At 45.1% G+C, this 71,408-nt stretch overlaps 2 protein-coding genes and 2 pseudogenes across 3 annotated transcripts; 1 reads left to right on the top strand and 3 right to left on the bottom strand.

Annotated features, from left to right (window-relative positions):
* Positions 1–1,197: 1,197 nt before the first annotated feature.
* On the bottom strand, positions 1,198–1,316 carry LOC117436360 (uncharacterized; annotated as a pseudogene).
* Positions 1,317–10,867: 9,551 nt separating this feature from the next.
* LOC115947584 (uncharacterized) lies at positions 10,868–10,986 on the bottom strand (annotated as a pseudogene).
* Positions 10,987–36,072: 25,086 nt separating this feature from the next.
* Positions 36,073–39,776, top strand: PLAAT1 (phospholipase A and acyltransferase 1). Of its 2 annotated transcripts, none has more exons than XM_005141150.3 (4): positions 36,073–36,418; positions 37,255–37,484; positions 37,661–37,929; positions 38,329–39,776. In XM_005141150.3, the coding sequence occupies exons 2-4, from the start codon at positions 37,346–37,348 to the stop codon at positions 38,428–38,430; spliced, it is 510 nt and encodes a 169-aa protein (XP_005141207.1). In that variant the 5' UTR covers positions 36,073–36,418; positions 37,255–37,345; the 3' UTR covers positions 38,431–39,776. The 2 variants fall into 2 exon arrangements, with proteins under 2 accessions (XP_005141207.1, XP_030910804.1); XM_031054944.2 differs by having other exon boundaries at positions 37,252–37,484.
* A 1,054-nt stretch (positions 39,777–40,830) lies between these two features.
* Positions 40,831–70,393, bottom strand: LOC101876595 (probable cation-transporting ATPase 13A5). Its single transcript, XM_005141169.2, is given in 32 exon segments — positions 40,831–41,031; positions 41,706–41,816; positions 42,512–42,537; positions 44,009–44,199; positions 47,307–47,481; positions 48,057–48,129; positions 50,028–50,124; positions 50,838–50,947; positions 51,783–51,825; positions 52,810–52,889; positions 53,710–53,832; positions 54,381–54,544; positions 54,694–54,818; positions 55,432–55,549; positions 56,935–57,091; positions 58,177–58,260; positions 59,601–59,751; positions 61,531–61,592; positions 61,852–62,040; positions 62,331–62,371; positions 62,374–62,472; positions 62,691–62,783; positions 62,990–63,041; positions 63,093–63,178; positions 63,790–63,862; positions 63,864–63,922; positions 64,712–64,784; positions 67,050–67,184; positions 68,099–68,168; positions 68,705–68,785; positions 68,855–68,921; positions 70,387–70,393. Coding segments are annotated over 32 exon segments (3,216 nt in total).
* Between the last annotated feature and the right edge of the window lie 1,015 nt (positions 70,394–71,408).

Raw genomic sequence — 71,408 nt, 5'->3', positions numbered from 1 at the left:
CTCTTTGTGACAGGGATATTGTGGATTTCCTCTGCTGTGCTCCTTTTGCTATGATGTGGGGGTGTTTGAGAACGTGCAACATCCCCTTTTGGGAACAAATCTCCATTACGAAACCTGTCATTTCCACCTCTCTTTTGCTGTATGTCCAGCAGCTCCTACAACCTCGCCCCCGTTGCCAGGCACCTCAACGCGGCCTCCACATACAACAACATCAGCAGCTCCTGGGACAAGCACAGGTACTGTTGGTCCCATTCATGTGTTTTACTGGCTGTGCTAGGCACCCAGCTTGTCCACTTCCACTGTGTTGGCCATCCTCACCTGACCTGAGCGTGCCAGGGATGTAGGTGTGCCCTGTGGGACACAGGGAAAAGGTGTCCTGTCCTCACCCTAGAATCTCTGCTTTCCTCTCTACTCCATACCCAGCTCCCACAGCAGACTGCAATTTTGATTGCACCTTCGACAACGACTTCTGTGAGTGGGTCCAGGCAGATTACAGCAGCATTGACTGGATAAGGAACAAGGGTCCAACACCCACGCAAGATACCGGTCCGTCCTCTGACCACACGACAGGAGGTAGGAACAGCAGTCTGTACACAGCGGTCCTTCTGGCAGAGGGGTGTCCCTGGGAAGATGCAACTAACCTTTTCTAAGCGCAAGTTCGGGCCACATGTTTCCTGAGCTTGATGCAGAGCCTTTTTGTGGCTGTCTTTCACAGAGCCAGAGCCATCCTTCAGGAAACGCTGCAGGTCTGGGAGTCAGCCTGTGGTACCTCAGGGCAGGCAAGGACCTGCCAGACAAGGGGGAAAGTAATGCAAAGTTTGATGACCTGGCTTGTCTCAGAACAAGAACGGGTCTCTTTATTAGCAGACGGTGGCTTCTCCAGTAGTCAGCGATGAACGGAATGCAAAGCGGCAGAGCCATGCGAGGGCTGTAGCAATGCATTGGAGGTTACCTGGTCCATGCCATACAGAGAGCGTGGCTCATAGGCAGACTGTCGTGGTTTAAGCTCAGCTGTAAATCACGCAGTCACTCTCTCCCCCACTTTCCTTTCCCTGCTCCTGGAGGGATGGGGAGGAGAATCAAAAGAATGTAACTCCCACGGGTTGAGATAAGAACAGTTTAGTAACTAAGGTATAACACAAGTCACTACTGCTACCACCGATATCAATAATGATAAAGGAAATAACAAGGAAGAAAAGCTTACAGCACCCATGATTCCCAGGCGGTCTCCCATCCAAGTACTAACTGAGACCGATCCTGCTTAGTTTCTGAGATCAGACGAGATCGGGCGTTTTCAGGGTGGTGCGGCCGTAGGCCCGCTTCGGCTGCCGTTGGCTGAACCCAGGACACGGACTCAGGCCTGGGGAGTGCTGTGGCTAGCAAAGGACCTATATTGCTGTCCCCTCCTTCTGCCTGCCTTGAAGCCCTGGAGGGGTGCTCCAGGGCTGTGCTTGGATTGTCTCTGGCAGCTTTGTCTGGATTTGATCATGCATGTGATGGTGTGTCTCCCACTGTGTTTTAGATGGCTACTACATCTACCTGCAAGGGAACGATGCCCTCCCTGGCTTTGTGGCTCAGCTGATCAGTCCGGTGTGCAATTCAGAAGGACCACACTGCTTCCGCTTCTGGTATCACATGTACGGAACGGCTGAAACAATGGCCCTGCGGGTGTATGTGGTTAAAGATGGAGACCTAGAGCTGGTCTGGAGCAGCGTTGGGAACCATGGGGACAGATGGAACATGGGAGAGGTCACAGTGCACAGCACAGGAAACATGCAGGTAAGGGCACAGGCTCTCACTGCTGTCTGAGATGAACCGTGCTTTCTAATGGCACTTCACACGTGTGGGCTGGAGCTAATGCTGGGAAATGTGCCTTCCCTTAGATTGTCCTGGAGGGCGAATGGGGTGAAGATATCCGCAGCAATGTAGCGTTGGATGATCTGTCCATCGAAGAAGGATCCTGTGAAGGTACAAGGCTTGTCTTGGGGAAGGGCAGCTTGAGAGATGTCACCGAGGTGGAAGGCTACACTTAGAGGCAGTGCCCTCTAGGCCAGTGGTGCAGCCTGTGCCCGAGCAGGCTTTCCTCTGAGAGACTGGAGCACTGGCCGTGCCTGCAGTCGCTACTTAGTTTGTATATTAGAAGGCTCACAGCCAAGACACTGAGCATAGGTACTGAAGAGTCTAATCTGCTTTTGTCACCCAGCTGTGTTGGTGGCAGAGCCTTTGGGTGGCAGGGTTCTTTCCCAATTCCTGCCCTGGGCCTCTCTGGGCGTGGTGTTGATGTGTTTGGGAAGCTTAGGTCGGCCTCCTGAAGCAAAACTCACATGTGAGCTCGGATGTCCACTGACTCTCTCTCGTGCTAGATCCATCGACACCAAAACCCACCCTCCCCTTGCCAGGAAGTACAGCACAGCCTCCACGCACACCATCACCACCAAGACCCACACCGAGCTCAGGTACTCTCTTGCTCCCTCCCAGTTTTCTACGTCTTGTGACAAGCTTTCAATTAGCTTTTTTTTCGAGGCTCATGGCCAAGAGAGGGAATGTCTGTACTGAAGGTCTGTGTGTCAGTTCTTGTCACCCAGCTGTGCTAGGTGATGAGAGGCCACTTGAGCGCTGGAGTATTTCCTGAGGATCACTGTGTGATCTCATCCCTGGGCCTCTCTGGTCACAGTGTTGGGTGTTTGGGAAGAGTCGGCCTGCTGCCTGCAACAAATCCCCTGTGCTGACACTGATCTCCTTCAATTGTCTCTTGTGCTAGATCCATCCACCAGAGAACCTGGGACCACCTTGCCAAACACAACTCAGCCTCCTCTTACACCAAGACCCACACCAAGCTCAGGTACTGCCATGTCCTGTCCCTGTCTTCTACTGCTTGAGGCAAGTGTTTGGTTGTCTGTCTTTGAGTGTCATGGCCATGTCATAAATTTCTGTAGTCAATGCACTGCATGTCTCCTGCTATATCCATAAATGTTGGTGGGAGAGCACTTGAGTCAGGAGGATTTTTTTCTGAGGATACACTGTGCAATTCCTGTCCTGCATCCCTCTGGTCATGGTGCTGGGTGTTTGGGAAGGTTGGTCAGCTTCCTGGAGGAACACCCTCATGTCAGTGCTGGTATCCTCTAATTCTGTCTCCTGCTAGGTCCATCCACCGCACATCCTGGGACCGCCTTGCCAAGCACAACACAACCTCCTCATACATCAAGACCCACAGCAAGCTCAGGTACTGCCACATCCTGTCTCTTTCTTCTACTGCTTGTGGCAAATGTTTGGTTGTCTGTATTTAAGCCTCAAGACTAAGGGATGAAGTGATTATAGTGAAGGAGCTGCATGTCTCTTTCTGTCACTCCTCTGTGCTAGTGGGAAGACACTCAAGTACTGTGGTTTTCATTGAGGACTGACCGTGGGGTCCCTGTTCTGCACCTCTCTGGTTATGGTGCCGGGTGTTTGGAAAAAGTCTTGATTGCAACAAAACCCCCATATTGGTGCATCTCTCCTCTACCTTTCTCTTGTTCTAGGTCCATCCACTGCACATCCTGGGACTACCTTGCCAAGCACAGCACAACCTCCTCATACACTTAGACCCACACCAAGCTCAGGTACTGCCACATCCTGTCTCTTTCTTCTACTGCTTGTGGCAAGTGTTCAGTTATCTTTCTTTGAGACTCAGTGCCTAGAGAGGGAGTGTCTCTGTTGAAGGAGCTGTGTGTCTCCTTTTATCATCTGTTAGTTCTGTTTAGATAGCAGTTGAGTGCATAAATCTCTGCTGGGCATCACTGTGTAATCCCTGTCCTTCGTCTCTCTGGTCACAGTGTTGGGTGTTTGGAAAGGGTGGTCCAGGTGCTTGCAAGATAACTGCATTATTTACACTCACCAATTCTACCTCTGTCTCACCATAGGTCCCCTTCCTTCTACAACATTGACCCCATTGCCAGGCACCACGATGCAGACAACACAAGGAACACAGCCACCATCACCACCACCTGGTATGACTTCAGCTACTGCTATTATTGGTAGTGTTTTGGGTCATCCCAGAAACGCATAGTGGTTACAATTTGTATTTTCATTGGATGGCTTGCATTTGGTTTCTGTCACTTCCTTGCCATACTGAGACACACATTGAGTGATATTCCTTTTTGGGGGCTTGGGTGGGGCACCTGTGCTTCTGGCATTTAGGTATTTGAGGAGGTTTGAACCAGATGACTGGAGAAACTACTCCATTCTTAACATAGATCTGTGGCAACAGGTCCCATGGTAAAAGCAATATCCCAGTCATGGGGCTGATGTTCTTTGTTCAAGGTGGGCTTAGGAGAAGAGGCAACCGGAGGTGCTTAACTGAACACTTCCTCTCGTCTTTCCACTGTCAGGAACCTGTGTGGTGGAAGGAGACCCTCACTACCACACGTTTGACAATAAACTGCACCACTTCATGGGCACCTGCACCTACACCCTCTCTAAGCTGTGCGAGAGCAACAGTTCTCTGCCCTACTTCAACGTGGAAGCAGCCAACGAGCACAGGGGAGGCAACATTCGCGTGTCCTACGTCCAATATGTGGATGTTGATGTGGCTGGCCAGAGGATAAGACTAGGGAAGGGTGGTGTGGTGACGGTAAGCACAAGGAAGAAAGGTGCTGTGCTGTGTGAGAGAGAGGACTGTGCCAAATGGGTTGCTCAAACCCTGTCTTGTTTTCTGTCCTTCCAGGTCAATGGAGTGGCAGAGGTCCTGCCTTGCACCCCATCCGCAGGTGTGCAGGTCTCATCCAGTGGATTCTACACTGTGGTCACAACAGACTTTGGCTTGAAAGTGAAGTTTGATGGGAACCATCGGGTGGAGGTGACGGTTCCGAGCACCTTTGGGCAGAAGGTGTGTGGCATGTGTGGGAACTTCAATGGGATGGCATCAGATGACTTCCTGAACCCGGAAGGGGTGCTGGAGCCAGACTCCACCAGCCTGGGCAACAGCTGGCAGGTGTCCAACGACAGCAGGTATGTGTTGTCCCCCAGGAGGTCTGGGGACATGTCGGGCAAGGGGATGTTGAGATACAAGGAGAAGCCCACAGGTGACTCAGAGGCCCTGCTTCCTGTCTTTCCACAGCTGCTCAGCCGGACCACTCCCTACCCCAGCCTGCAGTGAGACGGACAAGCAAATCATTGCCAGCACCCACTTCTGTGGGCTCCTAACCGACACCAGCGGCCCGTTCCAGATGTGCCACGCTGTGCTGAGCCCCAGCAGTTACTTTGACACCTGCGTTTATGACCTGTGCGAGCTGGAGCTGGACCGCGAAGCCCTGTGCAAGAGCTTGCAGTCCTATGCGGATGCCTGCCAGTCGCTTGGTGTCAAGATACCTGTGTGGAGGAACGCAACCTTCTGCCGTAAGTCCACACATGGTACCACAGACTGTCAACTCTCAGCAAAACATAGAATTGGAATGAAAGAGTGGGGTGGGGAATAAGAATTTTTTTTGTTACGTGCCTTGGGGATTTACAGGTAGTTGTCAGAATCAGGGGCACCTTTTTCTGCTTTGTTTGCTCAGGTATGATTTAGAATACCCGTGGAGCCAAGCAGATCACAGAGAAAATAATGCAGATAGTTAGTTTTCCAAAGGGCAGAATGCAGCACAAAGAGACGTCATGTTCTCCAAGTAATGGCCATGTGTTCTGTCTCGGCAGCTGTCACCTGTCCAGCCAACAGTCACTATGAGCCATGTGCTGCAGCCTGCCCTGCCACCTGTGTCGATCCCATGGCTCCTGCTAGCTGCAGCATGCCGTGCGTGGAGGGCTGTGTGTGCGACAGTGGGTACCTGCTCTACAGTGACCAGTGTGTGCCCAGCCAGCAGTGTGGGTGCTGGCACAACGGGCAGCACTACCCCGTGGGCTCTGAGTTGTGGACAGACAACACCTGCTCAACAAAGTGCACGTGTCCCGCGCGGGGAAGCAAAGTCCAGTGCTTTAACGCCTCATGCCCTGCAGGCCAGTTCTGTGGGGTGCAGGATGGGAGACCTGAGTGCCTCGAGCAGTCCTATGGCATCTGCCACGTCCACGGTGACCCTCACTACAACACCTTTGACAAGGTGACGCACAACTTCATGGGCAACTGCACCTACACCCTGGCCAAAGTGTGCTCCAACACCACCTCCCTGCCCTACTTCAACGTTGAGGCCAAGAACGAGCATCGTGGGAACACCAGAGTGTCCTATGTGCGTGAAGTCCTGGTTGAGGTGTACGGAGAGCGCATTGCCATTGTCAAGAAGGAGAAGAGCCAAGTGCTGGTAGGCAGTGGGGCTGGCATGAGCGTGGCACAAGCTGCAAGGCAGCAAAGGCAGGGCTGGCTTTTCTTGGTGGGTCATGGCATGGTGTGTACCAGACACCTTCACTGTCCCAGATATGGGTGGGTTCCCCTGAAGCCACTGGGTTGCTTTCTTTTCCTTTTCTGGAGGGGTTGAGGAGGGAGGCAAATGGTGAACGTGGCCGACAGTGAAGAGCAGCCCCTGCAGGGGGGAGAACACAGCCCCGTCAGCTCTGCAAGGCAGAGGGGCAACTGGGTTGTGAGGAGATCACGGCTCTGTTTTGCTGCGCCGGGGCTGGGAGCGGATGCCAGGGATGCCAGGGACAAGTCCAGGGCCCAGGCCCATTGCGATGTGTCTGCCCTAGGTGAACAATGTGCGCCAGACCTTGCCGGTGAGTGCAGCGGGAGGTGCCATCACGGTGAGCAGGAGTGGCCGCTACATTGTCCTGGAGACAGACTTTGACCTCAGAGTGTCCTACGACACTGACCACTCGGTGGAGGTGAAGGTGCCCACCACCTACTTCAACCTGACCTGTGGCATGTGTGGGAACTTCAACAACCGTAGGGAGGACGATTACATGATGCCCAACGGGCAGCAAGCCGCAGACTCCAATGAGCTGGGGGAGAGCTGGCAGGTCCCAGAGAGTGACTCATCTTGCGGTGTCCCCGACCCCTCCCCACCCTGCAGCGCAGAAGAGGAGAAGCTCTACCGATCGGACCACTTCTGTGGCATGCTGACTGCCAGTCCTGGCTCTTTTGAGAAGTGCCACGCTGTGATCAACCCCCAGAGCTACTTTGAGACCTGCTTCTATGACCTGTGTGCTCTGAATGGTGGCCAGGAGGTCCTGTGTGCTGCTCTGGAGGCCTACGCTGATGCGTGCCAAGCAGCCGGTGTGACTCTTCTTCCCTGGCGGAATGCGACCTTCTGCCGTGAGTACCTGCTTTGCAGTTGCTGGGAGGGAAATGTTCTTCTCCCTGTTCCCAGAACCTCTGACCACATCAAGTCTTTTGTCTTCCCCTTCTCAGAAGGTCCTCCTTCCTTGAAGGCTTGCTGGTCTCAATTGTCCCCTTCCCATTGCAGCCCTGCTGTGCCCTGACAACAGCTACTATGACCCTTGCATGACTGGCTGTCCTGCCACCTGTGTTGACCGACAAGCCCCGCAGAACTGCTCCAAGCCCTGTAAGGAGGGCTGCGCATGTACCTCTGGCTTCCTTCTCAGCGGAGACACGTGTGTGCCCGAGGCCCACTGCGGCTGCCTCTTTGAGGGCAACTACTACAGCGTGAGTGAAAACCCTGCCCTGGCTTGCACCTCTCCCAGGGCACTCCCTTGCCTCTGCTTTCCTGCCTGATAGACTGACGCTTGGTGTTTGTCTGCCTGCAGGAAGGCGAGTACTCTGTGAGCGAGGATTGTGCTCGCCAGTGCCGGTGTGAAGCCAAGGGCCAGATGGTTTGCTCTCCCCTGTCCTGTGGTGAGGATGAGGTCTGCAAGATCCTGGACGGCCAGAGGGGCTGCTACCCAGCCAGCGCTGCTCTCTGCCACATCTACGGTGACCCGCATTACAGCACCTTTGATGGGAAGCTTCACCACTTCCAGGGCTCTTGCAACTACACGGTGGTGACAGGCTGTGACAACTCCTCTGTTGGGTTCAGTGTCACCACCCGCAACAAACATCGCGGCAGCCAGAGCTGGACAGCTCTGAACTCGGTGGCACTGTCTGTGGAAGGCCTCCACATCGCACTGCGCGAGAACAAGGCGGTCTACGTAAGCCCCTCGTTTTTACACCTGGGAACAACAGATGCCCTGTCCACCCTTAAGTACCACCCTGTCCCCAAGAAGAGCTTGGTGTTCCCTGAGCCTGCTGTTGTGCTCACATAAGAGCATGGTGCTCACATGACGAGGCTCTGAGCAGTGCTGAAATGGCTGCTTGTGCAGCGAGAGATTTTCATCTTGTTTTCCTAGCTTTCAGTGTGGCGTCTGTAGTCGCTGCTGTTCTCATAGGCCTGGGCAGGGTTTCTCACGCCATTTGTCCTCCTGACTCCTGGGGCCCTGGCACCATCAGAGTGGAGAACAGTGAACTCTCAATGGAGGGCATCTGTTTATGCTTCTGTCTTGCTCTGTCCCTCTTATTCAGATCAACGGTGCTCTGGCCTCCCTGCCTGCTTCTCCTGCCCCCGGTGTGAACATTTCCCTCAGTGGCTCCTACGTGCGGGTTTCTACTGAGCTGGGCCTGCAGCTGCTGTTCAATGGGGATGATGAGCTCCTGGTGAAGGTGTCTGAGAAGCACAAGGGCAAGCTGTGTGGGCTGTGTGGGACGTACACTGGGAACCAGCAAGATGACTTCATGCGACCTGATGGGGTTGTCGTGCCTGACTTCAATGACTTTGGGGCCAGCTGGATGGTGCCGGATGATGAATGGCCGTGAGTCCTTGTTCCACTCCACAGATGACGGACAAAAGGGAGCATGGGAGAGGGGAGCTGTGAGGGGCAGATGCAGGGTGGGTTGGTAATGGTAGGCATGGGCACATGGTGTGTGGGAGAGGAGGAGGCAGTTGTGACAGTGCGGGTGAGAGCCCGTAGAAGCTCCACGACAACAGACGTATCATCCTCACATCTCACCTCTTTGCGCCACCAAACAGTGGGGTGTCCTGTGTGGAAGTGGGTGCCAGACATGTGGCTGTTCCCATTTCCTCCCAGGGCTGGCTTGTTTGTGGCACTGTCCAGGCCTCTCCATGAGGTCAGGGTGCATGGTGCTCTCTGCTCTCTCCCCATAGGCGCTCAGCTCTGGGGTCCTGGGTGACCTCTGTGCACAGCTCTGCCCTCGCAGTCCACTGTGGGCCACGTTGTCTGCCTTTGCAAGAGACAGCCCTTGGTGCCTTCTCTTATCGAGGGCTCTGGACTCCAGAGGCTGAGGTTTTGGCTGGGACAAGGTCCGGAAATGGTGTGTCTGGAGTCCACAGGCTGCTGTGAGCTCAGGACTGCCTGTCTGCTTCCTAGGTGTGACCCAGCCATCAACCCGCCCACGTCCTGCTCCCCCTCTGAGGAGGAGGCAGCTAACAAGCAGTGTGCAATCGTCACGCAACTTGGTGGACCGTTCCAGCCATGCCATGCAGTTCTACCACCCAAGACATACTTTGAGAGCTGCGTCTATGACCAGTGTGCCACGGGCGGCAGCGTGGAGGAGCTCTGCGATGACTTGGAGGCCTATGCCACAGCGTGTGCTGAGGCAGGCGTTGCCCTGGGAGACTGGAGTGCTGGCACTGTCTGTGGTAAGTGTTCTGTTGATTTCCATTGTGGCCCAGATTCAAGGAATGGGGCAGCAGTGGTGGAGGCTTGCTCATGTGTCACTTAGCAGTGCTGGTGGGCTAGCCCTTGGGTGGAGAGTCTCTTTGTGACAGGGATATTGTGGATTTCCTCTGCTGTGCTCCTTTTGCTATGATGTGGGGGTGTTTGAGAACGTGCAACATCCCCTTTTGGGAACAAATCTCCATTACGAAACCTGTCATTTCCACCTCTCTTTTGCTGTATGTCCAGCAGCTCCTACAACCTCGCCCCCGTTGCCAGGCACCTCAACGCGGCCTCCACATACAACAACATCAGCAGCTCCTGGGACAAGCACAGGTACTGTTGGTCCCATTCATGTGTTTTACTGGCTGTGCTAGGCACCCAGCTTGTCCACTTCCACTGTGTTGGCCATCCTCACCTGACCTGAGCGTGCCAGGGATGTAGGTGTGCCCTGTGGGACACAGGGAAAAGGTGTCCTGTCCTCACCCTAGAATCTCTGCTTTCCTCTCTACTCCATACCCAGCTCCCACAGCAGACTGCAATTTTGATTGCACCTTCGACAACGACTTCTGTGAGTGGGTCCAGGCAGATTACAGCAGCATTGACTGGATAAGGAACAAGGGTCCAACACCCACGCAAGATACCGGTCCGTCCTCTGACCACACGACAGGAGGTAGGAACAGCAGTCTGTACACAGCGGTCCTTCTGGCAGAGGGGTGTCCCTGGGAAGATGCAACTAACCTTTTCTAAGCGCAAGTTCGGGCCACATGTTTCCTGAGCTTGATGCAGAGCCTTTTTGTGGCTGTCTTTCACAGAGCCAGAGCCATCCTTCAGGAAACGCTGCAGGTCTGGGAGTCAGCCTGTGGTACCTCAGGGCAGGCAAGGACCTGCCAGACAAGGGGGAAAGTAATGCAAAGTTTGATGACCTGGCTTGTCTCAGAACAAGAACGGGTCTCTTTATTAGCAGACGGTGGCTTCTCCAGTAGTCAGCGATGAACGGAATGCAAAGCGGCAGAGCCATGCGAGGGCTGTAGCAATGCATTGGAGGTTACCTGGTCCACGCCATACAGAGAGCGTGGCTCATAGGCAGACTGTCGTGGTTTAAGCTCAGCTGTAAATCACGCAGTCACTCTCTCCCCCACTTTCCTTTCCCTGCTCCTGGAGGGATGGGGAGGAGAATCAAAAGAATGTAACTCCCACGGGTTGAGATAAGAACAGTTTAGTAACTAAGGTATAACACAAGTCACTACTGCTACCACCGATATCAATAATGATAAAGGAAATAACAAGGAAGAAAAGCTTACAGCACCCATGATTCCCAGGCGGTCTCCCATCCAAGTACTAACTGAGACCGATCCTGCTTAGTTTCTGAGATCAGACGAGATCGGGCGTTTTCAGGGTGGTGCGGCCGTAGGCCCGCTTCGGCTGCCGTTGGCTGAACCCAGGACACGGACTCAGGCCTGGGGAGTGCTGTGGCTAGCAAAGGACCTATATTGCTGTCCCCTCCTTCTGCCTGCCTTGAAGCCCTGGAGGGGTGCTCCAGGGCTGTGCTTGGATTGTCTCTGGCAGCTTTGTCTGGATTTGATCATGCATGTGATGGTGTGTCTCCCACTGTGTTTTAGATGGCTACTACATCTACCTGCAAGGGAACGATGCCCTCCCTGGCTTTGTGGCTCAGCTGATCAGTCCGGTGTGCAATTCAGAAGGACCACACTGCTTCCGCTTCTGGTATCACATGTACGGAACGGCTGAAACAATGGCCCTGCGGGTGTATGTGGTTAAAGATGGAGACCTAGAGCTGGTCTGGAGCAGCGTTGGGAACCATGGGGACAGATGGAACATGGGAGAGGTCACAGTGCACAGCACAGGAAACATGCAGGTAAGGGCACAGGCTCTCACTGCTGTCTGAGATGAACCGTGCTTTCTAATGGCACTTCACACGTGTGGGCTGGAGCTAATGCTGGGAAATGTGCCTTCCCTTAGATTGTCCTGGAGGGCGAATGGGGTGAAGATATCCGCAGCAATGTAGCGTTGGATGATCTGTCCATCGAAGAAGGATCCTGTGAAGGTACAAGGCTTGTCTTGGGGAAGGGCAGCTTGAGAGATGTCACCGAGGTGGAAGGCTACACTTAGAGGCAGTGCCCTCTAGGCCAGTGGTGCAGCCTGTGCCCGAGCAGGCTTTCCTCTGAGAGACTGGAGCACTGGCCGTGCCTGCAGTCGCTACTTAGTTTGTATATTAGAAGGCTCACAGCCAAGACACTGAGCATAGGTACTGAAGAGTCTAATCTGCTTTTGTCACCCAGCTGTGTTGGTGGCAGAGCCTTTGGGTGGCAGGGTTCTTTCCCAATTCCTGCCCTGGGCCTCTCTGGGCGTGGTGTTGATGTGTTTGGGAAGCTTAGGTCGGCCTCCTGAAGCAAAACTCACATGTGAGCTCGGATGTCCACTGACTCTCTCTCGTGCTAGATCCATCGACACCAAAACCCACCCTCCCCTTGCCAGGAAGTACAGCACAGCCTCCACGCACACCATCACCACCAAGACCCACACCGAGCTCAGGTACTCTCTTGCTCCCTCCCAGTTTTCTACGTCTTGTGACAAGCTTTCAATTAGCTTTTTTTTCGAGGCTCATGGCCAAGAGAGGGAATGTCTGTACTGAAGGTCTGTGTGTCAGTTCTTGTCACCCAGCTGTGCTAGGTGATGAGAGGCCACTTGAGCGCTGGAGTATTTCCTGAGGATCACTGTGTGATCTCATCCCTGGGCCTCTCTGGTCACAGTGTTGGGTGTTTGGGAAGAGTCGGCCTGCTGCCTGCAACAAATCCCCTGTGCTGACACTGATCTCCTTCAATTGTCTCTTGTGCTAGATCCATCCACCAGAGAACCTGGGACCACCTTGCCAAACACAACTCAGCCTCCTCTTACACCAAGACCCACACCAAGCTCAGGTACTGCCATGTCCTGTCCCTGTCTTCTACTGCTTGAGGCAAGTGTTTGGTTGTCTGTCTTTGAGTGTCATGGCCATGTCATAAATTTCTGTAGTCAATGCACTGCATGTCTCCTGCTATATCCATAAATGTTGGTGGGAGAGCACTTGAGTCAGGAGGATTTTTTTCTGAGGATACACTGTGCAATTCCTGTCCTGCATCCCTCTGGTCATGGTGCTGGGTGTTTGGGAAGGTTGGTCAGCTTCCTGGAGGAACACCCTCATGTCAGTGCTGGTATCCTCTAATTCTGTCTCCTGCTAGGTCCATCCACCGCACATCCTGGGACCGCCTTGCCAAGCACAACACAACCTCCTCATACATCAAGACCCACAGCAAGCTCAGGTACTGCCACATCCTGTCTCTTTCTTCTACTGCTTGTGGCAACTATTTGGTTATCTTTCTTTGAAGCTTATGATCAAGATATAGGAATTCTGTGGTGATCTGGCTGCATACCTCCATTTACATCCTGACAATATTTGTTGGAGACCACTTAAGTCCTGTAGTTTTATCGGAAGAGCTGCTGGAATCCCAGCCCTACACCTCTGTGAACGTGATGTTAGTATATTTTATGAATGTTGGGCTAGCTTCCTGAATTAAATCTCACATGTTGGCCCACATGTCCACAAACTTCCTCTTGTCTCCATACATGCCATCACCTTCAAGACCCACGCCAGGCTCAGGTACTCATCTCTTCCCTGTTCTCTTTTTGCGTGTCAGGATTTCTCTGTGTTTCTAATCTATTTTCCTCATCCAGGTGACGCGATTTTTATAGTGGAGGATCAGAACTTTTTCTTGCTCACCCAATATACACTGGTGGGACAGTGCTTCAGTGTGGGAGCTTCTCTGAGTAATGACAGTGTAATTCCTGCCCTTTGTCTCTTTTGCCACAGTTTTGGGGGTTTTGGTAACAGTAGACCAGCTGCTTGATAGTTATCTCCCATACCCTTTATTACCATGTTCATAAATATATAAAGTATCCTGTTCTATGGCAGGTTTTCAAGTGTTATACAATTTATTGTTTATATTATTTTTGTTATACAGTTATTTTTTTGTAGTATTTTGAAATTTAATTTAGCTTCCCATTTTTTTTCTATATAAACATATTGTGTCCTCAAAAAGACTGAGTTGTGGCTATTATAATTTTAATGCTTAGGAAACACTATATTTCAGTTTAGGTAAGTTTTAACTGCTTCTTTCTCAAATTTTAATTCTTCTACATATGTTGGCTTGCTAAGTACAAGAGACTGCCAGCTCATCTTGTCAGTTTGGATGTTTTCCGTATTTTCTTATTTACTTTTTAATAATGTTTATGTATATAGTTCCTGGAGTTTTAATAGTTTATATGTAAGTGGTTAAGTTTGACATGTAGACACAACCCTAAGTGTAGCTACTTTTGTAATGTGCCATTGAAAATCAGAGAAGGACAGACCTCTCTTCATTATTTTTTTGTTGTGGTTGATAATCATCATAATGCACCTGCAGATTCAACTCTGGTGAGATTTGATGGGAGGATTTTTTTGTTGAAAATGGGAATTTCTTATTGATACTCAAAACCTTACCCTGTTCACACACACACATGCATGCTGTGTACCTCTATTTGCACATATTATCTCTGACTACTTAATTTTGGTATTTTTAAAAAGTATGTCTGCAGTGCTCAAGAAGAATTCCATAGCTGATGTGAGTACGGAACCCCAGATAGCTGGTAGTGCAGCAGTCTACTCTGGCTAACCAACCCTGTACACTTTTTGATTAAATTCTTCTTATTTATTCAGAAATAACCTTTCAGACATGGACATTAAAGACTCACTGCTCCACTTTATATAATGATGTCTTACTAATGGTGCTTTTCTTGATATCAAAGATTTTTGCTTACATTTCACCCTCAGATTCCAGCACAGATTTCTGGTACACAAGAGTAGAGATTCTGTATTGGTTCAAAGATAGGAGACTGTGTTGGGCTTTGGAATGTTTTTGACTGATGACATCACTGTTATATCTAAGCAGCAATTACAAAGTGAAGCAAACAAAGTGGGAACAAAGCAACTACGAAAGTCTGGTAGAGATTCAGAAGGAATTTGTCTTTCTTTCTTCGCAGGCCGTGCTTTCTGCAGTGCCTCTGGGGATCCACATTATAACACTTTTGACCACAGAGTTCATGATTTCATGGGAAATTGCACTTACACCCTCTCCAAAGTGTGCAACATCTCTGAGGGGCTTCCATACTTTGATGTGTCCACAACGAATGAACACAGAGGAGCCAACACCAAAGTCTCTTATGTGAAGTCAGTGCAAGTGGAAGTCTATGACAACCATATATCTTTGCTGAAAAACAGGAAAGTGAATGTAAGAGAATAGTTATTTAAATGATGTGCATCTTTTTTAAGCTGACATGCAGATAAAGAAATATTTTCTCTGTAGAGTTTACAGCAAACTTTCTCTTTTATTAGTTAAATGTACCTCTTTTAGTGAGATGTGCAATAAATTTTCTCAGATGAAGTACTGTTTAATTACTTCCAGTTCCCTTGTGCACAAGGTCATATATTCCACTAATCTGTTCCAGCTGCTGGAAGTTGTAGGAATACCAGCAGCCGTACACTAACTTTTACAACTTGCTGTATAGGTGAATGGCAGCAGGATGAACCTGCCTGTATATATTGAAAAGAAGATCAGTATTCGAAGCACTGGTGGATATGTTCTCTTGGAAACTGACTTTGGACTGTGGGTGAGATATGATGGAAATCACTATGCAGAAATCTCTGTGCCTTCTGATTACAGTGGTCTGCTCTGTGGCCTCTGTGGTAAGTCATAGGCTTAGTCACTTAGTGAGTTGTAGAAGCTGGTGATTACTTAAACTTATTTTCTTATTATGTCATATTTTTTCTACACACAACTGCTCCTTGCCAAGTGGACTAGAATTTACAGCAGTGAAGAAAACTTCCTGGAATTTTTAAGTTTCTAAGAGCTCTTACTTACAAAATTCCTGTTAACATGCTATCCATTTGGGATGTTGTGAGGTATATCTGCAAATTGTACTTTTAGCCAAATAAAAACCCTCACTTCAGTTCTACAGTTTAAATTCAGAAAGAGTAATGATTTACATGTGTTTACTAAAGAACTCTATGTTTTCCTGTTATTTACATTCTGATGTATTTGTCCTTTGTTGAGTGTGAGGAATGCTATACCATTTCATTTGTGAATCATAAAAACTTGAGGTTGTTTCCACAGTAGGGAGAAATCTTCAGAATAGCTTACTGTCAACATCCTCAAGCTTTCCTGCTGCTGTTTTCCTGTGCAGTTTTAGGAAGCATTTTTACAACCTGAATGATCACGTTTATATGATCAAAGGTGAAAAAAGAAAAGTTGAAGCAATAAAAGAAAAGGTAGACCACTAAAGCTTATTTTACTTATTTTTTTTATTCCAGATAAAATATGCTGTGTCTACTTTAAAACAAAGCAATGACAAAGATGCGATACAGATAAACCTGAGCTGACAGACTTGATGAATAAGAAAATTCATACTTTATTTCCAAAATTCAAATATCACCAAAAATTAAATGCTATATATGATACAAAGCATAGAGGCCTTTTAGAGTCCTGTGAGAAAGATCAGAGAAAAAGGGCACAATCTGCTATGTTCTTTAAGAAATTCTGTTGCAATAGGATAACAAAGTAAATAAGTCACAGGTGGCTTATATAGCTAATGAGAGTTGGAGCTTGCTGGAATTAGTAGTGATTGGTAATTCTTCCTTAGCAACATTGCTAATGCCTGAACCTGAGCAGAGTTAGTTGCAACAACATTCTGAAATCCAGGTGATTTTCAGGATGGATATGGGACTGTGGAAACGACAAGAGTAGTTTGTCTTGTGAGTTTCTGACTATTCTTTGATTTGGATCACCTGAAATTTCCTACTTCAGTTATTTCTCCATGAGTTTTTTCACACTTTCAATTCAGGAAATCTACCTAAGAATTGTAATGGTGCAAAATACACCATTTGGGTTTTAGTCCAGCATTCTACACATAGGATCCAAGGAAATGAGTTAGTTTGTTGGGTTTTTTTTTTAGCTAAGCAGTTTTTTCTTATATGCAATATAACCTAATTACAAAAGGACTTACAGACTACTTGCTTTAAGTCCACAAGTCTCTGAACAGCAGCTCTTGTCAGTGGTCAAAGTCTAAAACACAACTGAGCTCTTATTTTGCATATACACAGTGATGTTGCATATATACTCTCCCTAGTTTATTGTAGTTTATTTTACAGCCTGAAACCTAGGTTTGTTCTACAGGTGGGAACTTCATGTGTCCCATAAATCTCTTTTTACCCTCACAGGTAATTATAATGGTGATCCAAATGATGACAACAAAAAGCCCAATGGTGACACTGCAAATGATTCCACTGATCTTGGACAAAGCTGGCTTGTGCCTGAGAATAACACCATGTACGTATATTAATTTAATCATATGGCATTTGCTAATCAAACTTTATAAATCCAAACATCCCTCCACTCACTGGCTTTGTCATCCAGTACCATTATATATCTTTCAGCTGCCCATTAGAAGTCGGGACCTGCTCCTTTACATTAAACAGGAAATGGGGGCTTGTGGCCTTTAAATCTTGTTTTTCCAAGCAAGAACTGTCTGCTGAATGTGAGTTCCCTGACTGGAAACTATAACTATCTGAATCCCATAGCTCTTTTTACAGCCAAGAATAAACCTTTGAATAGCCCAGAAGGCATAAAAAAGGGAGTCAGTTCAGTGATAAGGCTGACATCAGTGAGCCTTGTGACTGTAATAAAATACACTCTGTTGTGCAGGGTTGTCATGTGTCAGTCTTTCACTTCCAAATCTAATGGTAAGAAATGTAAGACACATTTGATTTTGCTTGTTTTCCCTAGATGCTCCAGTGGAACAAAACAGCAGTGTGATCCTGTGCTGGAGAGTGAAGCAAAGAAGAACACAGCATGTGGCATGATCACAGACCCAACAGGTAGTATGTTGGTAGTTCTCTGCGAGCCATGTCATGGGGTACTCCATAGCTTGTGTTGTCTCCTTTCTATAGTCCTTTGTTCTGAGCTTGTATTAAACATATAAAACCTTCAGCGTGAATGGCCAACATAAAACTCATAGGTACTTAGTCAAGATATGTCAACCATTTGGACAGTGCTACTGTGTCAACGAAGATTATCTGAACATCTGTGTAGGGAGCCATAGCTGCTCTTTGCTTTATAATGACTTGCACTCTGCTTGCTAAGAGAAACGCTTTAGAGAGCACTGTAATTGCATATATTACAGATACTTTATCTGAAATACTGTACATGATCCCTGCACTGGACAGCCCCTGCAGTTGTTTAGAATAAGTGGCTTTCCTAGCTAACAACTCTTAATTTATATAAGCTATCAGTCATGCAAAAAGAAGAAAACCTGATCTGGAGGGCCAGGTCTCATTGTGCATGCTCCATTTCAAGTGTTTGTTTAACTTATTAAATAAAACTAGCCTGGAGCACTCACAATATATTTACCATAACAGAAAACAGATGTGTTGGTGATCTAGTAATTCCACTTCTGTTTTTTTATCCTTCTATGTATCTTGATTTACACAGGAATCTTCAAGGACTGTCATTCCAGAGTGCTTCCAGAGAATTTCTTTGACAACTGTGTTTATGACATGTGTTTCACTGATGGACAGGCAACATCCTTATGCTATGGACTGCAGGCCTATGCTGAGTCATGTATCAATGCTGGGATATGCATAGAGTGGAGGAATGCTACACTTTGCCGTGAGTGTTTTGACTTATAAAGATCTATTCTGGATTAAAACATCAAAAGTATGCACATTTCCTCTACCTTTTTCATACATGTTATTTCATTTTATATAATGTTTTGAGCATAACCTTTTGTCATATCTTAAGCCTGTTTCAGTACCATTCCAGCATTTATATAAAACCTTAATTTTGAAGAGTATTTGGATATGCAGGTCTAATCCTGAAAGTTTTAATAATTTACTAATAGCTTCTGGGAAAAGTTTGATTACATTCAACTCTCTCATGTGAGCTTCTGCATTGGGGAAATAACTGTTGCTTTGCTCCACTGAAAATCTACCATCCTCAGTGTAAGCAGAGCTGGTAGTCCTCCATGCACAAATGCTTATAGATGGCTTTTGATTAAAAAGCTACTTTAATAAGAAACCTTGAGAAATAGCTGTTTCTAGGAAGTTTACAAGTATTTCTCTATAAAGCAAAGAAATCAAGTATTTTCACTTATCTCCCAATTAATTTTCTTCAGAATGACCTTTTGAGGAATTTCATATAATGAACTCTTATTTCTCAGAATAAAGCAAGAAAATCCTTTGTATGCAGCACTTTCCAGTGTCAGATGTTCTAGCAGCAATTTAAAATATTTTCAGGAGCAAACTGTGTGAGTGTCAGGAAAACCTTTATCATCATTTTGCCCTTTTGAGTGATCTCACCTTTTCTTTTTCTCTCTAGCAATGTCGTGTTCTGGAGGCAGCGTCTACAAGAGCTGCGGTACAAGGTGTCCCTCTACCTGTTTGAACATCTCAGCAGCTGATTCATGCAGTTCCTTGCCAGTGGAAGGTTGCTTCTGTAAGGAAGGCTATGTTTTGAGTGGAGAAAAATGTGTGCCAGAAAACAGCTGTGGTTGTGTTGATGAAAAAAACCGGTACCATCAGGCAAGTTACTTCAGACATTTAAAGCAAAAAAACCCCAAGAAACCCAGCAAACAGGGGATCTCATTCTTTATCACCATGAGAGCAAAAAATGTTAATAACACTAACACTATTATTATTTATGCCATTAATAGTAGGAAATAGACTCATTTTCCCAGCCTTCTTGATCTGTGAGCTGTGTAATACAATTGCCCAAAATCATCATATATCATGCACAGTCAAATACTAATAATTTGACTGTCCCTTATGGTATTACCTTCCAATTTATTTTATAGTATATATTTCTACATTCTTTTTTTCACTCAGCTGGATGAAAGCTGGTTTACCAGTTATCCCTGCACTGAACGCTGCACCTGCAAGGCTAATAACACCATCAAATGCACATCCTGGGAGTGTGGAGTCCAAGAGGAATGCAGTATTCAGGATGGAGTACTGGGATGTCATTCCAATGGTAAATCCTGCCTGAAAATAGTTCTCAGTGTCAGTTCCATCATTAGATCTTTCTTCTTATTCTAGCTTTATTGTAAATATCTTTATATACGGGATTGCAAAGAAATCTCAAATGACTGCTGCCAGTGCTAAGAGAAGAAAAGATATGATGAACTTTCTTGAAAGCATAGATACCCTTCCATTGTAGTGAATATCAGCAAAAACTGATGCTACCCAGGAGCTTGCAAGGTCACTTGGGGTCTTTTTGTCTTGATAATACAAATTCAAGTCCTACATCACCAGTAACCATTACTACAAACTGTAAATTTGGGAATTATTGAGAACTGCATTTCTGAGAGTCTGGGTAATGGCAAATCATAGAATCATAGAATAGTTAGGATTGGAAAGGACCTCAAGATCATCTAGTTCCAACCCCCCTGCCATGGGCAGGGACATCTCACACTAAACCATGTCACCCAAGGCTTCATCCAACCTGGTCTTGAACACTGCCAGGGATGGAGCATTCACTACCTCCCTGGGCAACCCATTCCAGTACCTCACCACCCTAACAGGAAAGAATTTCTTCCTTAGATCCAGTCTAAACCTCTGCTGTTTATGTTTCAACCCATTACCCCTTGTCCTGTCACTACAGCCCCTAATGAATAGTCCCTCCCCAGCATCCCTGTAGGCCCCCTTCAGATACTGGAAGGCTACTATGAGGTCTCCATGCAGCCTTCTCTATATAAATGAAAAAATATTTAGTTTTAGATCTACACCTGTATGAATTTTTATATAGCTATGTAGAAATGCTCTGTATTAGTCTCAACAACTATAAATCATAGCTACAACAACATACAGCAATATATATAATATTGTAATATATACAGAAATATAGAAATGTATAGAGGTTCATTTGCTGCCAAGTTGCCAGTTTGCCATAATTTGTGAATTTGATTTAGGAGACACTTTCTGGAAATTTCCAAATTGGCATGAACCTGAGATACCTCTGTGAAGGTTTGCCCACATAATGCTGATAAGGATTAGGTTGTTGCACTAATGGCTGCACTTTGGTTAGCTGAATCCATGGTGAAATCCAGTCCAAAGTTCTTAATTTTTTCACCTTTAGGCCAAGCAACATGTCAAGTGTCAGGAGATCCCCACTATTTCACTTTTGATGGACTGATGTACACTTTTGTGGGTACCTGCACCTACACCTTGGTTGAGGTTGTCAACACCAACAGTGTTATTCCTATAACTATCCTTGGCAAGAATGAAGACAGAGGACTAAGAGGCGCCACATACCTGAAAGAAGTCTACATAGATGTGTATGGTGTGCGAATCACCCTTCAGAAAAAACAAGGAATCCTGGTAAGTTGTGGTGCTCTTTATTCTGGCAAGAAGTAGTTTAAGATTAGCTCACTACAGTAGCTGTAGGAAAAACTGTGTTTCCTAAGGAATACATACATGTGGGCACCTCCATTAGCCAGGTATCACAAGGAAACATAATTTCTCACTAGTTCCCAAGGTTTCTGTTTGGGGTTTACTGTTCTACTGGGCATGTCTTGGCAACAGAGCCCAGAGCCTCCAGACTGCAAAACTGCTGCCTGAACTAAAGAATGAGGCTTCCCATTTCAATAGCTGTTGTCAATAGCCAGCTAAAAAGAGCAGAGGAAAAGAGTCATACTGTATTGGTCTAGCATAGCATGAGAATCTATGGCACTACCAGAGCAGGGAATCCACCCTATAGGTGGGTAAGAGCTTGCTCACTACCAAGGATCTTTCCAGCTCCCTGTTAAAGGCACAGGCTGAATCCCATCCAGCTCTCGTCAGCTAAAAGGCTAATTCCTGCAACCCATAGTTGGAATATGCAATGGTGGAAGTGTAAAGAGGTAAAATTGTCATTGAGGATTCTTCAGCACTTCAAGGAATATAGACTGTAAGCAGAAAAGCTTTCATGGAAGAATGTCCATATTGACAAATGACATGTCTCTCCAGCTGAACAATGAGAGAGTCTACACTCCATTGGAGAGCCGGTTGCAAGGCGTGTCCATTGGAAATGTTGGCAGATTTATAGTAGTGGAAACTGACTTTGGTGTGATAGTAAAATATGATGGCAATCACTACCTGGAAATCACCCTCCCACAGTCTTATTTCTCAAAGGTAAGATTTAGTTTGTAAACATGTGGGACTGTTTCAAAACTGCTGCTTTGTACATTTACTTCTAATTTCTTTTATCTCTGTGTTTTGCTGTTGTGTCTTTTTTTGTAGCTGTATTGTGAGACATTTTTTTTCTTTCTATTTTTTTCTCTTCACAACAATGTCCTTGAGTTCCGAAGGGGTAGTGAAAAAAAATGGTGTGGCTAGGGGAATGCATCTAGCTTCTAGAATTAAACACCTTGAAAGGTTAGGGAACCACAGATTTACTGCAGTTTCTATTTTATTTCTTCATAGGTGCAATCAGACACTAGTGAGTATGTCTGCAATGTCTGGTATAAGATTGGGTATTGGTGGTGATTTGGTCATATTTCCTGGGCAATGAACAAAAAGTTCTTGGGGAAGCTGATGTAGAACAGATTGGGCCTAGACTATGGTTCTTTTTGATTTGCAGGTACATGGCATGTGTGGTAATTTCAATGATAATCGTGAAGATGATCTGTCCTTGCCCAATGGTACACTTGTCAGTGTCCCACAGTTTGGAAATAGCTGGGAAGTGGAGGAAGACAGTGATGAAGGGTAAATGTAACTTCTTTTCATACTTTCTATCTTTGAGAAGGTATCCTTTCCATTGTGTTGACTATTTGCTACTTTGTAACATCTGAGTAGCATATATGAGACTTTTCTTTTCTTGAATTTGAAGCTCAAAAATAAGCCATACCACAGGAAAACACTGCACAGGCCAGAGGGTAGCCACCGACTTTCTATTCATCTACATACACACTCAAGGAATTAGGCTTTGGGGCAGTCCAAAGTGTGGACATAGCCTCTGGCTTACACTGAAAACACCTGGAGCAGGAAGATGGTGTTGAGGAACAGTAAGGGCTGGCTGCTGCCAGGGACAGGGAGACAAGTATGATAAAACAGCCAAGAGAATGGAGGCTTCACCAGTCAGGGCCTATCCTACATGATGCAAGTAAGGCAGGCCCATGGGTGGAAATCAGAGTTGGCCAAGAGTCCATATCACTACCCAAGTTGTCAGTGACAAAATGGTCTGAGGTCCAAGGTCAAGCTGGGAAGTCAATCCTCTAGTCAGGGTCAAGTTCAATGAGAGTAATGAAGGTTAGACACAGCATTGTGATTGCCAGGCAGGTCTACTTCTGCTGAAGTATCTAGCTTTGTTTGTTTAATACATTTCAGTAGAAACAAATTTTTCAGTTTCAGTCTCAATCTTATATATGCCTTTGAAACTTTAATGTAGCTATGTCTGTGCTTTCGTGCAGTTGTTTATCAGACTTAAGAGAAGATGATGTTCCTCCTTGCATTTCTGAGAGTAAACCAGTCATTGAAAGCCAGTGCAATGTCCTAAAATCAGACAATTTTAAAGCATGTCATGATCTAGTCAAGCCTGAAGACTTCATACAGATCTGCATATATGACATGTGCCAGTATGATGGCATGAAGTCTGCCCTCTGTGACATAGTTCAAGCCTATGTAGACATCTGCAGGAATCATGGAATCAGCATTAAATGGAGGAATAACACGTTCTGTCGTAAGTGCACAAGCAAGTGAAAAAAATGAAATTTGGATGGTTATTAACATGAAAACAAATTAGTCGGATTAGGTGAATAAGTTATGTAAAAGAAAATGAAACTCCAATTCTTACAAAATGTAATTTCATTATGATGATTTTATGGCTTCATTGTTGCACTGAATTGTGTTCAGACTGAACTAAACCCAGTGATAACTCAGGACTAGACATACGCATAGTAGTGTGGAGTTAGAATGGCTTTAGAAGGCAAATGAGATATTGCAATAAACCTAAAATGGAGCAATAATGTAACCAGAAGCAAACCAAAACAGTGGAATACTGTGTTTTGACACAGGGCTCGATGCCACTCACTGTGTTTTAAATGAAAACTGGCAATTTGGCTGCTGCTTAGTAAGGGCCACATTCTTGGATGAATTTCCAGTGTATGTGCCTCACTCTGCCCATTCAACAAAGCTACAAACAAATTATATAAAAATTATTAAAGATTACGCTATGTTTTTTTTTTTTTTATTTATTTGTTTATTGGGTTTTTTTAGTGGGTTTCTTTTTTTTTTTTTTGGAATTAGTTACCACATAATGTTATGGAGGACAAAACAACTGGTTAGAAAACAAGCCAGATGAAGGTTTAATAGTTCCATCAGAAATACCTAGTTTCTTTCTTGCCACAAGTGGAGGAAAATACTGGACAAAAGCACCATTTTTCCTGCTGCCCTGTTTCTTGAACTGTTTCTTGAAGATGAATCTTCAGTCTGATGATGTTTATCTATTGTTTTTGCATGTGTTTATTTCTGTGGTTAAGCTAGATATGTATCTGGTTTGCATCAGTGGAGGGTTAAGGAATTTACCCTAAAGATTCTAATTTCTAGCAGTGCCCAAAAAAGCATTTACAGCTGAACTGGAATACTGAATCTGAATGATCTAGTGCCAGTTGCCACCACTTCAGGCATACCTGTAATAGAACTGAAATCGGCAGCTCCAGAGAGGGTTCTTTACTTGGTCTTTGTTTTAAATAAAATATAAAAAATCAGAACTGGTTGATGATCAAAATCAGCTATTAAAAGACAATTCTATACTACCATTTTATAGGCCAAGTTGTAGCTTTTGGTCAGGCACACATATCTGCAGTGTGCTTTTAAAATGTATTTAATAACTCTGGTTCTCTTCTCTTTGCTCACACAGCATTGCCCTGTCCATCCCACAGCCATTACACAGACTGTGTCTCCATGTGCCCATCAACATGCAATGACATTTTTGCCTCTTCCCTTTGTGAGAAGACAGAAGAGTGCACAGAGGGCTGCGAGTGTGATGATAACTATGTGCTCAGTAGTGGCGAGTGTGTACCTCTGAGCAATTGTGGCTGCAGGGATGATGACAACAATTACCACAGTGTAAGTAGTTTGTATGAGGAGAAAATCTCTGGCTGCAAAACTTGTAGAAAGTTAGTCTCCTGCCCATCTGAATATGAGACAGAGAGAGAAATTTTCAGGGTCTGCAACTTAAATACCTTTCATCTGATTATTAAAAGCTGCAGGCTCAAGCACTAGGAGATGCGGGAGCTTGGTGCTTTGCACCTGAAGCCAAAATTGAGGCATATTTGAAACTAGTCAATTGACCAGAGTTATTCAGGCAGTCTGTCTTAGTCCTATTTTGTGTTCAAATTTTCATGTCAAAGAAAATAAGATAAATGGACTGGGATCCCCCCTCCCAGGCTTTTGGTGAGAGTATACCTGGATTGAGCAGTTGTGGAATCACCAATTGGATAGGTTGCACCTAGCCAGACCCCACATCCTTTGCTTTTGAACTTCTATTGCATTGCAAAGCTGAGCACTTTAACATACAATTAACACAACTTGTGTCCAGGCTGGGGAGACCTGGATAACTCCACACTGCACCAAAAGATGCACATGTCAGAAGAATGGTGTCATTAGATGTGACAGCTATAGCTGTGATTCTAAAGAAATCTGCGTGATCAAAAATGGAAAACACAAGTGCAAACCAACAGGTATGTACAGGCAGGTCTTCACTTTGTGTTCTATGAGGGATGGAGAAGGAAGAAGGATGTGGATGTCCATTCTTCTATGGCACTTCCAGTCTTTTCCACAAGGAAAGAAGGCAGCTGACAGTGCTACTAATGATACGTGAACATAAAAAGGCCCCCGTTCTTGGAATAGAAAGTTCCAGTACATGATAAAGAATTTGTAGAGTAATGTGAAACAGCAGTTTGGAAGTTTACTTACATATAGAAATTTGACAGTTCAGTCTAAATAGTTTGATTTAAAAGATAAATAAACAGATACGGTTTGCACTACATCTACCGAAACTCAGATATGTCTGTGAATCCTTCAGCAATTATACTGTTTTTAACATTGCATGTTGATTTGAGAAAAAAAAAAAGACAAGCAGGACAAAGCAATCTGAATAGATAGGTAGTAAGCTGTCAATTGTTCAGTTGGCTTGCACTGCTTCTCAGCAGAGGAACAAGCTTCTCAGTCAATCTCTTCATCTGAGTGCCCATTGCATAGGGTAATGCTTGAGCACCCATCCTTACTTTAAGAGACCTGCATGCTAGCAGCAGTCATTTTTACCTACTGATCTATGCATAGGGTCTAGCACATGCACATTCAGACTGGAGAGTAATGAAGTTCTGACCCTTTAGGTTTTGGAAAATGCCAGATCATGGGAGATCCACACTACATCACTTTTGATGGTCTAGTGCACCACTTTCAAGGGAAATACACATACATTCTGGTTCAGACCATCCCTGACCTACCTGATACCCTGACGCAGTTCAGCATTGAAGGCATGAACTATCCTTTTCGTCAAAGTCGACGCATTACTAATCTGAAGGAGATTCTTGTCCATGTTTACAACCACACAGTGCGATTCAGGCAGAACAAGCGGCTTGTGGTAAGTCTCCCACTGATTGCAGAGTATAGAGAAAGGCCTTCCCTTGGAGTAACACAACTTTGGGTAATAAATGTCTGTTTTGAAGAGTTTAAGTATTTAAGAAATCTGTATTACAACAGCAGTGCTATGAAGCAACCACAAATGTGATTTTCAGTGTGTTGTACGTTTTTTTCTCTATAGCTATGAAGGATACAATACTCTTCAAATAAATGAATAAAAAGTGATTTAAGAATAAAGTGCCAAATATCCCAAGACCTACTGTGATGCCATACATATTTCTATCACTGGTAGGAGAAAAAGAAATGTGAATTATGCAAGAAAAACTTAATTTCCTTTCTCTTTATTAATGTGTAAGAGTACATATAGCTCACATATATTTTAGCTCAGTAATAAAAATATGTAAGGATGATATGAAAATACTGTGTCTAGATACTTTCCTCAGTACATGATTTTGTTAATTAAAAAAAATAAATTGAATACTGAAGTTTTTAACTGGTTAAATTATCTATCATAAAACCAGAGGAGTGTTCACTTGTAGCATTGAGCTGTACTGAAGAAAGATTTGAATTTGGCTTATATATTATGAATTTTTACTTATTCTTTCCCGATTAGTTGGATGGTGTAAGAGTGATACCACCTGCTCATCCTCATGAAGGTATACGTATATATCAGAGGACAACAAGAATTTACCTGGAAACAGATTTTGGCTTATACGTGAGCTTCGATGGCAATCAAAATGCAGGTAACTAAGCCAACACGTAGGAATATTTATGCACTGTCTCAAAAAATGTTATTTTTCTAAACCCTGAGCAAATTTAGAAACCTTCACCCTTTGAGCCTATGGCCCTTTGTGATATAAGCTTCCAGAAAATGAAAACAGAGTGTTTCCCAGGACCCAAGAAAAAAAACATAAAACTGGCATGTCTTTATCTGAATCCACCTAAACTTAGGAGAAATGAGATGTAGATTCATATTTTTCTACTTTCTTTCATGTTAAGTAAGGTCTGAATGATAAAACTGACAGCAAATTACTTAAAAATTATGATTAGGATGATGGGATAAAGCCTGGATTTGCCCCTTTGCCAACTTAAAACAGTCATAGGACTGAGGTCCTCAAGCTATACAGCTATGAGTGCATTCATTTACATACTTCTTCTCAAACCTATTCTAGATAATCTCATTCTTTAATGATTCTCAGCAGGACTCATGTCACATATACACAAGTCACTCAGGTACATTGAACACACATTACTACCTCCTCTGTTTAGAGTTACTCCTGATTTACAACAGAATGATTTCTGTTATTTCTGAGTATATGGTGAAAGTGCCAAGCCATTTACACATATGACCATCATTCCAAAGCCTAAAATACCAACTGCTGAAAGAAAAGGTCTGTTTTATAGGAATTCTGTTTCAAAATGAGCAAGGTCATTGTAACTGAAGGGCAAAACCTGGGTGCTGCATTCAGTTTGTTGCAAAGCAGTAAGCAGTAGGCACTAAGAGCAATCAGGTAGTGATGTCATGTTATATAATACCTTACTGGCTGCAAGAAATTACTTCATGATCCATGTTGCAGACTACAGAAACAGTCCTGTGAATACATATATGAAAACATGTGTTCATATTTCTGAGGCCCATGTCATATTACCAACTCAAATCTGAATCATGAAATGTGATACTTGGCACTTCTTTCTACCTCTTCCATATGGTCAGAAGGAAAGATCTCTGTGTAATGGCTTTTTTTTTCTTTTTTTTTTTGTTCTGAACTTCCATAGATATAAAGCTGGCCAATACCTACAGCAACAAAGTGGAAGGCTTGTGTGGTGACTTTGATGGAAGATATAAAAACGACTTCACAAAACCAGATGGTGTTTGGGTGAAGAACGTAAATACATTTGGTGAGAGTTGGAAAGTTCCTGTGACAAGAACAACCTCTCGCCTCAGGTACTTAATTTTCTACTTAATATCCACAGCAAGCACAGCCACTGGAAGTGAGTGAATTAAGACACAGTTAATATCCAGGAATAACTACACTGTCTTATTTCTAGTCTTTCTTCATTTGGTCTGTGCGTGGGGACTCTTCCTGCTTAAAACTAAGGTGAACTATCAGTGCCCTTCTATCTAGCCAAAAGAGGCCTGAACTATCACTGCATTACTCCAATTCAGTATCCTTCTTTGGAGTCACAGCTGCTACAACTGCTAGGGCACAGGAATTAAGAAGATCTTTGCCAAGCTCATGGTTCCTGGCAAAGATAAATACATCATGGTGTGCTGGGTGGGCCCAAGGAAGAGCAAATCCTGGTTCAGTGTCATCCCTCCCTCGGAACATGAAGGTAGCTTTGAAGTCCATCAAGATGAATTCACAATTCCTCCCAGAAGATGTTCTTGAAGATTTTGATTTCCTTACTTCTATGACTATCCTATCTAGTGTTTTCTGCCAGTACACAAAAAGGATATTCTTTTGAGTATGAATGAGCATATTTGTGGCTAGACAAATTCTGTGCTAATTAGTCCATACAGAACATTGAAACAGGAGGGAAAGGAGTTTCTTTCTTTCCATCCTTCCTTTGAAAGACCTTTGGAAGTTGCTTAGCCACTTACACAGAACTTTATCAGCAAGTAAATGTAATTGTATTAGCCGTTAGGATATAATCTGGCTGCAAAAATTTGTTTGCCAGAATAGTAGAAAGCAGTATGTAGGCTAGTGTTGAGCATTAAGAGGCTCTGGAGGCTAATCCTATGGGAGAATTCTGTCACTTCAGGCATGCAGACAATTGCTCAATGAAAATGAACATATGTCCAAGAAACAGTGACTTATACCAGCTGCATTATTCTGACCAATGTTCAAGTTTTATTGAATAGATTGGATAAAGGAGGTATTGGATGAAGCCTGTGTCATGCAGAATTTCCAAAGAGATAATTACATATATCCCTTTTGATTTTAATATCCATAAATCTCTGAGATGGTAGGAAGTGTTCTAGTACATCTTTGACTTGCTTTATCTATCTCTTTCCCATTCAGGATAAATCACGAGAGAGAAATAAGCTTCCACTTACACCATGAGGCAGAAGTACTCTTGTGGTATTACTTAGAGAGTAGTACCATGAATGTTGGTTGTAGAGAAAAATGATGGTTTCATAATGACTTAATTTACAGGCGAGATGTCAACTCAGAAGATGAGTCTGAGGAGGAACCAGATCCAGGGCTCTTCCAAGGCTGCAGTGAAAATAAGCTGGGACAAGAAAACAGAAATTCAAGATGTCGTATCCTGATTGACTCGAATGGTCCTTTTGTAAACTGTCACTCCGTGGTCTCACCAGATTTCTATTTCACGTGAGTGTCTACTGCAAACAGTCATTCTCCCCATTTGCAAAATTGTTTTGGCACTAGTTTCTGACAAGGGTTTTGCATCTTCTGTCTACAGGGTATTAATAGAAACTGAAGCTTCAATGTATATGTATCCTGATTCTCAACATAAGCCTACTTTTCTACTCAGTTACAAGTTTTGGTGGGCAGCCTGTTCTACCTTCTCAGTGGTTGCCTCATTTTTCTGAGATGCTGCATAATTGCAGATCCCATTCATCTCAGATCTTAATGCCTCTGAAAATCAGCCCATGGATATTCAAATGAGGAAAGCTGAGAAGGTAGCACTGGCAAACAAGCACTGGGTAAAACAGAATTCTGTGTCAATATTCAAGATATATGAACATGGGGAGGGCACCCATGTATGGAAAGAAGTGTGAAGTCCAGCTCTAAGGACTTAGCAGTGTTAGAAAGTGCTCAGTAAGCAAGATGCAGCCATGGTAACCCAAAACAGAAGCAGATCACAAAGAATACCTTGCTGTGACAAGCAGTCAGGTACCTGTTTATTGCTTGTTCATGTATGAATACCTCATGTTAGCAGCAGCTGCACAACGAATGACCTGATCCTCTGTGTTCCTGTCAGCCAGAAAATGGAACTAACTCAGAGTAAGGCAGAAAAGCAGCTGAAAATACACAAAACCAAAGGTACTGGGAATGAACACTTTTTGATGTTGCACATAGGAGCTGCCTGTTTGATATGTGTGTGGAAGGAGATGAGGAAGGAGATGAGGATGCTACCTTATGTCGCAGTCTGGAGGAGTATGTGCTGACTTGTCAGCTGCAAGGAGTCAGTATGGAAGGCTGGAGGCAACAGACAAATTGTGGTAAGCACAGGAAGAACCAGAAACTTCTTTCTGCCTAAAGGACTCTGCAAATCTGAGATTTGAGGCTTTTTCTAGATGTACCATACATCAAAGCTGCTCAGGGAGTAACAGCATGCTGATTCATGCTTAAATCACTGTTCACAGTTTAGCATGCACACTTGCTTTTCTGGCCTTTCTTGTATGTCTTATGCTGACTTTTGTATTTAGATCCCAGCTTAGAAAGCTACTTAGGAAAGCAGATCTGTCAGGTCCCCAGATGTCAGAAGTTTTGTGAGTGAGAAAATGTACCCATTCCCAGCTGGGCAAAAAAGTTAAAATTTTGGAGACCATCACAAGCCACAAATCTGAAGGGAAAAGCATTTCATTTCAATCTCTTTTTTAAATCTAAAAAAATTACTAATTCTCTATTTGCCTGTGAAATTTCAAGATAAAAAAAGATTCAGCTGAAAACTCCAAATCTTTCAGACTAAAAAAAAATGATAAAACTTATAATAGTCTAAAATCCAGTACTGTTATATACGTATGGACATCTCAGTATATGTGTGGTCATCATATTGCCCCCTAAAACATGGTAACATCCTCAGAATCTCAAAGGGCATTGTGTAAGTAATGCACAGCAGCCTGCTGTAACTGGACTCTCCTTATTTTTACAGGTATATCATGTCCTGCCAACAGCAACTACACCATATGCATGTCTGCATGCCCAGCATCCTGCAGTGACTTGACCAGCCCCTCTGAGTGTGAATCACCTTGTCTTGAGGGCTGTGAATGTCTCCCTGGCTATGTTCTTAGTGGTTTTGATTGTGTGCCTTACAGGCAATGTGGCTGCACATACCTTGACAAATATTATGAGGTACAGTCTCTCTGTGGGTCAGACAGCTCCCGTGGCACCAAACAATATTTTTTTCTGCTAATTATTTTGACAGTCTCCTCAGCATGTAATTTCCATGGATGAAAAGGAGAGAGGATCACTTGGTCTGCCTCTGAAACTCTGCCTGCCAGAATACAAGGCAGATGCTTTGAGAAAGTATATGATTACACTCTGACCTCCATGTCAATTCTTAACCTTTATTATAAAGGGGAAGTTTAAATTGGATGTAAGGAGGAAGTTTTTTACTGTAAGGCTGGTGAGGCACTGGAATGGGTTGCCCAAGGAAGTTGTGAATGCTCCATCCCTGGCAGTGTTCAAGGCCAGGTTAGACAGAGGTGAGGTGTCCCTGCCCATGGCAGGGGGGTTGTAACTAGATGATCTTAAGGTCCTTTCCAACCCTAGCCGTTCAGTTATGCTAAATAATAGCCTCATAGGCTCTGAAGTTTACAACACACTAGTTTCAGAAAAATTCTGTTGGTCACTGTGGTTACTCTCTTCTCAGTGAAGAGTGGTACAAGCAAGGATGAGAGTCTGTAGAGTTGGCTGTGACATGAAGAGAGTCCCAAGCAAGGCTGGATTCTGAGGAATATGAAGAAACTTCCACTGTTTCTGCAAGATAGAGTGGCTTTGTAATCTCATAGATTTCTGTTTTAATACTAGAGATTTAGTAAAGGCCCAAGTCAGTAAAGGTTGTTTTTAATGCGAGGAAGGAGACACTATGAAAAGGTGGCACTTTCGAAAAAAAACTGGCACACAGCATTTACACATTGCCTCAGAGGCACAATGTGATGCCTCTGCCACTCTCTTATCTCCAGCAACAGTTAGACATTGTTGGTTGCACTTGTATCCCACCTGGGGCTAGGATGTTGTATGCCAAACTCTTCCTGTGCATTCTTTCTTGAATCATCCTTGATTTTCAAAGGACTGGATTAATAAACTGCTTGCTCACTCTTTTGTAGTTTTACAAACTACTTAAAGAAAAAAAAAATTGTGCTGTTGCCATTCATCAGGAAGACCTCAGAGAGAGTAGCAGGGGCCCCAGTGACTCACTCATGTTTTTTTCTGTCTGGTTTTGATATTTTTTAACATTTAACTGCTGTCTTCTAGATTGGAGAAGTATTCACCACTGACGACTGCTCTCAGAGATGCCAGTGCACAGAAAGCTCCACTGTCTCCTGCTCAAACATAGTGTGTGGATCTGATGAAATCTGTGGCATTTCAAATTACAGTCGTGGATGCTACAGGAGTAAGTCATCCACTATCACATTGTCTTTGATGCTAAGAAGTCTTGACTTCCTATTTATAGGACATCACTGAGCTGGGGTGATGAGTGTGTACAGAAGAAAAGCATACAAGGGATCTTATTCTGATGTTTCATTGTAGAAACAGCATTTCTTTCCCTTATTCCTGTTGTCTAGTACAAGTAACATACTTTAAAATGCAGAGGATATTAAACATTAGGAGTCACTATAATCTAAGCATGAACAGTTCTCTCAGGGTTGGGTTATCTGAGAGTCTGAAGTGTTTCTTCCTCCTTGCTGCTAGGTGGACCATGTATGCCAAATCCTTGTAAGAATGATGGAGTTTGCTCTGAAACTAGTGATGGCACCTCTCTCTCCTTCCACTGTGAATGTTCAGAACTGTATACAGGACAAACCTGCGAGGCTGAAAAGAGGGGTAAATAAAACTATTCTAATTTCACTGTTTGCATACACACACCATTTTCAAAAACGGGTGCAATTATGGAGAAGACAGAGCTTGCTCTTAATTTCTATGCTGTAAATGAGTAACTCAGTAGGTAAGAGCCTGTGGTCATCCAAGAAGAAAGAAGGGGGTCAAATCCCCCAGTGGGCATGACAGCAGGGCTATGTAGAGCATACAGGACCCTGGTCCAATGCCACTCCAGAAATCCACATTCATCAAAGAACATGGTGTAAACCAAGGAGATGGGCAAGGGTTGAAAAAATAATTTCTGTTCACAGTATGATTAGCTTTCACTGACAGGACTCCTCTTTGTTCTTCATTTGAAGTCTCTGCCACAGAGGATCCTGAGAACCATACGGTTGCCATCGTCATTGGAATTGTGGCAGGTGTAGTTGTTGTCACCATTCTCATCTCCTCTGCAGTGTACCTGTACAGGTAAGGCTTTTCCCAACTCTTCTAAGTTCAAGATACATACACCCCTTTTAGCACCATCAGTCACATACATGCAGGACCAAAAAGGAACCACAGCATTCAGGATCTCATTTAAAGAATGTTGGGGAAAATACAGCTTTTTCTACAGAAATTAATATATGTCATTTCCATTATCCATATGCATCACTATCACAAAACTTTGACTTCTCCAGATTGACTTTATTCATGCTCACACCATTGTTTGACCTCTCGCTATAGATAAAATATAGATTAATTACTTTTTTTTTCATTGTGCAGAAGGAAAAGAAAGATGGATACACATGAAATATCAAGGAATTCTTTGAAAGAGCCCAGGAATGTACTGGATGACAGAGTACATGAGCACAATTATGGCTGCATTGTGAACAATGCCTTTGATCAAAATGAATCCCAAACTGCATACCTATAGTTAGCAATACTTTTCCAATTAATTTGTATTACTTTCTGCTCTTGTATTTTAATAGTATTTCTAATATTTTGAGAATAAATAAATCATTGCATTTGCTGAAAACCTTTGAAGTTGTTAATTTAAAATATCTCTCAGATCTCATGTTACAGACCCAAATTGAAATATATCCTAACTCAGAGACTATGTTGTCTTCAGAGACTGAAAAACACAACATCCAGGCAGAATTTGGCAGTACAAGTGTGCTGCACACCATCACATACACACCTCTGACAGACGTACAAGCCAAAGACTGATGAGGTCAGAATTCATTGTATCATCCCAGGCAGGTCTTCAAGAAATCATCTTACCCCAGAGCTTTCCGTGGGGAGGAAATTAGCTGATTGAGTTGGATACAGTTCTTACTCCTCTTCTGGCAAGGCATGTTCAACTGGGGAGAGAAAGAATAAAGAAACCACTGAACTCATGGGGTAACAGGTGTAGGAAAAAAAAATGACCTTCATTGTCCTCCATGGGAGTGCTGGACTAAAAGAAGGGACTGTTTGAAAGAGAGCTGCCTCCTTGCTGTTACAGTGGAGTGGACTAGAAGGAGGGCTGTCATCAGTCTCCTGCCTGAAAGGCCTACGCAAAGGCCTTGACTCCACAAAGTTTATTACAGGATCTTATTCTTTAGAAAGTTTTAGTGAAGATAACTTCACTAACTTAACTGAAGTTATCTTCACTAAAACTTTCTAAAGAATAAGAACCTGTAATAAACCTTCCTTTGAGGTCTTTGCAGACTGAAGCTGCTGCACTCTGATGAATGTGGGTAGACATCTCCATTGGCTCAGTCGCAGGCCATGCTAAGGACACCCCTACAGGAGAAGGCCAAACGTGTGTGGGGCAAGGCACAATAAGATGCAGTGTGTGAGATGCCTACTCCATGACAGACCACTCAAAACACTCAGGAAACTGAGGTACTGACTGGGCCTCATCCAAACCCTGAACTTATTTCCTGTACCATGAGTGAAGCTTTGTGACTTAGAGAGTGTACCATTTGCTGATGATTTTCCAGTTCTTTGCAGCTTCACTTCTGATTATGGTGAGGAACAATGTGGGCTTCCTGTTGTCGCTGCCATAATGCCGGTTATTATTTACTTACCCATTCTCGTTTCCCTTGTGTCCATAAACTCATGCATGCTGCTAGCAAGAAAAGCATTGTAACCTCCGTGAACAGTAAGGCAGATAAAAGGCATTTTATTCTGATCCATTCGAGAACATGCTAGCTGTCCACACATGCACAGCACAGCTAGTTTGGAGAGGATGTGACTAGAAAGGGGCTTTCAGCCTCATTACCTAATGAAAATGAATCAACAAGAGAGATCTACTTGTGCACAAACGGTCAACCTTATGCTGGAATTTCACCACAATTAATTATAAAGGCATCTTTCCTGCTGGCTCAGTGGCAGCTTCCTACTGCACTCTCACACTTTCTAACCACACAATGCTGTGGACCTTGGCCACTGCTGACCAGGCTCACCTCCCCTTGCAGCTGGTAGGAGCACATGCCAGTCCCTACCCTGCAGGATTCCAGCCCCAGCTCTTGCAAGCAGCAGGGCCCAGCTGCACCCACGTAAAACAGATTTCTGGGTTTCCATGGATCCACTTTCCCCCCACCAATACCACAAGAACTGCCTTTGTTTTTCACTGCAAAGCTCTGCAAACACTTCAGATTTGAAACAGGGGATGATACAGAAAGAATTACAATACCCTGCTCCACTGGCTTAACTATTTCATGTCAATAGTAGCCAGAAAAATGCCAAATCTGCAGCTCTGATCTTTTAAATCAACCAGCTTGCTCTCCTGACTTTTGAAACACTAACCTTTAAATACACTGCTTACCAGCTCACCCAGAGGATTCTGTTTGTTGCTCATGAATCCTCCTTAACAGACTGTACTGGCAACAGCCAAAGAGAAGACAACTGTGCCTGGTCAGCTGTGCTCAGCCCTCTTGCTAGGCACAATCACGATACTCCTCAGATGTCCTAAAGGAAATTCCTTAGCCACAACATGAAAAGCCATCCTAGAAATCTCTTTGCCCCAAAATGGCCACTGAGGATTTCCCCTGAGCCTCCTTTGCAAGAGAAGCAAAAAAGAAGTGGAACAGCAGTGTGCCCTTTCTGTATCATAAGGTTACCCAGTAACGGATGCTCACTCTGCTCGTCAGGACAGCCCCAGCCCCGTATACCGGAGCTCACCCCCCGAGCCGGCAGGGGCTCCCAGCGAGGAGATGATGGCCCATCTTTTCTGGGGGCAGGACGAGCTTTTCTACACGACGGACAGATTCAGCAACACCTCCTAGAGCGGAGCCTCCAGCCGCGGAGCAGAGCGACAGCTCAGCAGGGCTCCTCCTCGCTATTTATAGCGGCCGGGAACAGCGAGGACCCGGCCCAGCTTCCGCCGCTGCCCCCGCCCGAGAAGGCAGCTCGGCTGCGGTGACAGCGGGATTGGCGCTGCAGGGTGAGCCGGGCACTGGGGGGACATTGGGGTGCGAGCAGGCGTCTGCCAGCAGGATGTAGCTCTCCCGGGCTGCCGAGAGGGACGAGCTGACCTGGGGACAGACTGGGCGCCCCGCGGCCCTGCGTCTGTCTACCGGAGCTGCCGCGGTACCGGCACAAGCAGAGCCCCGAAAGGCACACGGCCGGGACGGACCATTGCCCTGGGAGAGCACCGAGCGCTGCAGGCTGGAGACCAGCCTGTAAAATGGCTTCACCCTCCGCGGGAGTGGTGTCGATTTCAGCACTGACTCCCCGGCAGGGCGTCGCTGGGCCCTGCAGAGAGCCGGGCAGCAGAAGCATTAGTTAGGTGCCGGCTGCGATAGATAGAGCGTGCCAGTGGTAGTGATGCGCGGATAGACTCCACAACTAGTTAGTTGTAAAGTAGGTATGCTTTTATTCAGCGCTGAGGTGCATGGGGATAGCTCCTCCAAAGCATGCACACCTCAGGGTTGTTCTCCCTTTACATTTATTCTCTTAAGGTATACATAGACATGAGGTTGCTCAATCCGCCTATACATATTTAGTATCTATCCCCGCTTCGTATTATAATGAGCCGGAAAGTCCTTTGCACCTGCGCAGTGCCCCTTCTGGTCATGGGCAGGGGTCTCAGGATGAAGTAAATGAGTCTTCCTCTTGTGGGTAGGGGTCTTCAAGATGAAGTAAATGAGTCTTCCTCTTCTTAAACTTAAAATTCCTTTCACCCCCTTGTACAATTTCTCTGTATTACCCCCCCCCGTACATTGGTTATCCCTGTATCAGTAGGCCCTAATGATCTTTCTGCCTGCAATCTCCCAGTAGATGCTCTGTGCACATCCCGAACCTCTCCTCCACCGTGCCTTGCACTGAGCCTGCCCAGCGAGAGGGGCATGTCCTGACCTTGGGCTCTGAGATGGCAGCCATCGAGAGCTTTAGTTCCACCCACCCTGGTGACCCTGAGCCTGGGGACCTGATCGAGATCTTCCGGCCAGCTTACCAGCACTGGGCCCTCTACCTGGGAGATGGGTATGTCATCAACGTGACGCCTGTAGGTAAGACTGGTGCAGCTTGGCAGGGTACAGATGGGCCTTTGGGATAACAGGGGACTCCTTCTCCATGGGCTGGTTGTGAGCCCTATGTGTGTAGATGACCTTTCCAGAAACCCATCTGAGATCTGGGAGGGGCCAGATGGAGCCCACCTGGCTCATGTTATCCCTGCCTTCCCCAGATGAAGGCCCCCCAGCCACATTCTCCAGTGCAAAGTCAGTGTTCAGCAGGAAGGCCCGGGTGAGGATGCAGCTCCTGAAGGATGTGGTGGGAAACGATACCTACCATGTCAACAACAAGTATGACGGCACCTATGCTCCCCTCCCAGTGGAGGAGATCATCCGGCGCGCTGAGTACCTCATTGACCAGGAGGTGTCTTATGACCTGCTCAGCAACAACTGTGAGCACTTTGTGACGCTGCTCCGCTATGGTGAGGGTGTCTCTAGCCAGGTAAGTAACATTGGGTAAGCCCCTGTATGCCTCACAGTGCATCTTCTTGCTGCTGTATGTGAGTCCCTGGACTGGGGCACAGCCTGGAAACTGCCTGGGGACAGCAAAGTCCAAGGCATAGGATCCAGACTGTCATTGCCTCTGGCCTCACAAGAGACCATGAGCCAGGAGGTTCACTGTCTGCACTCTGATAGAGCCCTCTTACCAAATGCCACAGCCTAAGGGTGAAAGCCTGGATGTTGCCTTCTTTGCTTATGCGGAAGGTGTCTCTTACTCATTTAATAGCTTTGATTATCCCTGCCTTTGCTTCAGTATTCATGCCTGGGGGTAAAAAAAAAAAAACAAACACAAAAACAAAAAGCTCACCATGTTTCCAGCCTGTGTTTTACTTCTCTGCAGGCCAACAGAGCAATCAGTGCCATCGGGTTTGTGACAGCTGCTGCCGGTGCCTTCTCCTTGTTGGGCTTACTTCGGAGCAGATCCAGAGAGAGACAGTATTGATGGGCCATCAGGATGAGCTCAGAGCAGGGTAGAGAGGCCCTGGCTGGGTTACTTGGGACAGTTTGTGGCCACAGCTGCCACTGAGATTTACTAACAACTGTGTACCCCTTGCTGAGAGCAGCACTAGTGTGTTTTCCACATCAGCTTTTATTTCATTGCCTGTGATGATTTTTGCAGTGGTCTGGGAGTGTCTGCAAGCAAATTCTCCATCCTCATGCACCCAGTGCTCTGCTGGGGACTGGTGCAGGCTTTCTATGCACATCATAGAATCATAGAATAGTTAGGGTTGGAAAGGACCTTAAGATCATCTAGTTCCAACATCCTGGTTTTATTATCTACATCCTGCTGTCTTTTTCTGTGAATAACTTGTTTTAACCTTAACATTTTCACTTTGTTTTTTTGTTTGGGGTGTTTTGTTTTTTAATTAAAACTAATGTAAAAGTACTGCTGAGGGTTTACTGTGTGCCTCCAGCTAAAGGCCTGTGCAAGTGGAAAACCCCAGGTTCTCAGGCCTGCGAAAGGTTGGACAAAGCATGCACTGTGTTTTGGAGCCTGCATGCACTGCCTACATGGAGCTGTTCCTGAGGCAGAAAGGAAGGGCTGGTCTTACAAGTTATATCCTTCAGTGTTTTAAATGAGTGTGCTATTTTTTCATGATGGTGTTGTGGTCAATTTTCTCCTGCCTGGAAACAATCCCTTTCACTGGCTTCTGTGCCTCCCTTTGGCAGCAGCAAACCCCCAGTTTGGTGGGGGGATGGTGGTGTGGTCTAGCAAAAAAACAGGTTTTTCACTGTTTGTTCCAGATTGGGGCTGCTGTGCCACTGAAATGGTTCATCACTGTAAGTGCAGTAATTGTTTGCACTGTAGCTTACCAGGCTTACTAAATGATATTTAAGGTCTCTTCTAACCCAAACCATTCTATGATTCTACTCCTTGGGCTGCCAAAGCACTGAGGTTTAAAGATCACAACAGATTGCAAGGGAGTCTTTGCCCTGTGGTGCTGTGGGTGATGTACCTGGAGAATGAGCTATGCAGCACCTATGCTCCATTTCCCTGTGTACAGAACCCTGCTATTTGCTTGTTGCAATGTTATTTACAGATGGCATGTAAGAAATAAAGTCCTGTGTGGCTTTTGCCACAGACAACTGCCTGGACTGTAAGAAGAGATGACAGCAAAAGAGCTGTTTGTAAGAGGCTTGCAGGTTTTTGTCTGCTCTTAATGCGTTCATAAAGGGATCAGAAGGTTTATTTTAAACATCAGTTGTTTCAGTGTTTGAAATGACAAAACCAAGACTTCTGGTCATACTCTGTAGTGCCCTCTGTTATTACATTTAAATAAAGTTATTCTTTTTTAATATGGAAAAGCATAATAAAACTGAAAGTCCTTTTTTTTTTTCCTTCCTGCAAATATAACCAAGGGATCTTTCATAGCTAAACTAATTAGGTGGTTGAACCACTTGAGCAAGTACGAAGAGCAAATACAAAGGGGCTCAACATCTTGCACCTGTCCAGCAGCTGTGTGCTGGAGCGGGTTAAACTCCCTGCTTCTTGTCATGACCTAGTTAAAATGAAAAGCCAAGACTTAGCCCTGCCTTCTGCTGCATGACAGCAAACACAGGGCAGGACCTGGAGAGAGGGGGGGCAGCAGGGGTGGACTAGGAGGCTTGTGTGTCATGTCTGCAGCAGTTGTGCTGGCCTTTCCAACCTTAAGTAGGGTGTATCCTCACCAGCCTTCTCAGTCTGGTCTCACAGCAATCCATGAGCTTTAACCTTTCGTGTACTTGGAGCATTATGACTGCAAGAACTGGTGAGGGATAGCTGTGAGAGGGCAATGTAGGCACCCTCTCACATATGTAATGTGATCTGTAATCATCCTGCGATGCAAGAAAACTGGAATTCCTCCATCTGGGGAACTTTCTTGTAGTTCTTGGAAGCTGAAATGTTGTGTTAAACACAGGGTTTTGCAATTGTACATGTGCTCCTCTGTGCAGTCAAGACTTACTCTGGATTGCGTTCCTTCAAGCTTGGTGAGTGCATTGACAGGATTTGGTGGAGCAGTGACAGAAACACGGAGTAAGAGTGTGACATGGAGCAGCAGAAGCCATTGCTTTGCTGTATTCAGTATTTTTGAGTCTTTGTAGGGTTGTTGGCAAGGCTCAAGAACTGCTGTTGCCAAGGAGTAGAGTCAAGGCTGTTATTTTACTAGCAGCCAAGAGAATAATCCTTGCCTGTCCCCTAGGCACAGCCAGCACAGACCCAGGGGCCCCTGAATGGATGGGTTTATGCAAGGATTTCAAACATATGAAGCTGGCACACACAAGATGCAAACACAGGCTGTTCAGTGCAAGCCAATGAAGCTACCAGCACTGTGCAGCCCCACACCCAGCTGCAGGGTCTCACCTAGTCCTTGTCACTGTGTTCATAGGTGGGGTTAATATAAATCTCATCTGTGCTTTTTGCTGCAAAGTCTTCTGTGTTTACAGGAGGCCAGTTGGGATCCCTCTGCAGCATCCTCTGCCATTTTCGGTACTGGCTGTTTGATTGATACCCAAACCAGGCTTTGATCAGCAGCCAGAGGTGCTTGTTCTGCAAGATAATGTCCTGTGGAGTGACATGATGCAGGGTCAGTGCTATTGTGCTTCACTGGAAAGGAGGACCACCTGGGGACAAAAGCCATTCCTTGCTACATGCACAAACCCCTGAGCCCCATGGCACTGTGTGGCTGTGTGCACAGCTGACAAATGCCACTTCCTTATCCACACGAAGGCTCTGCTCAGTTCTGTCAGGACAGCACTGATCTCAGTTTAGCTGATGGGAATAATCAAGGGGGAAGATTTTCCTCCTGGGGCTGTGGGACAACCAGGCAGGCACTGCTGCTTCTTCCTGGGGACTATCCCTGGTGATGGATACAGCCAGCCTCAGCCCACAGAACACTTCAGGCCTTAGTCATTACTGCAGTATCCAATGCCACAAGCCAGTGTAGTCTCTGGCCTGATCGATTGTAGGTCAAGAGGGAACTGGTTGTTTCAAAATCACTGCCAAGTGCCTGGCCTGTGCTGCCAACGGACTCTTCCCAGGCAGCTGCACTTCAGCTCACTCCCTCTCTAAAGACTTGAGATGTGGTCTAAATCATCTCTGGGGTTGCATAAAATGTATCTGACTGACACACACTGAGTCTTAAGGGAAAATGCAGAACATTGCAGCTGTAAACGGGGGTAGAAAGACCTCAACAAGGGGCTGCTCCTGTTCACCCCAGGGAGCAGGTAGGCACTCACCTCTGTAAATAAAGAAACACAAAAGGTGACCAAAAGCATTAGTAAGATGTAAACTCTCCAGATGAGAGGAGTGCAAAGAAACTGTTGGAAAAGACATGAACAGCAATTAGGCTTAAATGCCTTGCCAAGATTTGTATCTGTTCCTCAGGATTTGAGAAGCTGACTTAAGTTTTCCCAGGAGTAAGTATGGAGGAGGCAGTAGGAAATAACAGTAAACCCTTGCCACAGAGATCTTGGAAGGTTTGATGCCAGATCCCCCATGGCATAGAGCTGCCTAACTCATTTGGCTATTTAAGCTACTCCTGAAACATGCAGATTGGGTGCCTGGGTCAAGATCTGGTGCTCAAATACTTCCAGGGACCTGCAGCTAATGCACGTTGTGTGGTTTCTCTCCCTCTGTGTATGCTTGCCGTAATGGCAGGCCCCCATCTGAATTCATCCTTTGCAAGATGGCTAGAGATGATCCTAAGGACTTTGCCATTCCCAATGTTGCGCAGCACAGCTGGAGGCAGCTGCCTGTGTTGTGCCCTGGCTGAATGCCCAGGAGGGCTGAAGCAGCTGGCCCCATGTAAGCCTATGGTGCTCCCGGGGAAGGGGGTGGCAGCAGCAATCCCTGCCCACTTGCTTCTCTGGCCAACAAGCATCCTCCAGTGCAAAACCACAATCCACCCTATTGTGCCTTTTCTGTTAGTCAGAAAAGCCCAGCAAGCTATAAGCACTTTTTCTTCTCCTGGTTGATGCCAAGTCTCTAGAGAAGAGGAGATCTACCTCATTAATAAAGCTCTTGTAAGAGGGATGTTAGAGACTTTTGAAAGGAGCAATGAAAATACATCTATGGAAAAAAGAGTATTTGTGGCCCTGGGAAGGTGGGAGTCTGGTGATAAAACTCAGCAAATATGCTGGCAGAAGCCCAAATACCAATGCTGTAAAAATGCTATCATGTAAAGTGCCTTTCTTTTCCTCCTCCTTGAAAGAAGAGCTAGGGAACTGAGCTACTCCCCAGCAGCCTGTTGCAAAGCTCACCACCTACACTTTTTATTTGCACAAATGATTCAACACATCCTGATTCTTATACACCCACAGAAAACTGCCCCAAAGGGGCACTGCTGTGAGCCATACCACCATTCCTCCTGTGCTTGCTTCGCCCATGTGCTCAGCTGTGTGCTTGGAGCACCAGCAGTGGAAGAGGCTACTTGTCCTCTTCAGAAGAGCCCAGTACTTCTGCACCAATAGAATACAAAGGTGGGCTATTCCTGTGACTTTCACAGAAAAGGTTTGTCTGGCTTTTCATCCTCTTCCAAAGGAGCAGGAGGCCACAGAGTGATGGCAAATAGCTCAGACATCCAGAGGTGCCGAACTCCTGTTAGTGACCAAATTAGCCGGCAGGTTGGGTCAATAGCTCCCAACAGCCTCCTGGCAACCTTCTTGCTGTCAGGGACTAGAGGCTGCTGAGTGGATGGCAAAACCAAGGGAATTGCCCTTTGCTTCCTCCTAGGCACTGCCCCAGTATAGGGATAAAAGAGATTTATCTGTTTTTTTTATCTGTGCAGATTTCTCAGCTGACAGAGTCCTCTGTTCCATCTCAACCTGGCTGCTTGCAGGGCAGCTTTTTTCTGTTCTTACCTGTCTTCTGCAGGTGATCAATGCTCTGTGAAACAGGCTTGGGACCTGCTTTTTAACAAAATCCTTAACAAAATCAACTCTGCTAAGATGAAGCAACCTCGTGCTCTCTCATCCATGAGAAAAAAATGCTGCAATTTCAAAGGAGCTACCGGTGAACTCATGGATAGAAGGGCTACATCTTCTCTGCAAATCTCAGGAAAAAAAAAGGTTATTGTGAGAGGATTTTAACAGTGATATTATCACAGGCCTTTCTCTCTCATCACTAGGAATGGAAGTCAAACAAGGTAAGACTGCGAATCTCAGAGGAACTCTTTCTGATATATTTTGAAACAAATGTATCTGATCCTCAGGTTCTTTGTGTGGACAATAATGCACAGTTCTGTACTAAATCCAGTACATCATCTTCTGGAAAGCACATTTGCCAAACCAAGATGCAATCTGCTTTTTCAGCTATGCTGCCTCTTATCTCAAGGAAGAAACTAACACAAGCAGTGCTCACTGAGCTTTTTTCAAACTGAGAAGTAGGAGCTCACATATACTAACAATTATTCTACATGCCAGTAACGTGTGTGGATACAGAAAAATCCACAACACCCCTTCCCTAGCAGCCTCTCCTGCCAGGGTTATTTTGAGGCAGGAACAGGAGTCTGGGGAGTCTGTGTTACTCCAGCTCTACTCACAGTTGGTGTAGATGGGCTTCGGGAATGGCTTTCCCTTGGAAAAGACAAAGGCCACAATGATGCAATTGACAGAGGATAGTGGCCACAACGTAGTGTCTTCATAACTGAGTACATTGCTCTGGGAACTGCTGCCGGTACTGTTTCCACCTGGACTACTGCCGGACATGGTCTGGTTCCCTGGAGAGCAGTGTCTGTAAGGTAACATGCAGCACTTTGTTCCTGCTCTGTATAGCAACAGAGAGCTGCAACAGCACTTCCCTCTTCTTTCCAACCCAGCCTATGATAATAGCCATGTAACAGCTACTGAAGTGAAACTTCAAAGCAAACAAACCAGCCAAATGAAAAATCATCTTAATCTTCTGGTCTGTGCCAAAATCTCAGCTTGCAGGTGGCCAACAGCAGCAATATTTTAGAGACACAGCTATAAAGATGCACTCCCCAGCTGCCTGCACACCATCTGGCACACTTGCCCTGTGGTACATGTGTGCAGTGAGAGGGGAACATGGTGCTGGCTGAGCTCTGGCACCTGGGAGCATCCTCACTGAAACGCCTCCTGCCCCACGGGTTCATTTCTGCATGATGGTATGCTGGGCATTAATATATATTATAATCTAGATGCAATATATGTGTATAACATATAGTTCAGCTCTGCAATATGGGAAGACTTTTCATCTTTCACAAACTGCTGCGGCTTCCAGCCCCCTAACTGTTCTGTAAGCTGAGCTGGGTCCCAGAAGAGGCCGGCTGTTTATTGCTGTGCCACCTGACCCCGAGAGAGGGCAGTACCGGGCAGCGGAGGGACGGCCAGCGCCACTTGTCCCGCACTTCCAATGGGCAGAGACCTGCGTTCTTCAGAGGCGCTGCTGGAAAACCGCGCGTTAGGCCTGGGGCTGGCCCTTTAGATTGTGGTGTGGCATCTGCAGCAACTTAATTTTGTCTTGGCAGTGTTCTGCTGAGTACACACACGGTCTGGGGGGCAGAATTGTCCCACTCGGGTTCTGTGGTGTGCCCAGCAGCGAGCCACAGTGAGGCTGAAGTGTCCCCCCCGCATAGCAGCAATGGGATCTGCAAGTTTGAGGTCAGAGACTGTCATGGTTTGAGCATGTTTTGAGGGTGTTTTTGTTCAAGGTTTTTTCCAGCCAGGGGGAGTCTGGGAGGAAGGAGAGACAGGACACCTGACCCAGGCTAGTCAATGAGGTATTCCATACCATAGCACGTGATGCCCAGGAGGCATACTGGGAAATAGAAAGCTGGAGGGGGAGAGCTGTGGAGGAAAATGGAGGAGGGAGCACATGGTGCTCGGCCGGGCAGGGTGGAGTGAGTTATGGGTCGGTGGCTGGTGGGGTGTTGTATTCTTTTCACTTGCTGTTTGCTGTATCATTATTATTTGTAGTAGTAAATGGCAGTAGGGGTTCTGTGTTATGCCTTAGCAATTAAACCGTTCTTATCTCAATCCGTGGGGGCTACATTCTTTGGATTCTTCTTCCTAACTCTCCGGGAGTAGGGAGACTTGATTTAAACCACGACATTTTTGGCGCCCAACGTGGGGCCCGAGGGATTGAGATAAGAACAGATCTGAGCGGATTTATGGTCTCTTGTCACAATGCTGATTTATTGGCTCTTAGAGGTTTTTCTCTGGATCTCTCTGTTTCGGGATTTTACCGGGTACTTGGTGTATGGATTGGATGTGTTTGTGTCGGAGGCTTGTAATACGGTGGGGCTCCGGCAGCAGGGGGGGATGGACGTGGCCGTGGACTTGGACTTGTACCAGGCCGTCCCGCTGCTCTTCGCCGTCCTTGTCCTTATCCTCGTCGTCGTCTGTGTGGAGCTGCGTGAAGCCAGGAAGGAGCGGCCCCGGGAGCTGCCGGCAGCTGAGGCTGCCAGGGAGAGCGGCACGGGGAGCCAAACGGCTGTGGCAGAGCAGCGGGAGCAGGCAGGGGAGGAGCGGAGCAGGGCGGTAGCTGAGCAGCAGGATCAGGCAGCGGGGGAGGTGAGTCCCGCGGCCGTTCCCGACCCTCCGACGGCCGAGAGTGTCCCCCGGAAGTCGCCCGCCGACCCCCAGCAGGATGCAGGAGACTATGCAGCACTTCCCAGCAAGGCAGAGGAGGAACCGAGTCCTGCCGCCGTTCCGAACCCCGCAGCATCCGAGAATATTCCCCGGAAGTCACCCGCCGAGCCCCAGCAGGATACAGGAGACCAGGCAGCACTTCCCAGCAAGGCAGAGGAGGAAGATCTGGACTCGGGAGAAGAGAAGCTGGTGGTGGGAGAGCTGGCAAGCACGGCAGCTACATCAGCCCCAGTGACAAGTGCAGCAGCATCATTTGAGAGTTCTGATGGCTTTGAAGGGCTTTTGGGTGCCCTTGGGACCTGCCTGCTGATTGTGATGGTTTTCGGCATGGTGGCACACACACAGAGTGTGTTCCATCCACAACCATTTTGTCTGATCCCAAAAGTTAAGCAGAGTCAGGTCTGGGTCTTGTCTAGGGTTAGACCAGGATATAGGAGCACCAGTAGACTGTTCCCAAGGCTGGACAGTCATGAGTGGCAGGGCATGTGGGACAATATGGCCAAGTATCTGATCCACTGGGCCCCTCCAGTGCTTTGGAAGCATTGGAAGTGGAAGGCAGTTGTATGGAGTCCCCAGCAGCAAGCTGTAGAACTGCTGAAGGGGACAGTGAATGATTTTGAGCCTGGTGGACCCAGATACTTCAGGCCATCGTTCCAGAGATGCAACATAGAGATGTCTCATGACCGAGGGGTGGACTTAAGAGTGATGGTGTATTGAAAATGTGGGATCTGGGCATGACGTGAATGGTATGGAATAAGGGGTGGATAATGTCATGGTTTGAGCATGTTTTGAGGGTGTTTTTGTTCAAGGTTTTTTCCAGCCAGGGGGAGGCCGGGAGGAAAGAGAGACAGGACACCTGACCCAGGCTAGGCAATGAGGTATTCCATACCATAGCACGTGATGCCCAGGAGGCATACTGGGAAAGAGAAGGCTGGAGGGGGAGAGCTGTGGAGGAAAATGGAGGAGGGAGCACATGGTGCTCGGCCGGGCAGGGTGGAGTGAGTTATGGGTCGGTGGCTGGTGGGGTGTTGTATTCTTTTCACTTGCTGTTTGCTGTATCATTATTATTTGTAGTAGTAAATGGCAGTAGGGGTTCTGTGTTATGCCTTAGCAATTAAACCGTTCTTATCTCGATCCGTGGGGGCTACATTCTTTGGATTCTTCTTCCTAACTCTCCGGGAGTAGGGAGACTTGATTTAAACCACGACAGAGACAAAAAGAGATACTTACCTCTGGCTGGCCAGTGCTACATACCAGGGCTGCTGCTTCACCAGGAGGAAGCCACAGGTTTGCATTATTATGGTGAAGCACACATTGAGGATGATGGAGAACAACAAAGGAGGAGAGATGAGCTGGACAGGAGGGCAATAAGGTGCCAGCTTTGGATAGGCTTCAGTCAAACTCACTGGAGAGAAACAAGAGGCATTTACCGTCCATAGCAACCCAGCCCACCAGCATTCTCCCTCTGTACTTGCCAGGCAAGCAGAGCCACAAGCAGACCCACTCATCTGCTTATCACAGGTGAAAGCTGCAAAACCTGGTCCTAATAAGCGTACAAGAAATGGCTGTTATCTTCATTATTTTCCACCTAAAACTTCTCTGAATCCCCCTTTAGGAAAACACACAGAGAAGATGGGGAATATCATCCTATCCATGGGCATCTCCACAGCAGTTTAAGAGCTGTACTGGGTCTCATGACAGACACACAAGAGCCCCATAGCAATCACCAAAGCAACTGTTCCTTTTCTAGTCGAAGTCTCACATTCAAACCCTAGCGGTTACTTACAGACTTCTGCAGCTTTGTGCTATGAGCCACATCTCATATCCCTGGGCCCTAGGGATTGATCTAGCATCAGTGGTTATGATGTTACTGACACAGCAGAACTTGACTCCTCATTTTAATTTTTATTGGGAAATGAAGTCAGCTATTTATAACTCAGGCTCTCAAACAGACACAGGTAGCTTCCCCAGGCTGCTTACTTGTCAGACAAACCAGAAGGGTAATGACGGCTTTTTGTATCAAATATTGTCGATTCCCAAAGATTTGCAGTTGCTGGAAACAAAAGCAAAGGCAGCACCACCTGAGAACTGATGACAACTTCGACAGTACAAACCACAGCACCTGATGCTATTTCAGAGCAATGACATGCCAGCAACAGCAGCCTCATAGCCCTGATGCAGTACCATGAGAGCTAGCAAGCCCAGCTTGCCAGCTGTCAGATGGGTCATAGAATCATAGAATAATTAGTGTTGGAAAGGACCTTAAGATCATCTAGTTCCAATCCCCCTGCCATGGGCGGGGACATCTCACACTAAACCATGTCAGCCAAGGGTCTGTCCAGCCTGGTCTTGAACATCGCCAGGGATGGAGCATTCACAACCTCCCTGGGCAACCCATTCCAGTACCTCACCACCCTAACAGTAAAGAATTTCTTTCTTATATCCAGTCTAAACTTCCCCTGTTTAAGTTTTAACCCGTTACCCCTTGTCCTATCGCTACAGTCCCTAATGAAGAGTCCCTCCCCAGCATCCCTATAGGCCCCCTTCAGGTACTGAAAGGCTGCTATGAGGTCTCCATGCAGCCTTCTCTTCTCCAGCCTGAACAGCCCCAACTTTCTCAGCCTGTCTTCATACAGGTGGTGCTCCAGTCCCCTGATCATCCTCGTGGCCCTCCTCTGGACTTGTTCTAATAGTTCCATGTCCTTTTTATGTTGAGGACACCAGAACTGCACACAATACTCCAGGTGAGGTCTCCTGAGAGCAGAGTAGAGGGGCAGGATCACCTCCTTTGACCTGCTGGTCACGCTTTTTTTGATGCAGTCCAGGATACGGTTGGCTTTCTGGGCTGTGAGTGCACACTGAAGCTGGCTCACGTTCATTTTCTCATCAACGAACACCCCCAAGTCCTTCTCTGCAGGGCTGCTCTGAATCTCTTCTCCTCCCAACCTGTAGCTGTGCCTGGGATTGCCCCAACCCAGGTGTAGGACCTTGTACTTGGTGTGGTTAAACTTCATAAAGTTGGCATCAGCCCACCTCACAAGTGTGTCAGGGTCCCTCTTGATGGCATTCCTTCCCTCCAGCACAGGGGTCCCATAAAACCCCTTGGTAATTCATAGCACTTGTGAGGGACCCAGTGTCTGAATGTGGCATTTGAATGTTTTTTCACCCTTCTTCTGGCAGATACCAATGCTGCTTGGACCAGTTAGATCAGGTCATGCACTCCCAGTCCACAGTAATAGCAGTGACAGCTAGAGTTTCACTTTGTGCCAGGTTTGAAATGTCTTTGGGTAGCGGGGACATGGACAAAGTTGGTTTACACAGACTAGTGGATGGAGAAGCTGTTCCCATGTGGTGACACACCAGTGGTCCTTGTTTGCCACTATGCCTCAGCTGTACCTTGTAGACTCATGCCTGTTCACTTTGCTTTGTGCCCTTCACCTTCCATGGAACTGTGCACAGATGATGTGCATGAACTGGGCAAGGGAGGTGATCCAAGGTAAGTCTACACATGAATTTCCTTCCCTGTTTTTCTTTTCGTGTATTAAAATTTTAGAAGATTCATCACATAACAGTGATACCCTCCTTCATCTACCTGAGACATTCCTTTTCAAGCATTTCCAGCAGAGAGTGGCAGATGCTCTCCCAGAGCTCCCAGTTTACAGAAGTCCTGATCCTGGGCTTCCACTATGCTAACCAGCTAAGCAGAACTCACTCCCTTCTAATTCACTTTCTTCTTTTGGAAGAGATGAAGTTTTATCACTGAGCTTTTTCCATGATTTTGGAGGTCCTTACAATCAACCTACCCCCTACTAGTAATTACCCAGCTTTTCACATCTTTGTTATTCCTTGAAAGCCCTGTATGCGTTTTATTCTCTGATGACTAATACCACTAAAGATAAAAACCTACGGTGAGCAAAGTGTACAGATAAAAGATGAGCATGAAACACTTACCCAAAACAGCAGAGCGGTACCAACAAACTGAATCATGCCATAAAGGGTCAGGCATTTAACTACAGCGAAAGAAGCAACCAAAGCTGCTCGACCTTCCCTGCTCAAAACACAAAACAAAGCTAAAATCCCCACTTACAGCTACAGTACTGTGTTTTAGTGCTACAGATGATTTCTGCATTTAGGATCTGTGTTTAGGATCTCTAAGAAGAATAGAAAAGAATTCAAATTCCATAGACAACTATTATGGCCTTAAGATACTGCAGAGCCACTTAATTACCCTACATCTGCAGTATTTTGTTTCTTTGCTTTTATTCTGCAAATAAAATTTAAATATCTGGATTAAGCTGTTGATTTTTCATTACTAATTTGCTCAAACTGTTCTGAGAATTGAAGCACAATACTACACAAACAGGTAATTGTCTTCACATCCATTTGGTTGAATGGCATTAATACTGGCTGCTCCATGACTGTGTACAGCATACGGATATATATACTTTAAAGCTGTGGCAGCGAGTCTATTCTGTGATCATTGTAAAATTTGCCCCTTCATGCAACTCTGCTGCTATACCTGTTCCAAAAATACCAGCCATCATGGGCAATACTCTCCTACAACCACAACCTCCCAGCACTGGAATTTAAGGATCAAAACCAAATGAAAACCTCTTCTATTTTATATAGTTCCTGAGGACTTGAGTTTGATTCATCAGCACCTACGAGAGCAGCACACTCCTACCCACGGCCGCTCACACTATGCTCAGAGCAGGCAGCAGCATCCCGTGACTGCACCAGGGCAGCATGCAGCCAACTCACCTGATCAACTCCAGCACACACTGGATGTTGGGGATTTGGGAAGTGAAAGGCGAGGCCACTGATGCCTCCTGCTCTGACAGTGATATCCCTGCATGAGCCATTTTCAGAGCCTGAAATCCATGGGAGTCAGAAGATGAAGAGACATTCCTCCCACCCTGCACAGTTATTTCTGCTTTACAAGTTTTGCTTCAAGTGTCCTTTATAACTGATCTTCCTCTATTCTGTGGCCCAGTTGATCGCATTTCCCACATCCTTTCCCTTCCCTGGATCTTACATATTTCTTTTGTTCATTTAATCCCATTTTACCTTTGAACTACCCTGTGTGCAGTTTCCCATACTGGAGTTTGTGCATACCTTTTCTATTAAGCAGTCTGCTAAGCTATTATTTAAATTACCATTTTATCTCCTTTCTATTCCTTTCAAAGTCCTGTTCATATTTCTTTTATTACTCTCTTATGAGCTTGCTGGCCTTGTCACCTCTGGTTGAGCATTCAGGTGTAGGCTCTAGACAACTTTTACAAGCAAGTTAATGCATTATTATAAAATAATATTGTCATTTCATATTTATTATAATAATATCAGAATACAATATATATAATTTACTAAGACATAGTATATAATAGGTTATTATAATAATAGGTAATATAGTCATTACTTTTATGTCTAAGACCCTCAGATTTCCAATTGTGTAAGAGACATGTAAGGAAAATGTCTCTTGCCCCTATTTCTGAGGACAAACAAAGAAACAATTATCCTCTGTTACTGCATACATTACTACAAAAAAATGTGTAGATAGCATTTTACAGTGGCATGCTGATGGAGCATACCCACGGACTAACTTGGAAAATGCTCGTGACAAGTGACATTGGATGACTTTTCATTACAGCACTCCTAAGCCTGAAGGAGAGGAAATTTAACAAGAATGGGAGATGATGTCCTACGTACCCCACAGTCATTGGCGCCATCACCACACATACCCACGTAGTAACTGGTGGAGGAAAAAGAAGGAAAACATGTAAGTCTTGCACGTAGCTGATTCTGCAGTGAAGTACCCAGTAGCTTAGCACTTGTGGGTATATCAGAGCAGGGACAGCTGCCAAGAAGACAGTGGATGTTTCCAGAGGACAAGATGTATATGGGGAGAGGTTGGGGCGAAGTACACAGAGCAAAACTTGGATTAAGTTTTGAAAGGAGCTTTAACGGGAAAGGAACATTACCACTTAATTCAAGACAGTTTTCCCCTTGGTAGCAGGGGCCACAGAAAGGGAGCAGGGTGTGTGCATTGGCAGCAGCACCTGTGGCTGAAGATTGGCTTTTAGCAGCATTCTCTACTCGACTGTCTTTGTAGACCTAAAGGCACAAGAATTGCTGAAATAATACAGCAGCTCCCAAACCACCTCACGTGAGGTCCCTCTGAGAGGACAGGGAACTTCATCCCCAGAGGAAGCACCTCATAACCAATAATTTACTGTTTATTTTTCAGAAAGATATCATGTCTTGTTTATGCTTAGTGAGCAATATCCACTGTAAGCATGAATCCTGCTGGGGGGAGGAAACATTCCTTTGAGGGTCCTGGAGGAGCATCTTTGGGGTTAAACTCCTAAGTTGTGGGTTTTTTTCAGCTTTGCTGCATCTAGGACAGCACCAGCAGCCATGCTGGAAATGGGGTGATTTGTATACATAGGAATCTGCCTCTGTGTTTTTCCCTCAACCTCTTTTAATTCTGCCTTCTGTACTGCAGCAGAGAGAAGCAGTGGCTGTGTGTGGGCAAGGGGTGCAGGTGTTCCTGGTCCACAGGAATCCCTGTAGGGGAACTGGAAGGAAAGCAGCCACAAAGAATGTGAACAGGGGTCATGTGTGGAGGAAGGGGGGATCAGAAAGATGGGCCTGGAACAGCACTAGCTGGAGCAATCAGACTTCAGGAAAATGTGTAATTGATTTGGTTCAACAAGAAAACAAAAGAGACCCTTACTCAAGTTTCTGAAACTCTTCAACAAGACTGGACTTCTGGCCAGGAGACATCCTAGCAAAGACAGTTGCATTCACCAGTATCTGCAACAGAGAACAACAGGTTGCCTTGGGCAGGTATTTGTGCCTCCACTGCCCCATCAAGGCAGGACTGGGCCTTCCTGATGGGTGCCTGACACTTGCAAAACACTTTAATCCCATCTCCCAAATACTACCATGGTTTTGCTGCCCTTAGGGTTTGGATTTCCTGTAACACCAGATTTATCCTGCTCTGTTTTCTGCCTTGCCTGTTCTACAGGAGATATTGGGAAGCCAGCGATCTTCATGTGCTCCTCAGGAGCCTTTAAAGCAGCAAGGCTTTATAAGTGTTTCCCAAGTGCGGAACAGATGGTTGATGACAGCAGCAATAACACTGCTCAGCCTGTGGTTTCTCCTACGTGAATGGCCAGAAAGTATAAAATCCAAAAATCTGTCCTGGTGCCAGCTATTTTATGGACTGGGTGACAAGAATTCTGTCTGTCAGGACAAGATTTCTGCAGCTATATATGGGCATTTTTTGTTCCTGCTGCCCTTGCTGAGCAGAGGCTATTGCCAGCTATGGTAGTCGCATGTGGGAATGGGGTTGATGTTTTTAATTAAGTTGAAATTAAGAAGGTGACCATGGAGTAACTCCACTGCACAGCTGCAATCAGCACCACAGCCACCCCTGTTATCTGAGGTCTAAGATGCTGAAAGCAAGCTATTTGGGTTAAACCTGAGGCATGGTGGGAGGCTGACCGAAGCTGTCAAATTGTGAGGTGGCATTACAACTATCAACAAAACCCCACCTTTCTCCAGCCAGAACACCACTGACATTTAATAAAACAGGGAGGACAAGTAAATGCTTTGTTTCCTCTGAACTTACTTTCGGCAGCAAGCTGTAGAAGTGCTTTATAATAACCTGATAGGACTTTCCATTCATTGCAAAATGGTAGTTGCAGGTTTCTTCTTCCAAGGTGATCTTTTCCTCAGTATTCTTATGTACCTCCTAGAAAGAAAACATTTATTTTCAAATGTGGTCATAACATGCCATTTGACTTCCACCTTGTCAGACTCCCACCAGGCAACCAGGGACACAACCTTCTGCAGCATCCTTTTGTAAAACTTTATGCCTGACAGTACTTGATTTTCTAGTTGTGTTTCCGCACAAAGCTAATCCCTGTTAGCCACCTGATGCTAGTTTAGACACTGAGGTTTGGCCCAGCAAACAGTCACACAGACAAGTATGTGTAATTTCATTAATGCTGCATACTTCAAGCATGACTGAAGTGACCACTGCATCTGCAAAGCCTTGCCAGTTATTTGTATAGTTATTTTGCATGTTGCCCTCAGTGAAGAGCCACTGTATTAATTATTTCTCCCTAACAAGTCCATAACACACCTCCGTTTACCCTGGGGTAGATACGAACTATTTCCTAGGTTTCCTCTATTCCTCAGAGCTACTTCCAAATCCTCAGCAAGGAGCCAGTTATTAGACATTAAAAGCTTTGTTAATTCCTCCTGGCTCTGGAAAGTGATCATCCCTGCTGTGCTTACATGGGGAGCAGCTGTGTTTGCTTCACAGTCTTCTACTAATCGCCAGGCAATGGAAGCAGGAGTTGAGCCTTCCGGTTCACTTGCTTCAACAAGGATGACTTTGCTGCCTGTGTGAATCATACCCGCAGTCTTGGCCAGCATGACAGCTGTCTGCAAGTTGTCTCCTGCAAGGACAGTGGAGAGGCAGGCTCCTCAAGTCTGCCATATCACAGTGGCAGTCCAGGTAGAGACCATGGAGATGCTGGAGGAGTGAATCTCTTCTGTATGCCCTGCGACAGCCAGCATGGCCACAGGAAGAGCCTAGGGGATTTACCTGTGACCATGACACTCCTGATGCGGGCGGCAGCCAGCTGCTGTAACACAGGCTTTGTCTCCTGTTTCAGGCTATTCTCCATCACCAGGAGTCCCAGGAACTCCATCTCAGACTCTACGTCCTCTCTTGGAGCAAGGAAGGAAACACGTGTTGCTGTTTCTCATGGATAGCACAGAGACCAAGATTCTGCCCGTGGTTTTTGTTCAACAGGAAAGCCATGCTTGGTTGGAAATGCTTGCTCTGCAACACAAATGCTAGGAGTTCAAGACATGCAGTGCTCAATAAGTGCCAACATTTCTGCAGCTTCAGCCAAGCTGCTGATCTCCTATATTGCTCTCTCTAGGAAGGAGCAATGCAGCAGAGATGCATGTGCAGAGGGACAGGGATTTGCAGCAAGTGGTTGGCTGAAACCCACAGATTATGGCATACAGAATTTCTATTGCAGTCCCAGTGTGCTACAATATAGAAGCACAATAACCAGCTTTCATTACCCTTTGATAACAGATTCTGAAGTTCAGCTCGGTGAGCCTTGCAAGAGCAGTAGCAAAACAGGCAATTAAAAATATAATTGGCATCTGCTGAAAAGAAGGTATTATATGGTACAGCTTCCTAAGAGGCTTACTTTGGCAGGAGAGGAGGGAAAGGTTTGGGTCAGGGCAGAGTGTTCTAGGGCAGGTTGTACAAGCTGATAGGAAGACAGTCCCACAGCAATACCAATGGCTTATCAGCACACCTTACCTCTCTAGATTGCTCACGTCTACATTCTTTCCTGGGTTTAGAACTTTATGGGCCAGGGCAATGACTCTGAAGCCTTGGCTTGTGTATGTCTTAAGCTCCTTTAAGAAATTAGCTGGGACTGTTTACAGGAAAAAAATATAACAGTTAGAATATTCCATCCTTGCTGATTGCTTTTCTAGGGTTAAAAGCCTGTCCTTTAAACTAAACTACAACCTTAGTTACAATGCTGTAGCCTTTCACAGAAGTTAGCTGTTTTGTACCAAAGCTGCATAACTGACTGGGCAAATAAGTGATCTATGCATCTTTTTGTATTTTTAAAATCATGTTAAGGTGCAGGTAGTAGATAAGATGAATTACTGAGCAGAGGATTAATAACTTCATAATTCTGTCCTAAGCTTTACTGCGTACATGCTGAGTGACTGAGGAAACTGTTTTTGCTTATGCCTTAATATGAGAATTCTCCCAAATCCTAAATTTTCAATTCTCTGTTCATTCCTGTGACTCTAGAAGCCAAGAGTTCCTTTTAACTTTGCAGTATTTTGTATTCCCTGCATACTGCAATCACAGCTTTACAGTGCAGCACCTAATTATTCATTAAGCTGTAATCAATACAGAAACAATCAAAACAGAATAAAAAGAACTATGTAGAAACCTGAGAAAGTGGAGCATAATTTTTAAGACATTTTTCTTGCTGCTGTTGACTTGTTTAGAGGTTTGTGTCATTAGATCTTAGGTGGTTCTAAACTAAATATTTTCATTGTCCCTCAAAACCATTTTAATTTGTTCTCAGGTCAGTGCCATCTGAAATAACAAACCACAGAGCCACATTAGACTGTGTTTTCTTGGCATCCTTCTGAAATATTCAGTGAATGTGACCAGAGTTTCAAGTTTGTAGACAACTTTATATACAAACCTATAATATTGATCACATACAAAAAAGAAAACCCTATGTTTACTTCCAGAGAGAAGATAGAAGTCTTGGCTCAAGTGTTAATACCAGTTACCCTTAACAACAGTAATTTGCATGTCCACAGCAATTTTTCCATTACTAAACCTTTGTGAGCTGGGTCAGTAACTCAATGCTGAATTTACAGGGCAATACATTAAGAGGAAATTTAAGAACTTGTAGAGCACAACACACCTGCTGTGACATATGCAATTACCATGATTCTACATATGCTCTGGGTATTTTGGTGTATCAATATTATTTATGTACTATATCTTCAGGTGATGCAAGTTAGCCAAGGCATGTACTGTGGCTGAACTGCAGGTGTGCATCTCACTAGATGCTGGGCTGCATGAATCTTTATCTTACAAACAAACAGTGAAAGCTTGTTTGTAGTATCAACTAATGACATTTAACAAGTCAAAAGCTTGGTTTTGGGAAGAGTCATACACATGCAGTTGCAGTGTGGCCAGTGGGATTTCAGCCCCAACATAAGCTCTGTTTTGGATTCAATCCAAATAAACAGTGTGTGAAGTCCCCCTTTCCCAATTCTGTACCAGTATCTTGTCTGCAAAAGCTGGACACTGTTTCTGGTCCTCCTTTCATGTACAGGTCATACTGTTCCTCTCCTGTCTTCTGTGAAACAACAGACATTCTCTGCAGTGCTGAAGAAAATGGGAATCGATGTAGGATCACTATTCCTTCTGTGGGAGCCTTGAAGAGATGAGGAAAATGAAATGTTACCTGAGTCACTGATTATACAAAGCAAATCCATTCTGAACTTTAGCTCATTTGAGTATTTCTTGCTAGGGTGACTTATTAATAGGAGACTGTTGTTGTCTTCTGGCTATAGGATCAGATCACTGATTACATGTTTAGGAACCACTGTCTTAACAGCTCTGCCTTCTCAGCATACTTACAAGGAACCTCAATTTTTTTTGAGGCTTTTCCACAGCCTTTGTCTTAATAAGCACATATTAATGTAATACTCCTACATCTACAGTCCTGGGAACTGAAATTTGACGAGTTACAGTGCATTACCATGGCAACAAAGACATCCTAGAAACAAGACTGACTTCCTTGTGCCACAGCACTGTCTTGCTGGTACTAATAATAGAAATCACACACCTTCCATTGAGAAGAAGCTGTCTGGGTCAATTGGACTGGAAACATATGAATTTTCAACTATCAAAACACAGAGTTTCCCAAGAGGCCTTCTAAGTAGAAGGGTAAAGCAGAACACTTTAAGAAGAGGAGTAAAGTTTTGGGGTGTGGCTGATAAATCTGCTAGCAGGGCTGCATGACCATTACCAGCAGGATTTATGGACCCACATCTATGCTTCTCAATGTAATGCCTTTCCTTACTCACATTGCTTTCTCCTGCAGATGACCTCATACTTCAGACATTTTCTTCCATTTATGTGGTCTGTCTGCATTAGTTTCCACTTAAATTGATTGTGTACATTAATTTTGTCAGCAGCTGTATAGAGTGAGGACTCAAGAGAAGTCTGTACCTTTAATTAGTGCAAATTGTAGAGTTGAAAATGAGGGGCTTTTAGGCCCATGAAGAGCTTTAGGTGCCCCTTCAGGAGTAGCATTTCCAGTTTAATCAGAATTTGCTTTTCTGGTCCTAAGCTTCCAGAAGGTCTATTCTGGGGAAAGATGCAAAACAGTACCAAGGGGGGCTGAAAGGCATTTTGCAGCTGCTAGCCATGTAAATGAATAGTGTGTGTGCCAAGATTTTGCATTTGCTGCAGGTTGAAAACAGAATATTCATTCTCAGGAAGAATTGGACTTACACTGCTGGCCTTTGGCCCTGGTCTAACAATGCAGGTGCTGAAAGCACCAGAGCTGTCCTGAGTTATGCTGGAGTCCTCTACTACCTGTATAAGAAAAATAAATATTTCTGGTATTTCTGGTACTGTTTTGTTTGTTTTTTGTTTTGTTGGGTTTTTTTTTTTTGGGGGGGGGGGTGGTTGGTTGTTTTGTTTTTTGGGTTTTTTTCCTTCACACCTGTTAAAGCAGGGGCAGAAGCACATGGGATCATGTTTCCCTCTTGCTCTTGGTATCTAGTTGCAGAAGTATTTTGTTATGATCCAGTAGGTCTTCCTATCCATCATCAGTGACAGCCTCCCTATAGCTTTGTCCTTGCAGAAGCCTACATGGCCCTGAATCATCTGACTTGATGAGAGTAAGAACCTATGTCAAATTTTCTGGTTTCTCTAAAGTTCCACATAAATTTAATGCCAAATCAATGATGAAGGGAAAGAGAAATAATTATCTAGCTGGTTTTGTCTGCCATTCTCCTGCTTTTAAAAGACTATCACTGATGTTCTGTACAGAAATAGGGTGGTAACTATCAGCATAGGATGCTTTTAGCCCCCAAACTCTGTTACTTTATGTGCTGCCAAGGCTCATTCACCGTAAAAGTCCCCTTCTGCTGTCATGTGGCTCTGCCTCTACTTCCACAGGAGCAAGCACCAGTCTTACGCCTTCTCACAGTGCTGCTGGAAGAGCTGTTATCTGTTATACTTATTGATTAATCTCTTTTGAGCAAAAGGTTGAAGGAGAAAACATGACAAAGCTGTTAACTGCAGAAACACAGAACCCTCCAGTCAAGCACATGTCAGGGAGGGGAACTGCCCCTTTCCTTCTCATGCCTCCTCGCATTCTGCTCTCACCAAAGCTACTCTCCATCCCTATGGATGAACCCCAAGCCTCAATCTCTCATTTCCTCACCAGGTCTCTAAGACTTGCTGTTCACTCAGCTGGAGGCTTCAGCCTTGGTTTCTCCATAGGGATGTCCCTTTGCTAATCAGGGTTGACAGCCTTTAGCATAAGGGCATAAAAACTTGCATGTGCCTTGGCTGAATTGCTCTGTCTGAACCACATGGCAAATCAGTGGACTGATCATCTGCTTCCAGCAAGCAGCAACTAGGCTCCCCCTCTGCTTCTTTACACTCCAGTGTTTCCAAATCAAATTAAGAGAGCAAATGCAGACACCCCCAAGGAAAGTGATTGCTGGACTACCAAAAAAAGCAGCCTCAGTCCTGCAAATCTTCCACGAGGTTAGTAGAAATAGTAAATTCCAGCTGTTAGGACCAGGACTGCAAAGGAGTTTCTCCTATAGGCATCTATTTTAGCATGACTTGTGAGTAAACACCCCTGGGCTGGGTTCCAGTGTCTGTGTTTTGGATGGGTGCAGAGGAAGCGAGTCAATTACCCATTGTGTGCCCTCAAACATTTTCAGGTCCAGTGGATCTCCCTGAATCTTCTTATCCAAAACAACCAGTGAATGACAGCTTGCCATGGCTCCATACAGAGGTCCCCAGAGCAGAGAAGTGCTGGATGGGAACTTACGGACTTTCTGAAACCTGATTGAAAGTAGAAGGTTAGTGGGACCCCTTGTAAGAGGGACATGGACACATAGGTCCTCAGCTAGTGCTTACAGGTGCTGCTGTGCTGCATTCAGTGGAGCCAAGCCCGATAACTGCAAGCAACACTATGCCCTACCCATCCTTCTGATTAACAGGTTGGATGCATTCAGGAGGTCAAAATGTACTCAGTAAGTGGTTGGCAGTAGTTCAGCTTGATATAAAGTAATGGAGACAGTAAAACACTCAAGAGGGACTGACACAGGAATCCTCCTTGGCAATTGCTGTTTGGTAGCAGACTAATCCAAGAAGACGCTATCAGAGAGGAAACAACTTGCAGCATGGATCTCAAAGAAGCTTGGCAATATGTCCTAGGAGAAGTTTTGTAAAGCTGCCGTATGGAAAGGGAGTACATCTGCTTGGGCTGGTATTGTGCGCAACACCAAGGTTGGATAAGCACCAATAGCCTCCTCTCAGACCCAGGGAGTGATGTGGGAGATTATTTTGTAAGTCAAATTAAATTCCTTTACTGTTGCCTTGTAGCATTCAGCTTAGCTGATAGCTAATCTTATGTTTTAAAATGGGACCATTTTAAAAAAAGTAGTTATGCAAAAAGGCTAATGAGATCAATGCAGACAGTAATAGCTCCTCCTTGTGTTTTGGCAAACCACGAGCACTGGTTCCCAGCTAGGTGCAGACTGGACATGTATGCAAAGAGAGTTTTACGTTCTGATACCATGGATTATTTTATTCTGTGAATTTATTCTGATATATGGATCTAGTTTTGTTCTGATGATTATGTGAGCAGATACCACCTGCAAGGCTGCATTGGTGGAAATCATTCTGGTGCTGTTATGAGCTGTCTGCATTTTGGTGGGCTCCAAGCCTTTTCAATGTGCACCTGTGCGCATGGCCTCTCTGATGCACAGAGGCCCACAAAGAGATTGTACTATGTGTGAGGTTTGCTTCTACTAGGAAACCTTCATTGGCTGACACTTACTAATTTTTTCTCATTACTTTGCATCAGATAATAAGTTTCTCTCTCTCCTTTGCAGAAGTACTGGGAGTGTGATTTTTTTCCTCTCACAAAGAATTAGTTTTTTTCATTCATTATGTCATGATTATCTCTGTGGTGTTGAACTGATTTATTAACAACTATTATTAAAACCTGGGAGCTGATATGGGGTGTATGATTTATTTTGGCCACTGCAAAAGATTAATATATTGAGTTTGGCATAACATTGAGGATTTCAGTGGTCTTTGGGCTTGGAACTGAGATAGAACCTGCCGTGTATTTGGATTTTTATTTTTCCCACGGCATTTACAGAAGGTAGGTGAGATTTGACAGGCATCAAAGACAGAAACACTTGATTTTATCACTATTTCTTAACTTTAAAATGATGAAAGGTTTATTGACTAGAATAACAATTATTGAACTGTGCTGAGAATGACATAATTGAAAAGCTCTGTGCATATTCCCCAAATCACCTAATTACCGTGAGTAATTAAAAACACTCACGCTGCTGCTGACTTCTGTTTGCCTTGAATTAGTAGCAACTTTTATGGCTATGACTGTCACAGTAGCACCCACATACCCTCCTCAGAGAGAAGGAGCTGAGCAGGGGTCAAGGCCACGTACTGCACTCTGCCTCCCCAAATGGACGTGAACATCTCTTTCTGTCTTTCTGTATCATATGCAACTGCCTCCCTCCTAGCTGGACATTTGGGCAGTGCATTCACACTGGAGATTAGTACTTTCTAAATTAAATCCTTTCTTACCAGCTTCCCTCAGAGGGGATGACACCCTACAGGTCCAGTCCATCTTCTGTCAGGGTGCCCGTCTAAAGTTAAATAAATATCTAGTTACCTTGATATTGCTGCCCACCCTTCATTCCTCCTGCATGTTCCTAGAGGTCCTTCCCCAGCTCTCAGCAAGGTAAGGAAAGCCTCCTGCTCACAGTGTGACCCTGCTGCATGGGCATCTTTAGAAGACTTTTCCCTGGGGTTAGATATGTGTAGGTGAGGTGGGGAAAAGGGACAATAAAATCCCATGTTCCTAGCAGCAACCAGCATCTTTCAGTGCCCCAGGAAGTGCCTCACTTTGTCAAAGCAAACAAGGTTGATCTGCCTGCAAATATTAATCCTCTGTGGGCTGATGCAGAAAATCTTCTTCTTCTTCAGCCTCCTTTGAGTCTAAACAGTGCCTGTTGTCAAGGCGGTGGGGATAGCAGGAGGCACAGCCACAGTGAGAAGGAGGAGGGCCATAGCCACCACATCTGCTGCTGGCTTCTGCAAACAGGAAGAACAACAGGGGCAATGGGGTGGGAACAGCCTCTCTGCCTTGTTACCGCCACTCTCAGGGGGTCCAACCCTCCTGCCCAGGAGCAATACAACCCACACTTTTCCCCTGGGGATGACAGATTGATTCTGCTTTGTTCTGTCTGTCCCTCCTCCCCCAGTTTCTGGTAGCTGAAAACTGAATTACAGAAGTGAACAGTATTCCAAGGACCTTGAGTGACCAAGGGCTCAGAGCTGGGGCATGCAGCACAGAGGCATGCCTTGTAATTACCTTGTGGGACACGAACACACACAGTATAGATAAGTCCAAACACACCAATAACAGGCCTACAATGAACTTGAAGGCATCTCTGTAGAGTTTGAAGTTCACTGGTTTGGGGTAGAGGATGGATCTCACCAGGTCACATTTAGCTGTATTGAATCCTGTGCAAAAACATGCATCACTGCGTATGTGACATAGCGTTGTACATACCATGTTAGTGAGATAACATTGCACAAGCTTTAGCCATCAAGTGGCAACAAGCACTTCCCAGGACACCAGACCTGTGCTGGACTTGAGCTAGAAAGAGGAACCAGCTCTCTTACCAGCCTCTGGGGCTGCTGCTTTCCCTCTGCTGGTTAGCAAACAATAAAAGAAATACCGGTTTGCAGCACGATGGCTTTCAATGGCCCTTTGCCTGATGGCTTCGTTTGTATGACTTCTGTCCCGCAGATGAGGACGTGTATAATAATGCCTCAAATTGTATTGTGAGAACTCTTTGAGGGCCAAAGGGCTGGAAAGATCATCTAACAAATACCCAAATGAAAGTCTAGCTTCCTGAAATACAATTCTGTATGTGATTCTCATCACTTCTAATGACAGAACTGGGACTTATCTGGTTTGAAATCCCCTCCAAGCCAGTGAGCACCAGGCCAGGAATCATCTGTGAAGTGTGGTTACTTCCAGCACAGCTGACATGCTCACTAAGAACCCCCTTATAGTAAATGAATATCTTGTGAATAGGCAAGACTATATGAACACATCCTGAAAAAGACGCCTATACATGGTAGACTTCCATGCTATGGATTTTCCAGGGCATTGGACTCCCCGTGAAAGGCAAGGGAGTTTTAGTAACCGGAATGCTTTCACCTAAAAACAACAGCATGTAGCTTCACTTAAAGGGATTCAAAAGTCTGTCATATTCTGCATGTTAGAAAGTGACAGCATCCTTTAGGTGTTCACCTGACTAATTAGCTTGCTTATGTACTTACACAAGTGGATTTATGGTGACAGCCATTACAGCTTTCACTTCAAGAGTACATCACATGGTTTCTCTGACCATTTTGTATCAAGGAGCTTGGGTCAAATTTTGCCCCTAAATAAGTTCATGCTTAGTAGTGCCTTGATGTTTATGTGTAACACTAACCTCTGTATTCATACACTGCATGCTTGAACACAACTGTTGCAAGATCAGAATGCAAATACTCAAAAAAAAATATAATTCACTGTATTTGAATATTTTCACTTTTTGCTCCTGACAGTATATTAATACTACTTGTTTTTAATGTGGATAAGAAATGCATAATACACAACAGCAGACAATTGCCCAAGACAAACACGAATTATTCAAGCCACAGTTTTTCACCTCCTGATGCAAAATATTCTAATAAATAGTAAACAACTTGATATCAGAACAGATAGAGACATCTCCCTGATAGAACCTGCACAAAGCCTTAGCATTTCTAACTCCAATACTGCACCTGTGAGCATCCCTTCATTCACAATCCAGCTTCCATCAATCAGGACAGCATCACATGGGAGAGCAAGCTTTTTTTCCATCTAAAAGAAACATGTCTCCAGGGACTAAGTAACAAGACTTCATCTCTTTGCAACCTGTAGAAGAATACAAAAATTAACCTCACAAGTTCTGGGCAATTAAAAAAAAGTCTCAAGGCACACACATCATCACTAAACTTCTACATTACATGATTTAAGGTCAATACTTCTTAGAAACAGCCCTGGCTGAAAAGAAACAGTGCAAACATCAGCCTTTGTCTAAACATCTCTCTAGAACTGGGTGCCTTCAGTTTCATTTGCTTAGTGTTCATAAAACACAGACCAAGAAAACCTATCCACGGTCTTTACATCTCCCATCACCCTAGGAATTGCTTATCTCAATATATTTAGAAGACAAACCAGCTACAGCCTGTATCTTATGGGCAAGGAACGGACACACAGGAAACTGCATACCTCAATAGGAGCCATATATCTAGACTCCTTGAAACTCCCTCACAAGCTATTTGACAAGACTGTGAAAGTAGCCTATAGCAGAGGGGGAAGCAGGTCTCAGAAGGCCAGAGTTGTTACTTAGTTGCTTGCTTGTGAAATTACATTTTCCTAGCTGTTCTTGACTCTTACACAAATTACTGGGTCCACCTGTATTATTACAGCTGTTGCAGATACAGATCATAATGATATAGATGCATCATTACTGTGCTACATAGGCTGTGCCCACATTTCTCTTTGCCCTTCCTGCATCACCTCCCTCTGCTGCTTTCTCCCTGCAGCTCACCTTTCATGTTTCAGCAGTAGAAATCAACAGGAGCTGTGCAATTCCAGATACATTTCAACATATTACTTAATCACACAGTTGGTGAGGAAAATGAGATGCAGATGACTCACCTTCACTCTTCGTACAGACTGTAATCTGGACTTCATTGTGCTCCTCAACGAGGTGATGCAGCTTGGTAGACTGCTGTTGATGGGAAAGCAATTGCAGTGTTGAAACACCAGTACTCAAGTGAAACAGTAGGTTACAATTCAGTGACCATGTTAACATCACAGAAACTGAACCCTGGTGAGTTATCCAGGGGAGGTTTCACACTGCTTGTTAGAAGTCAGGATACAAATTCACCAAGTTAACATAGAACCCGCTGCGGTGGGACCTAATTTTCTGTTTTCTTCCATTCGTGATGCTGTATCTCCCTTGACCTTCAAGGGGCTATTCCTGCTTTGTGTCAGAGTACATCTCCTTAGCTGCAACACTGCTATCTTCAGTCCCTTAGTAGAGGGTTTCTTTGTGCTCAGTAGTTTTCTCCTTGATAACAACAGGATGCTATCAACAGGACAACCAAGTTCTAAAGGCTGTTCTTACAAAATTAACATTGCAAGAACAGAAATTCTAATTTAGCTGGGTGTCTGTGCTTTGCCAGTTTTTGCAATCCAATTTAGACAATTACATATCCTGAGATAATGAAGTCAACTGTTATTGCAAAGCCATTAGAGGGAATGTCTGATCTTGATTTAAAAGTTGCAATTGCAAACACTAATCCCCAAGTGTGGATTTCTTCATTAGCATTGTTAATGTGAAGATGTCAAGCCAGTTTGAAGAATATCCGGAGGCTCCAAACATTGTGACTTGTCCTGCCAAAATTACCAGTTGCATAATGAAACTGGCCTTGTCAAAGAAAGCTGAACGGACTTTATCTGTTCTTTATGCTCTGCAGTACTAGGAAGGACACCAATATTTTAAAGACAAAGGTGTGCTCAAATTGATCTGAGTGCTTGTTCAACATGGGAGTGCTAGTCATCCTCTGATATTAGAGATACAAAAACATGATGTGCAGCCAACACACCTGTGCTGGCAAAATCCCAACTATTCACAAAGTGTGAGGCAGCAATAAAAGATTGCCCTTGGCAGGGCAAAGGGTGCACAGCAGTGCCGTGTCAGCACAGCACACTGGAGGGCGCCTACCGCCCAAAGTCCCACAAATGCAGTGGCCTGGGACATATGCAGGGAATGTACTGTGTGCCTCTACTAGTCCAGGGAAAAGAAGAGTCGATGCAAATAAAAGCCAGCTCCAGCAAGGGCAAGTTATTGCTTCCTCCTGTGTGGCGCTTTGCAGGGAAGTTTGCTATACCACCTTCTCAAGGAACCTTTTGAATGGCTGAACCTTGCCCTTCCCCAGTAAATCTGTGTGGGAACAATTATTTTAGCAGTGGATTTTGACACAATGTGAGCTGTGCCTGGCTCTGAAGTAGCACATAACTATGACACTCAGGTCAGTGCACCGCAAGGCTGCCATCTGTTCACCCCCTACCACCACTTCTAGTCACATCACACTGTCTGCAGGAACTGTAATCCTCAATGCTGCCCTCTAACCCTCATATTGTTCCTGAAGATGGATAGAACACTTACTAGGACTCAGGAACCCCAGTTCATTTTTGCTTTTAAATCTTAACAATACAGAGGAATGTGATAACCTAACATTCAGACCTGAGAGTGTTGCCTGCCAGGCTCCTTTTCCTACTGCTCTTTTCCATCTGTACTTTCATTCACATAGGATTACAAAAGAGAAACTTTCTCCATGTGATTTTGCCTTTCCTGTGTATTTAAAGTGGGTTCAGAGACCAAAGAAATGTCTTCTGAATTCCCAGTGAGAGTGTTCTGTGATTTCAGCAGAAAGCACCAGGAATCTCACCTGGCTGCATGAAGATACTCAATGGCAGGCAAACACTGCATAAGGCTCATTTCAATCTGTTTGCCTTTGCCATAGAGGCTGAATCAGGTATATCACAGGCAAGTGCTTTAGGTCAAAAAGTGAATGAGCTGAGACTATTAGAAAATTTTTGCAAACAGCTGTATCCATGATAGAAGTGTTGAACAAATCTGAGGGATAGTCGTGTTTCTTTCTGCTGCTAAGACCTTTCAATTAGCAAAGCTTAAGAGGAGTGAATCCTCCTGTCACAGTAGGAACCAGACTCATGGATACAGTCCACCTTCATGAAGTCTTACAAACCCCAGGTATCAGACTTCAATCTTTAAATTTTGGGAAGTTCAAGATGCCCAGGTACAGCCTTTTTAACTTTTCTATAGCAATAAATTTATAGTAATACAGCAGAATGCACAGCAATAAAACCTAAGAAGAAAGAGCATATAAACAGCCAGTTGTGTCTGTGATGGATGGAACTACTAGCAAAGTGCAGGCTGGGGAGCTGACAGGCTGCATGGCAGACTCACCTGTCTGAGGTCATACACGGTTAAGCCAATGGAAATGATAGTCAGAATTATGATGGCCACTGAATATTCAATGTAACCTTGGCTCAGCCACAGCGTGAGGGTGAAGGCTTGGAAGACATAGAAGGGGTTTAAAATCTGCAAATACAAACGTAATGCACGTCAGGGGATGGACATAACACGCCAGGAGAGATTGAGTGCAGCAGTAGGTGAGAACACTTCATTACAATGTCCAAGAGTGTTAAACAGCAATTTAAAAGGTAATTTTGCCATCCCAAAGCAGCATTCTTTCATGGCTCTTTTAGAACATTAATAGCCCCCAGTTTTGAACTTACTGGCTTGCATGTAGTTTGTGGTGTTTGTAATTAAAAGTTGTTGCTAACCAGTTACTATGCAGCAGCAACTATGTTGGCAACTTGAAGTCAGACTTAAGTGACTTTAAGTTAGTTGGTTTCCCACCACAGCTACCTAACAAACATGACCTTAACATTTCCAGTTTTAAGTAACAGCTACACAGAAGGCACTACACAAATGTGGGAAAAAAAGTCTTTAATACTTTGTGATTTATAAACATCACTATGACTATGGTATTTATTTGAAAAATAAAAATTCTAAAGAAGTTCTAATGGTCTGTGGGGCCATCAGTAATCAGTCTTAGATTGCAGCTAAAATGAAGGCTTGATTTCCTCATACTTCTATACTTTTAGTTACTCTATATTATGTCAACCTAATGATACCAGTCATTATTCACTTTAATGTGTTATGCTGAAACAGGCCACAAAAGCCCCAGTGAAGTCTGAGAATATAATTTTGGTTATTGTAAGGGAAACATTTAGTGTTATAAGTATGCAGCACCAATCATCTTCTTAGCTTCACATTTTTTCCTGCAACACTCTGCCAGGAATGTGTGCTAAAAGCTAAAAAGGAGGTTCACCAACTTTCCTCCATGGCTTATACTTATGAAGCATCAATCATCCCATCAGATAGTGCCCTTGTGAAGTCTTCAAAAAACTTCATACCTGTCCCAACAAGTGCTAGTCTGATTTACTGACCTCTTTAAAAAGTAACTTCCAAATAGGACGAATTTCAACTTCAATGGCATTAGGTCCATACACCGCCTGCCTGCAGGAAGGTATAGAAGAGTTCCCCATGTTATAGCTTAGTCATGTTGGATAAGACTTCATGTGGAAAATTGTGCATCCAGGTAACATTAACACTTATCTAAAAATTAAAGCTGTGGGGGAACCATATGGCTGAGCACGACAAACCTGTCAGGAGTCTATTGTATCCAAGAGAATTTTACACAGAGGCAGAATTTTACTGTTTCCTGGCTGAAAAGATCATCAATTTGCTGCTCAATGCTATGATGAGTTTTCTGGAGGGCTTTTAAGGAGATGATGGCAAAGGAAGCTAGTCATGTCTTGCTGTGCCTTTAGCCCCAGCTGGAACCTGTGTTTTCACCAGACTTAACTCTGGCAACACTCAAACCAGAAAAAGTGTAAGAAAGTGTGAGGGATGATGATTTTGCACTTTTCCACATGTTTGCACTGCATTACTACTAAAGTGAGTAGCAAGAAGCTCACATGAATTTGAAAGGAAAAATTAATAGGTCACACTGTCATGATTACCTCATACATCTGCTCATGCATAGAACATACCTGATCTTCTGTTCTTCCCTTGTCAGGCCGGCCCCAAACTTGCAGTGTATGCTGTGACATGTGTTGCTGTCTTCTAGTGATCTAGGGTAACAGAAGAAAGCTTGGACAAAGGAGTCCCTACCACAAAGGCTTTTGTAACAGATTGTTGACACTCATCCAACTTTCTTGAACTCTTTTACAGAAAAGTCCCAAATATAACGGATTTTCTGTGTTCTAGCTGTAGCTCAACTTATTCTGGAGAAGCAGCTCAAATCCAAAATTTGGATCAGCAGGTTCTTCTCCAGGGCTTGGCTATTGCAAAGTTTCTTATTGCCAATCCCTCCTTCCTCTTCTCAGCAAATCCAGAGTATTCCTTCCAGGCAGACTGGGAATTTTGCAGTTCTCCCCGAAGGCATTTTAGCCCCTCCCAGGAGAAGTGCTGGCAATGTCCTGTGACAGTACAATCAACAGCAGGACTAAGACTTGTTTTAAAGTGCCATCTCGTGGCAGATTCTTCAAGCGGGTCTGCATTCCAGGCCACTGCTCTAAAAACAGTCACATGGTCAAGCAGCATTTTTCATCTCAGCAAGCCATGGTGCTGAGAATGTAGGCCTCATCTCCATGGCTGTGGCTTAAATTAGGGTTAGGTTTAGTATTAGTGTTCAGAGATCAGCAAAGCCTGCAACCCCAGGGACAATGGGGATGTAAAATGTATGCCAAGGAAAGCCTGGCACAGAACCAACATTACATCTTCCCAAATGGCTCAGGCATTCATGTGTGGACAAAGGCCTGATCTCCATGGTGATGGGTAATATTAGGGTTAGGCTTAGGGTTAGCATTCAGAGACCCACAAACACTACAGCAACACAGACACTGGGGCTGTAAAAGGCATGCAAAGGGGAGCTTGGCACAGCAACAAAATCACTTCATCCACAACTTGCCCAACTGGCCCAGCCATGGTACTGGGGACATAGGCCTCATCTCTGTGGTGGCAGCTTAAATTAGGGATAAATTAGGCTTAGCATTCAGAAACGCATAAAGACTATTGCACCAGAGACACTATGGCTGAAAAAGCATGACAAGGGGAGCTTGGGAAAGCAACAACATTACTCCTTTCACAACTTTATCATTAGGGTCAGCCATAGGGGTGGGGAAGTAGGCCTCATCTCTATGGTGGCAGATTAAATTAGGGTTAGGCTTAAAGTTCAGAGTTGCACACAGAGAACTGCTCCAGGGACACTATGGCTGTAAAAAGGCGTGCTAAGGGGAGCATAGCACAGCAACAACATTACTCCTTCCACATCTTCACTCATTTGGCCCAGACATGGTACTGGGGATAAAAGACTGATCTCTCATCTCTCATGGTGTCATCTTACATTAGGGTTAGGTTTAGGGTTAGCTTTCAGAGATACACAAAGACTAAAGCTCCAGGGACACTGGCGCTGTAAAAGGCATGGCAAGGGGAGCTTGACACAGCAACAACATTACTACTTCCACAGCTTTCCCAACTGGCCCAGCCACTGTGCTGGGGATGTAGGCTTCATCTCTATCTATGGTGCTGGATTAAATTAGGGTTAGGTTTCGGGTTAGTGTTCAAAGATCCACAAAGACTACAACTCCAGGACACTGGGGCTGTAAGAGGAATGCCCAGAGGAGCTTGGCAAAGCAACAACGTTACCCCTTCCACAACTTTCCCAACTCACCAGCCATGGTGCTAGGGACGAAGGCCTCATCTCAATGGTGCTGGGTTAAATTAGGGTTAGGGTTATCATTCAGAGATCCATAAACACTACAACTCCAGGTATACTCGGGCTGTAAAAGTAATGCCAAGGAGAGCTTGGCAAGGCACAATTATTCCTTCCGCTCCTTTTTCATTTGGTCCCTCCAAGGTGCTGGGTTGTAGGCCTCATCTGTAGGATGGCATATAAAATTAGGTGTAGGCTTAGCGTTCAGAGATCCACAAGGCTTGCAGCTCCAGGGCTTCTGGGGCTGTAAAAAAAATACCAAGCAGAGCATGGCACAGCAAGAACATTACTAATTCCAAGAGTTTCCCAACTGGCTCAGCCTTGGTGCTGGTTATGTCATCTCTATAGTGACGGGTTAAATTAGGGTTAGAGTTAGGGTTACCTTTCAGAGATCCACAAAGACTTCAGCTTCAGGAACAATGGGACTTTAAGAGGCATGCCAAGGGGAGCTTGGCACAGTACCAATAATACTCCTTCCACACCTTTCTCATTTGGGCAAGTCATGGTGCTGGGGACATAGGGCTCATCTCTAGGGTGCCACCTTAATTTAAGGTTAGGGTTAGGCTTAAGAGTTAGGCTTGGCATTCAGAGATCTTAAATGACTATAGCTCCAGGGGCACTACTGCTCTAAAAGGCATGGCAAGAGAAATGTGGCACAGCACCAATATTACTAATTCCAAAGCATTCTCATTTGGGTGATCCTTGGTGCTGGTGACATAGGCCTCACCTCTAGAGAGCTGGCTAAAATTAGCTTTAGGTTTAGGGTTAGCATTCACAGATCTAAAATGACTATCTCCTCTGGCATTAGTTCTGTAAGAGGCACTCCAAGAGGAGTGTGGCACAGCACCAATATAACTCCTTCCACACCTTTCCCATTTGGGCGAACCTTGGTGCTGGTGACGTACGCCTCACCTCTAGGGAGCTGCCTAAAATTAGGTTTAGGGTTAGCATTCAGACATCCAAGAAGACTGTAGCTCCAG

Source organism: Melopsittacus undulatus, chromosome 6 (assembly GCF_012275295.1).
Source record: "Melopsittacus undulatus isolate bMelUnd1 chromosome 6, bMelUnd1.mat.Z, whole genome shotgun sequence".
Lineage (NCBI taxonomy): Eukaryota > Metazoa > Chordata > Aves > Psittaciformes > Psittaculidae > Melopsittacus > Melopsittacus undulatus.
The sequence above is the reverse complement of the archived record's forward strand: the minus strand, read 5'-3'. Positions and strand labels throughout refer to the sequence as shown.

Excerpts from the sequence above, each read along its gene's own strand:
- PLAAT1 (XM_005141150.3), top strand. The coding sequence starts at position 37,346 with ATGGCAGCCATCGAGAGCTTTAGTTCCACCCACCCTGGTGACCCTGAG. Across the intron at positions 37,485-37,660 it reads CATCAACGTGACGCCTGTAG|ATGAAGGCCCCCCAGCCACA; the intron begins GTAAGACTGGTG and ends TGCCTTCCCCAG. Across the intron at positions 37,930-38,328 it reads GTGAGGGTGTCTCTAGCCAG|GCCAACAGAGCAATCAGTGC; the intron begins GTAAGTAACATT and ends ACTTCTCTGCAG.